This window comes from Lycium ferocissimum, unplaced genomic scaffold, assembly GCF_029784015.1.
Source record: "Lycium ferocissimum isolate CSIRO_LF1 unplaced genomic scaffold, AGI_CSIRO_Lferr_CH_V1 ctg4732, whole genome shotgun sequence".
NCBI classification, from domain to species: Eukaryota; Viridiplantae; Streptophyta; class Magnoliopsida; order Solanales; family Solanaceae; genus Lycium; species Lycium ferocissimum.
Genome location: NW_026725758.1, coordinates 1 through 52,229, shown reverse-complemented (window position 1 = coordinate 52,229; position 52,229 = coordinate 1). Strand labels below are relative to the sequence as shown.

At 37.4% G+C, this 52,229-nt stretch overlaps 1 protein-coding gene and 1 long non-coding RNA gene across 4 annotated transcripts; one reads left to right on the top strand and one right to left on the bottom strand.

Moving 5' to 3' along the window:
* Positions 1-29,253: 29,253 nt before the first annotated feature.
* Positions 29,254-36,495, bottom strand: LOC132044545 (uncharacterized). 2 transcript variants are annotated; one of them, XM_059435047.1, is made up of 7 exons: positions 36,267-36,495; positions 36,006-36,035; positions 34,106-34,198; positions 32,122-32,248; positions 31,435-31,717; positions 31,262-31,316; positions 29,254-29,869 (listed from the first exon to the last, which is right to left on the bottom strand). In XM_059435047.1, the coding sequence occupies exons 1-7, from the start codon at positions 36,384-36,386 to the stop codon at positions 29,795-29,797; spliced, it is 783 nt and encodes a 260-aa protein (XP_059291030.1). In that variant the 5' UTR covers positions 36,387-36,495; the 3' UTR covers positions 29,254-29,794. The 2 variants fall into 2 exon arrangements, with proteins under 2 accessions (XP_059291030.1, XP_059291031.1); XM_059435048.1 differs by lacking the exon at positions 36,006-36,035.
* Positions 36,496-39,716: 3,221 nt separating this feature from the next.
* LOC132044546 (uncharacterized) lies at positions 39,717-43,975 on the top strand. 2 transcript variants are annotated; one of them, XR_009412212.1, is made up of 5 exons: positions 39,717-39,795; positions 40,586-40,657; positions 41,645-41,721; positions 41,899-42,012; positions 42,636-43,974. It is a non-coding gene; the product is annotated as an uncharacterized LOC132044546 (long non-coding RNA). The 2 variants fall into 2 exon arrangements; XR_009412213.1 differs by lacking the exon at positions 39,717-39,795 and adding an exon at positions 39,836-39,930 and having other exon boundaries at positions 42,636-43,975.
* The last annotated feature ends 8,254 nt before the right edge of the window (positions 43,976-52,229 follow it).

The following is a 52,229-nucleotide window of genomic DNA, read 5'->3' as shown; positions in this document are numbered from 1 at the left end:
TTAAAAGAAATATGTCTTCCTCAACAAGCTTTGGCCCATAACTTTTAGGGATTTACAAATTGGCCCCCATTAACTAAAATAAGGGCATATAGTGCACGGTCAACATGGCCCCTTTATGATTTTTTTCTTGAACTGTGCAAAATTACCATTTTGCCCCTAAGCTTCCACATTATTTCCATTGACCACTTTGCAATTTCCCCTTTTTAACCTTAACCTTTCTCAATATTTCCCATGCAATAATAGTCGTAAATTACATTTATAACAACTCGTACATCAAAATTTTCTTTGAAAATGATCTCGTCCTTAACTTCCCACGACGACTTCGAAATATCCAAACGTACAAAATACGGGCTATAACAATTATGATGTGTTCGGTATGAGTATGTTTAATTTGTATGTGTCGGATGTAAGTGCTTGGGTTGTTACAACTTCACTTTTTTGTATTTCCCACTTCGGTTAAGACCTCGTTTGATGTATGCTATGCTTTACATGCTCAGTACATATTTCGCATCGACCCACTTTCTTCGGGGGCTCGCGTTTCATGCCACGCAGGTACCCACGGATGAGTCGGTGATGTTAGCGAGAAGATGCTCCAGATTTGGATTGGCGTAGCTCCATTTCCTCCCGGAGATCTTCTTGGAGTCGAGTGCTTTGTATGGTGTTCGGTTATGATAGAGACTTTGCGAAAGTACGAGTGTATGATATGTCGGTGCTGTTTGTAAGAGGCTATGTAAGCCGGTGTGTTTGTATGCATTATGCTACCGATGTGTTTGGCAAGCGGTATATAAGCGAAGTTCATTATGCCTTACATTACAGTTTTCATACGATTGCAGATTTTATTTGGTTTGAAAAAAAAAAAAAATGAAAGGCATGTTTGTTTTCCGAAAATTTTTCATATCGTGTGTATGTTATGTTTTGTGGGCCCAGTGTGGTCATGAGTGTTACGTTAGTCAGCGGGTTCGCTCGGCCTAGGTAAGGGTCGGGTGCCCATCATACCCCACGGAAATTAGGGTGTGATAAAGTGGTATCTCGAAGCGGATTCGTCCTAGGGGTTGTTCCGCAAAGTCGTGTCCGGTAGAGTCTTGTTTATGGTGTGTTGCGCGCCACATTTATAAACGAGAGGCTACGGGTCATTTAGGATGGTTACTCTTCTTTCACATCCGAGATCGTGCCGTAGAGCCAAGTCATGAGAGATGGGATTCCTTACCCGATTTGTAATTGCGGTGAAGAATGACAGCACGACGAAAGAAGTGAGTGATGATGTTGGAAGTCACAAAGATGCGCAGTAAGCAAGGGTATGAAAGATATATGTTGTGAAAGATATTGAAGTTGTGATTGAAATACAAGTCGAAGACTAAGGGGGAAAGTAACCAAGAAAGTGTATCGGGTCCGTTTGAGTTGGGCATGCGAGGTATGTTTATTATTTGTGTACCGTTGAGGATATTGGGAGCCCTGTGCGGCTGCGATATGATACGATATGATATGATATGCGTGTATGTGTGTTGGCCCCGTGAGGCATTGTTGGTATTTCTTGTGTACAGGTTTTGAGATAGCAACAAATATAGAGGAAACTCTGTCGAAATTTTTCCAGAAATGGAAAGAGAATAAGATGTGTGTTTGTAATACGACTTGAAAGGTCGTGCCGATAGTAAGAGTGAGATTAAGACAAGAGTAAGAAGGAAAAGTTTAACCTGAGATCCTTATGATGTTTTATGAGACTAGTTGAACATTCGAGGATGAATGTTCTAAAGGGGGAAAGGATGTTACACCCCGTACTTCGTACGTCGGAATATTCTAAGTTGGTTGCGACGAGGTATGGACAAGACTTTTAATTTTCGGTTTTGTTGATTTTGTCCCAATGCATAAGTTGCATATTCATCTTTTGTGGATATGAAGTGTTAGGGGTAAGATTGGAATAAGGAAAAATTAGAGAATGAAAGTTGGAAAAATTTGGGACCAAAAAATGAATTATGGAAAGTTGGCCATTATTTGAAAAAAAGGCCAAGTGGCCGGCTATGTGTGTGTGTGTGTGGAGTGGTGTGGGCCATGGCACACATGTGCAAATTATATATGGTGGCTAAAGATGATAATTAATCATCTTCACTATTTTATCACTTGGAAAATTCAAGAAGCATCAAGAGAAAGAAAAAAAAAGGAGAAGAGAGAGACTAGGAGGGTGGCGAGAGAGAGCCCTCCAGTTGATCCAAAGAATATTTTTTCCTCTATGTTTTCCACTCCTTGGAGGATGCTAAACAACATGAAGTTGTTGTAGAATCAAGGAAAGCCTTTGTTTTTGCAAACCCACCTCTAGCCGTGTAGAAAGGTTGGGTGGAAAAGGTATGATTTAATCTCCTCTTTTGCATGTTATGAGTGATTTGTGTATGTTGTGAAGCATGATAATGGATGAAATTCATGAAAGTGTGGAGGTCAAAGTGTAGCCGTGTGTGTGTAGGTGTGTGGCCGTGTGTTATGTGTGTGTGTAGGGGGTGAAGAATTAATGGTATTTAGCATGTTTGTATGTTGTTGTAGTGTGTAAAAAATGGATGGAAATCATGAAGATGGTATGTTGATGTCTTGGCCGAGAATGAGCTACTTTGTGTGCTAAGGAATGACTTATTTTTATTTAGCATTTGGTTGTCGTCGTTGTGAGTTATATGATGTAGAATGAAGTTTTAATGTTACAAGTCGAAGCTATAGTTGTGTGGGCTGTTTTAGGAGCCAATTTGGTCTTAATGTGGTTTCTTGAATTTATGATAATAATATGGTTAACGTGCGGATTGTTGGTGAAGTTTATGAGTTTGGAAGAAAAGAAATGCGTTGTTGATATTTCCTTGGACTTGGGAGGTTTCGGGTTGCCTTATGTTTTGTTTGGATTGTTTTGAACGATTTCGTGGATTGTGGGAAATGTTATTGATTTGTGTATGAAAGGTTTGAATTGTTATTCGAATATGCGGTCGTTGACATTAGTTTGGAAATATGTAGATAAGTTGAATATAATTGGAATGTTGTCGAAGAATGTGGAAATGACCTGTGAGTGTTAGAATGCGTTTGAAATTACTCATTGATGTTGTTGGAATGGTTGTTGGTATTGTTGTTAAAGATTTGGCCGAGTTAAATTCTCGGGGGCGTCCAAGTTATAGGGAAGTGCTGCCCAAAAGTCCGTAGAAAAAGCAATGGTTTGGAATTGGATCCTTTAGCTTATGGACTAATGTTCGATGCCTATTGATGTTGTTGTAGATTTTTGAGAAGACGAACTTACGTTTGGATTAGCTTAGGAAGCAAGCCGGTATGTGAAGCTTACCCTTCTTTTCTTTTTGGCATGTCTTAGACGGAATTAAGGTATGACATGATATGTGCCTCGGGGTAATTCCATTCGTAAATTTCAAGTATGTTTGTGAATCGTATTTGCTTGTTTGATTTGTTGGCATCCTTAGTATGGTCGGTTATGGTTTGTATGTCTTTGATATGGTTGAGTTTGAAATATTGTGTAAGCGATTCGTATAAGTTCCTTGATGTTCGTATCTTTAACGCGGTTGAGTTATGACCCTTATGTCTTTTGTAGGATTAAACTTTTAAGGTTTCAAAAGAGTTCTATTTTCAAAAGAATTTTGTTTTCAAAAGAGACTTGTTCCTAAACGACTTCAAAACTACGAACGTCCGTAACTTTTGCATACGACCTCGAAACGCCCCAAAACATAATATGTAAGTTCATAAGACATCACTCTCCCCTACCCCTCGTAGTCGGGCTCGGACGGGGGTCGGCACCGTCCGTGGGGCCCGCGGCCCTTCTATGCTACCTTTATGGATTTTTCGGAAAAATTAATATTTTCTTCACTATGATTATTTATTTTTCCGTCGAGTTGGAAATAAGGATTTTATGCCCATAATTTTGATACAACAACGGTTTCGAAAAATTCGGTTTGATATGCCCCGAGCGAGATTCGGAGAAAACTTGATTTGACTATGGTTTTGGATTTTCAAAAAGAGGGTTCGTTTTGATCATTCGATTGAGTCCGTGATGATGTACGATATGCGTGTGGTTACTTACGATCTGTTCGTGCGTTACGTGTTACCTCTTTCCCGGATCCGGCCGGTATATGATCGTGCGCACTATGATATACTACGGAGTTATCTTTGTGTTACGGTTCCCGAGACCTCGCCATAGGGCCGGGTTCCGTTTATGAAGTTATGTTTTGATATGGCTTATGATGTGTTGTGATGATGTGTTGTGTTCGGGGATACGGAGATTTGAAATCTTTTGGAGTTATGCTGTGTTGTGGCGCCAGATAGGGTGGCGACCACGTTCGTCCGCCGGTCCTATGGACCGCATTTGGTATGTGATAATGTATGATGTTATGATGAGTTTGTTCACCGATGGTGGGGCAAATCCCGATGATGAGGTAAAATTCCACATTGGACTAGACAAATCCCACATCGGTTAATGTTATTTCGTATGACGATTATGATGTGTTCGGTATGAGTATGTTTAATTTGTATGTGTCGGATGTAAGTGCTTGGGTTGTTACAACTTCACTTTTTGTATTTCCCACTTCGGTTAAGACCTCGTTTGATGTATGCTATGCTTTACATGCTCAGTACATATTTAAATGTGACCCCGCTTTCTTCGGGGTCGTTTCATGCCACGCAGTACCACGGATAGTCGGTGATGTTAGCGAAGATGCTCCACCGGATTGCGAGCTCCATTTCCTCCGAGAGTCTTCGCCGAGTCGAGTGCTTTGTATGGTGTTCGAAGTTATGATAGAGACTTTGCGAGCGGTGTCGAGTGTATGATATGTCGGGTCTGTTTGTAAGCGGCTATGTAAGCCGGTGTGTTTGTATGCATTATGCTACCGATGTGTTTGGCAAGCGGCTATATAAGCCGAAGTTCTGTTATGCCTTACATTACAGTTTTCATACGATTGCGGATTTTATTTGGTTTGAAAAAAAAACGAAAGGCATGTTTGTTTTAAAAAATTTTCATATCGTGTGTATGTTATGTTTTGTGGGCCCAGTGTGGTCATGAGTGTTACGTTAGTCAGCGGGTTCGCTCGGCCCTAGGTAAGGGTCGGGTGCCCATCATACCCTATCGGAAATTAGGGTGTGACAGGGCCCACACATCGAGATTTTTTTCGGACATGTGACAAGTTATATGAATCACATACGTGAAGTTAAACACAACTCATGAAGGACCCTTGGGCCAAATCAAAGTGGAAGCCCTCCAAACGAATATTTTTAAGAAAACGTTTTCGGGTGGCCTGACTTCGAGGGGCAAAAACGATATTATAAGTTTGGAATTTGGAAAAGTACGAAGAAATAGAAGTTGTATACAATTGAGTTAGCTTTCCAACCATAGGTCGTGGGTTTCCAGGCGACGTCGGTACAAGGAGATATGGACGTTTTAAGGTCGAAAGGTCAGTGGGCTAGGCCCAACTCGGGATCAACCGGTTAGGCCCAAAAAAAATGAATGAAATTAAGGCCCAAAAGTGAGGGGGTGGCCGGCCATACCTGGTCCAAGCCCACCAAATTAGTTAATTTTCCATGTGCTAAATTAATATAAGGGATCATTAATTGTCTTGAATCATTTAGAAGTTTCAAGACAAGTTAAGACAAGGAGAAAAACAAGAACAAGAAGAGCAAAATAGAAGGCCATTCGGCCATGTCCCAAAAATTTTTGCCCTTTGAAATCTTCCTCCAAAAATTATTTTCGTGTGGTATTCCTACTAATTCAAGGGTCCTCTACAACTTGGTGTAGTTATTTTGGAAGAAAGGGCACTTGTTTCATCAAGTTGACAACTTGGTCAAGTGAAGAAGATTGGAGAAAAAGGTAAGAATCAATTCCTTTTTATTATGTTATGAAGGTTTGTTTATGTTGTAGTATGTAGAAATGAGTAGAAATTATGGAAATATGAAAGTTTGCAAAGTGGGTGTGCATGTGTGCATGTGTATGTAATGTTGTATAAATAAGATGAGTTGAATTTTATGTTGTATTCTAGTTGTAGTTGTGGTGGACTTTATATTGGAAATGAAAGTTGAGTGAATTTGGTTGAAGTTGGAAGTGAGAATTATGGCCATGTGGTGTGGAGATAGAAATGGAAATGAATTAATTTTGTTTAATATGTTAGTTGTGTTGTTGAAGCCTTGTAATGGAAATGGAAGGAAATGGTTCAAGTTGGTATGGAAAATTGTTGAAAATGATTATAGGAAATTATGTGATTTTAATGTAGTTTTTATGTAATTATGGAAATAGAGTTCTAAATGTGGATTGTTATGTTAATTGGTGAATTTGGAGGGCTACTAGTCCATATTGGCATGAAAGATTGGTTGTTAAGTGGTTATGGGAAGTTTTGTGATTTTATGGTAGATTTATGTAATTATGAAAATGAAATTGTTAAGGTGCAAATTATGATTATTGTTGATGAAATTGGAAGATGAAAATGTTTTATGAATATTTATGTTGAAGATTAGAGGTTTCGACGAATTATGGTTTTGGTAAATTTTTTGCATATTTTGTGAATATTTGGTAAAATGATATGAAATGCTTCCGAATGGTATTGTAATTATCTTGATTAGTAATGAACATGGAAATATTGATATTCATTTGAAGGTGCAAAGTTGGATTGGAAGTTGTTGCACTATTTGGAAAAGAATACTATTCATGCTAGAATGCGTTTTAATTCGATTGTTGATGTTGTTGGTATGGTTGTTGACATTTGGAGCCGAGTTAAATCTCGGGATGCCTTATGTATAGGGGAGATGCCGCCCAAATTTCTGTAGACAAGTATTGATTAAGATTGAAACTTTAAGCCTTATGAATAGCAAATTGGTAAATGTGACCATTTGTAGGTTTTGGACGAAACGGGATTTGAATTTTGGCAAGCGTAAAGGGCAAGAAAGGTATGTAAAGCTCTCCCATTCTTTCTCTTGGCATGTCTTAGATGTACTAGGTTTGAATTTGGACCTCGGGGACAACTATACTCCTCGGAATCCACGTCCAAATTTCTCCCTTTTTCATTCAGTAGAATTGAATTAATTATGTTGCGATTGTTTCAACAAGTCATCCAAGTATCTAGAACTGGTACATATGAAATCCGATTATCTTATACCTCTCATAAATGACATCATAAGGTTTAATATGCGCCGTTTGGGTACGCCACCTTACTTGACCCGAGGCGGACCCACTATTTCCGAACTTTGTGTTGATATTCCGTTTGATCTTCTTTAAAATGAAAACTAAGGGAAACTTTTAACTACCTTTCTAACTTCCAAAGAATAACCGTTATAATTATTTATGTGAATTATATGACCTACTCTGGGATTTGAAACTACTTCAGAAAGATTATTCCGACACGAAACATTCTGACGTCCGAAAGACTTATGCTTTGATTATTGTCAAATGTTCGTTATAAGATCTGCCATCTGAGTATGCTATCGAGTTTCGTATATGTTTTATATTTTTTTGATATGTACAAATGACCCCTCGAAGTTCTATTTTGGTAAGAATCCTCCGCGGCCTTTTAAAGGTATGTCTATGCCTCGTCCGGACCACTTTTCATGATATGTCGTTTGATTATTCCGTCCGATCTCTCTTGTATATGTTGTACGTTTTATATTGCATTTAGTTTCTCACTACTCCACTCGTGGACGCCTCAATGCTTCCTTCACTGAGCCCGGGCCAGGATATGTTATCACGCGTATTCCACTGCATTGTTCGCCGTGCCTCGATGTGAGGGGCGGTATATATGTACATGGGTTGTGGAGTATCTCGTGCCATGTACACTCGATATGATATGATATGATATGATATGGCCATACGATACGCTATGATGTGTGCACATTCTCGATATGATCCGATATGTTGTGGCGCCGGTGTCGGGGCGACCACTTTCTTTCTACCGAGTCCCATAATGGGGCCGGCTATGGCATATTTTCTCGTTATGCATTTGCCTATGTTTTATGAGTAAGCATTTACGATACTCCGGCTATTGCATTTATGTTCGTATCCTCTGTTCGCCATGATTCCGTTTGTTGGTCTTTATGCTTTACATACTCGCACCTATTTCGTGCGACCCCCGTTCTTCGGGGGCTGCGTTTCGTGCCGCGCGGTACACCCGGATGAAGTAAAGCCATTATAGAATATGTCCGCCGGCATTGGCAAGCTCCTTTTGCTCTGGAGTCTTTGCCGAGTCGAGTCTGTGTATTATGTTTCCGATCATTTTGTAGAGACTTTGCGTACGAGTTGTGGGGTTCGAATGTCATTTTGTTTGTAGGCGGCTCCATTAGCCGTCATGTCATTCTGTATTATGCCATGAATTCCATATGATTAGAAATTCAGTCGGTTTGTACATTACAAAAGGTATTTTTAAAAATATCTACTGTATGTGTCATTTTTGTCTGGTTCAGAGTCCGAAATATTATGTATGTAATAGGAGTCAGTGGGTTCGCTCGGCTCCAAATGTGGTGTCGGGTGCCCATCACACCCTAGTAAGATTGGGGTGTGACAGACGTATCCCTCCAAGAGATCAAAGTTGTCATACCACTCCTGCTCCAAACCCGCGTCATTGAAGACGGGGAGAGGCCTTGAAGAAGAGGCCCGTGGAATGGGGACTATAGGCTGCTTACCCCTAGATGTAGATCCTTTCTTTGACTTTGGGGGGTTGCCCGCTCGCCCTCTTTTGGTGCCTTGAGAGGAGGATGTGGCGACGGGTTTTCCCTTTCCTTTGTTGTTAACTATTGTAACTACAAAAAAGAAGCATTCCAAATCATAAGTAGCAATTCAATATCAAGAAGGGTCGTGAAATGACCCCACACTTATTTCAAACTACATTCTCAAGTTTGGAGTACTTTGAATTTCAAAACATTGGATACAATCATGGTTTTTTTTTTCCATTCTTTTAAGCTCATCTGGGGTTGAATCAAACCCACACTTACTTCAAACTAAGTTGCAAAAATTAAAAACAAAGAAGTTAACTAATCTACTGCATGAGAAAAAGAAAACAAAACAAAACAAAGCAAGAAAGAAAAAAAAAATACATCATGTTTTAGGATTTGAGGTATGGTGTGTTGTCAAATTTCCTTCAAAACTCTTGAATTTTTAGTTCCATTTGATGCCCAAGGATTCGTATTGTTGTTTAAAGTTACATTGCTACTCAAGACTTCACAATATTACACAAAACTTGGTTCAAGCATTTTTTCTAACACCTTGCGGGCATAGAATCTTCCCTTTGATTTTAGCAACAATGGTGGGTTGTAAAACCCTCCCTTTTACAACGGGAGTCACTTTCTAGCCCTAAGCATCATAAACAATCAAAACAATACCAATCCCCACCCCAATTTTGCCCAAACCCATAACCCTAGGTTTTTCAAATTTCCAACACATGAACAAGGGGCAAGATGGAAGGGATGTCATAAATAGAGGATGAGAATCACTTACCTTGTTGTGTTATGAGATGATTGATGCAAGTTCTTGGATGTTGATTGGGATTGAGAAGGGATTTGGGGTGAGGGAATTCGGTTTGTGAGAGTTAGATAGAGTTGAGAGTATTTGAGAGTGTTTTAAAATAATGAGGGCACCATTTTTAACACTTAAAAGTTTTTTTTTTCAAACTGGGCCAATCCACACGATGGATGTGCGTCGCGCATCGATCACGCATAAACCTTCTCTCTGACACTCAGACAAAATGCGCGATGGGTGCGCATCGCGTGTCCATCGATCAATTACCTGCTGTCTGAACTCTACGCTTAGTCGATTTTTTTAGCATGCAGACCAGGCACACACTGCTATCTCAAAATTTCTGGAAAAATTTCTGCAGAGTTTCCTCTGTATTTCTTACTATCTCAAAACCTGCACGCAGGGAATACCAACAATGCCTCACAGGGCCAACATATATATATATATATATCATATCATATCACAGCCACACAGGGCTCCCAATATCAACAATAGTATGAAAACGATGAACTTACCTCATATGTTCAATTCGGACTGCACCTGTTACACTTTCCTGTTCACTTTTGCCTTCCAATTTTTTTTGACTTTACATTTCAATCGTACTTTAATGCCTTAGTCAACATATGCCTTCCGTACCTTTACTTACCTTCTTGCTTTGTAACTTCCAGTATCGTCAATCACGTCCTTCCATCGATGTCGTCCTTCTGCTGAAATCAAAGGTTAGTACGAGGAATTTCATTTCCTATGACTTGGCTCTATCGCACGATCTAAGACAGAAAAAGGGTCACTGATTCCTAAATGCCCCGCACCTCTTGTTTATAAGTGTGGCCGGCTTCACACTATAAATAAGACTCTGCGGACACGATCCGTAGACAATCCGAGGACGAACTGCTGCGATACCACTTTTGTCACGACCCAACCCCCGTAGCCGTGACTAGTGCCCGGCCGGGCACCCGAGGCACTCGCTAACCATAATCAGCGTACAAACAGATTGGACATATGCAAAAGTCAGATATCAGACCATAGCTGGCATAATCAAATCTTATACATACAGAATAGTAATACGTCGCCCCAACATTGTCACAAACACATACATACATATCGTAGTCAAATCTTTTAGCAAATGATATCACATATAAGCCATTAAGTCTATCAGAATACGGGGGGACGTCCAAACACAAACCACACAGACATAACTGAACAGTGACTTCCCATACCCACACATATATGTCTACAGACCTCTAAGAATCATAACCAAATCATATGACGGAACGAGGCCCGCCGTACCCCGCAAATAAACATATGCATATGTACAACGAGAATACGGACCAAAGTATAGGCTCGGAACAAGGAGCGCTCAAGACAAATTAACCGGAATCCTAAGTCGCGGATCATCCAAATATGTACCTGTACCTGCGCGGCATGAAAACGCGGCCCAAGAAAGGGGGTCGATGCGAATATGTCGAGTATGCAAAGCATGAAATATAGTAAGCAAGATCATAATCAAACCAGAAGTACAGAAAGTAAATGTAATATCCAGAATATCCAAAATGCTTACTCATAAAAACATAAATCATGCATGGGGCTCTTAGAATATGGTCGCCCGCCCGTCGTTGGCGCCATAACACAAACATCACACCGAGAAGATTTCAAATCTCCATATCCGTCACACATCATAACACATCATAACGCCATAACATAGCATAACACCAATATAAGCGAACCCGCCCTCTAGCGAGGGCTCGGTGAACCATAACACAAGTGCGCATAACACCGGAGTATAACATAGTGCGCACGACAACATAACCGGCCCTAGGACTCGGCGAAAGATACAAAACGAATTATCGTTTTAATGCACGAGCGAGTCGTGAGTAACCATATGTATAAAATCATTATCATAGACTCAAAAGATAAGTAAAATGACCATACTTGGAAATCGGGATAATAGCCATACCAAATTCTTTCAAAAGTCATCGAGTTACATAAAGGAAAGTCGCGGGACCCACGGACGGGTGTCGACCCTAGCCGTGCCCGCCTATGGAAAACATACTCATCATACGCCATAAAATCTCCTACGAACATATCGAAGCAATCCGAGCCTTTTACGTGAAAGTTACGATCGTTCGTAGTTACAGAACTCTTTTAAAAACGAGACTTTTTATGCAACATTTGGAAATCAAATATTCCAAAGACATAAGAGCCAATATGTCATCACATCAAGCATACGAATACCAAGAAACAAATACGACTCATAGACATGCTTGGATTGCGAGAATAGAATTTTCTCGAGGCTCGTGTCATAGCCTATTTATAACTAAGGCATGCCAAAAGAAGGAAGGGTTGAGCTTTACATACCTCGTCCACTCTCGAAGCTAATCCAAACTTACATCGCAGACTTTCCAAGATCTACAATACGTCATTAAATACCAATATTAACTAAAGGCATTTAGACATTCAATTCCAAACTAGTACTTAATTCTACAGAAATTTGGGCAGCATTTCCCCTGTAAATGCAACAACCCCGAGAATTCAACTCGGCCAAATTCATCAACAACAATGCCAACAACCAAACTAGCAACATCAACAAGTGATTCAAAACCCATTCTAACATTAAATACACTTTTCTACATAATTCAACAACATCCCATTTACATTCAAATCACCACTTACCATTAAGCCAACTTCAATGCTCATACATTCAAATACCAATCCGAAACCATTCAAACAAAACTCAAGGACATTTCAAACAATCTACTCAATATACCAAATGGCCCAACCAACTTACAACATCACCCGAAACCTTCCAAATTCAACAAGAACAACAACAACACAATTCTTTCTTCCAAATTCATAAACTACACCAACATTCCACACATTAACAACATTAACCTCATAAATTCAAGAAACTACATTAAATTCACATTAGCTTCTAAAACAGCCCATAAACGTTTACCACTTCAACTTAAGTCATTAAACCATCATTTTCATCATAGAATCCATGCAACAACAACCAAAAATACTAAATAAAATTTGTTCATCATGCCCTACCAAAACAGCCCACTTTTCGGCCACACCACCAACATCACAATTCCATGAGTTCCATTCATTTCTACACACTACAACAACACACAAACATGCTCAATACAATTAATTCTTCATCTCTACACACCACTACATACACACGGCCAACACTTCAACATGCACGATTTCATGGATTTCATTCCTTTTCACATACTACAACATGCACAAACCATCCATAACATATAAAAAGAAGATTAAACCTTACCTTCTTCACTTAGTTCTTCAACATGGCTTGGGTTAAGAATTGCAAGAATGAATGGTTGGCTTGCTCTAACAATTACTCCATGTTGTTTAGGACCTTCCAATTAGTAGAAAAACTAGAAGAAATAAATTTTTTGATCACTTCTTCTTGGACCTCAAAATGACCAGCCATGGCCGAATGCAGTCCCCTCTTTTCCTCCATGTTTTCTCCAAGCTTCTCAAGTCTTCTAATGTGTAAAAAGATGAAAATTGTGATTAATTAGTCATCCTTTCTCTACTTATGTGATGCATCCATGTGTGCCATGGCCCACACATGATTTGGATGAATTTTATTTGGCCAACTCATGGGTGGCATCCCACTTATATGCCACACGGCCAACCTTGGCTTGTTTCATGAAATTTCAACTTTCCATAATTCACTTTTGACCTCAAATTTTTCCTTATTCCAAATTTACCCCTAATACTCCATACCAATGAAAAGATGAATATGCAACTTGTGCATTAAAACAAAATCGAAGGTCAAAAGTCTCAACCTTGTATCCCGGAATAGCCTTGTCCTTAACTTTTTGCAACTAGCTCAGAATGTCCCGATGTACAAAATACGGGTTATAACAACCTGTACCCCTTTCGTTCTAATTAGCCTAATCTTGATCCGTAATACTCCTTGAGAACTTTAATCATTAATTGTTGTAATTGGAGTTGGGATGTGAAAATAGGTAGTGTTTGTTGGTTGAAGTCTATTGGTGCACCTAAAGTAAAGCAAATTTCGCTCGTTAGTTGGGAATTAAAAAAAAAATTGGCAGAACTGGAAAAAAAGGACTGAACTGAAAAGTGAAAAGAAAAAAAAGAATTTGGTTGATGTTGTCAAATAAAAGTTCCCTTCTAACTTGCGTATCAAAGGAGTGGTACTTAAAGGTAAAGAAACAAATTTGGGGATTGATTTTGAAAAATTAGTTGGTTGGTTGGTTGTAGAAATTGGTTGGCAAGGAAAGTTGTGCAAAATGATGCATGTTGTATGTACTAAAGTGATTAGGGAGGATAGTTCTTACCCGTCCCTTAGCCTACATTACAACCCTTTAAGTCCTACTTGATCCTAGGTTCAATATACTTATATTAGTGAAGCGGTTACACTACGGGCAAGTCTATGGTTTTTGAGAAGGTTGCTTGTTGATGTTTTAACTAAAATTTTGATTGATTGGCATGGCTTTCGTAAGATTGGCTCAACGTTTTTTTGAATTGCATTTTGAACTTGGTCGTATTAACCGAAACCCGAGCAGACCTGTTTGAATGGTAAAATAGTGAAATTGTGGTAGGTTGGTATTGATAAGTTTTTGCTCGAGGTCGAGCAAAGTCTAAGTGGGGGTGGTGATATTTGACAAATATCTACATTTTGTGTCACTTTCCCTCTAAATCATAGTCCTTTAATCGCTATCTTTATAATGAAATCATTGTATTCCAGCTTATGTTGGTATTTTTATGCGTTTTGGTACAATGAGGAAAAATGAATGAAAACCGAGCAATTTTGGGTGATTTTAGAGGCATTTTCACTTGGACAACGTGACAAGAGAAGTTTCCAACACTTAGAGCGAAAAGTGAAGAACTGAAGGAGCTCATGCGATGGCTGGGCGACGCGCATGCATCACCCATGGAATACCTATCTGACCAAATTTTGGAATTTCTGATGACAACGTGATGAGCAAGGGACGTAGATGCAGCCATGCGATGGGGGCACAACACGCATGCATCCCACGTGTCGTGCCTGGTTTTTCCCGATACTATTGGGATTTGGCCAACTTATTCTATCCTTTAACCTAGACTATAAATAGACGGTTTTATATTGTAAACAGCGTGCTGGGATAATTTCAAGACTTGTAAGTGGTTTTTACTTTTTTTTCTCCATAGAACCCCAGTTTAGTTTGTGCTTCTTCTCAAATCATGAGTAGCTAATTTCTCTTATTCTAGGGTTGTGGCAAAGACATGATGGTTTGACGACAATTATTATCTATTAAATTTCCATCTTTTGGGTTGCTTATTTATTCTTGTGCTTAATTATTTAATTACTTGATCACTAATTAGACATTGTCTATGGTGTGTGAGTTGAACTTGAAAGAGGGAATTCACGCACGTGATAAGAATAAATAGAGATTGTTCGATTTAATCATTTCTCTACTGAGGATAGAAATATACCCTTTAGCCCTAGTTAATTGGGAGATATAAATGCGTTCTTGTTACTTCTTGCGATCATAGAAATATAGACGTTAAGAGTAACATCTACAGGCTTGTGAGTAGTTCGAAAGAATATCATAAATTTAACATCAACGCGCCAACTAGTAACCCAGGAAATAAGATAGGTAGAATTGTCTGAAGACTAACTGGATTGTCGAAAGTCATGACCCTGGAACTCTTTCTCATCTGATAAACCTAACAGTCTTATTCCCAGTCATCTAAATCACAAAGTGTTCATTTATTAATTTTCTTTCAATCAATAGTTTAGTTACAACAAAAACCCCTTGATTTTTACTCTCTTGAATAGTTACGACAGAATCTGAATTAGTTGAACAGTATAACATCTAAGTCTCTGTAGGTACGATATCTGGACTTTAAATCCTATATTACTTGTACGACCACGTATACTTGCGTGCGTTTGGGAGCAACAAGCTCTGTGTTTGTTTTTCTTCACTTAGATCTATTCATTACTGGAATAAATCATGTCTTTAGCCCTGTATCAGCTCTGCGACTCCAACCATTTTCTTACTCTGTGTTGGACCATGTATGTAGACCTGGTTCATGTGCTTTGTCTGCAACTCTCATTATTTGAAGAAAAAATTTATGAGTATTCTTCACCTTTTCTGATTCATGATCTCTTCTCTTCTGATTAATTCACCAACTGCACCTGATGACTATTGAGATAGAACTTGTTTTTATGCTTGTTCTATTCTTTGATGAACTGCACTGTGACTTAGTCATCTTCATCTCTTTAGCTCTGTCTACATCTATCCTGTGATTGATCATGTATTGGTTTACTCTCTTTGATCTGATCATTGCACTTGTCTTTACATTGACACACTTGTTTGCAACATAAGACATGTGTATACTGACTTCGGTAGCTTCTTTGCAATGGAACATGTCTATGGACCTGTTCTAACCATCCTGTGTTGCATGCCTTTTCAGACCTTTTATATTGTCTGGATTCTCTGCTTCATCTCAGCCAATTTGTCTAGCTTTGTTCAACTATTTCGTGTACCTAGCTGTTATATCCCGTATTTCATGCATTCGGATAATTCGAGAAAGTCGTGGCAAGCTAAGGACAAGATCATTTTCAAGAATTATTTTAATGTGCGAGTTGTTAGGAATATTATTTATGAACATTGGTGGTAAGGAAATATTGAGAAAGACCAAGGGTAAAAAGAGAAATTTGCAAAATGGCCAATGGAAATAATGTGGAAGGTTAGGGGCAAAATGGTAATATTGAGAAAAGTCGAGGGGCAAAATGGGAATTTCACATAGAGTTCATGAAGGTTCAAAAAAAAAAGGGGAAAAGAAAAAGAATGAAAATTGATGACAAAATAAGTCATCTTTTCTAGAGAAATATAAGAAAATTCTAGAAAAAAAAAAGAAGAAAGAAAAATCTAGAGAGGGGCATGTGCCCCTCACATGACTAAGAGAATTATATATATAAGAGAGGATTTCATTTGAGTTCAAGAAATAAGAGAGCAAGAAAAAAAACAAGAGAAAGAAGAGCAAAAATAAGGAGGCCAATTCGGCCAAGGAAGAGAGGAAGAGAAGACCAAAAATCTTGATCCAAAATTTTTGTCTTGTGGTTTTCCTACTAAATTAAGTGCTCTTATCAACTTGGTGTGATTGGTTTGGAAGAAAGAGGGCTTGTTTCTTCAAATGGACAACTTACTCAAGTGAAGGAGATTGGAGAAAAAGGTAAGAAATCATCCTTTTTATTATGTTATGAAGATTGGTTTGTGTTGTAATATATGGAAATGAATAGAATTCATAGAAATATAGAAGTTGGCATGGTGAATGTGTGTGCATGTTGTGGTCGTGCATGTGTATGTGTTGTGTAGCAAGGATGAGTTGATTTTATGTTGTATTTTAGTTGTGGTTATTGTGGAGTTTGTATTAGAAATGAAAGTTGAATAAAATGGGTTGAAGTTGGAATATGGGTGTTTGGCCGTGTAGTATGTGGTGATGAAGTAATGATGAATTTATTTTGTTTAACATGTTAGTCGCGTTGTGGTGATCATTATAATGTAAATGAAGCATTTATGGGTTAAGTTGTTATGAAAATGGAATGTGGAGGCTTATGTTGATTTAGTATGATTTCATGTCCTTATGATAATTAAGTTGTTAAGGTGTGAATTACAATGATTGTTGATGAAGTTAGAAGGTGGAAACATGTAAGGAATAAGTATGTTAAAGGTTAGAAGATTTGGAGGAATTATGGCTTTGGTAGCAAGTTTGTATGTCTTGCGAATATGTTGTAGAAATGCTATGAAACGCTTCCGAATTATATTGTAATGATCATGATCCGTAATGAAAGAGAGCATGTTGATATTGATTTGAAAATATGAATTCGAAATGGAAACTATTGTATTATGTCGAAAGGTTGGCTAGTTATGTTATATTGTGTTGTGTTGTGGTTATTGATGTCTTTGGTGTTGTTGTTGGGATGTTGTTGACTATTTTGAGCCGAGTTGAATCTCGGGGGTGTCATGTTTATAGGGGAAGTGCTGCCGAAATTTCGGTAGCCAAATAGAAACCAAAGATTGAAATGTCAACTTGCATGAATAGTAACTGGTAAGAATGACCATTTGCAGATTTTTGACGAAACGGGATCGGAATTTCGACAAGCTTAACAAGCGCAAAAGGTATGTAAAGTTTGCCTATTTCTTCACTTGGCACGTCTTAGGGTATTAGGCTCGACTTTGGTCCTCGGGATATTCCTACTTCCGGAATGTAACGTTCGAATTTTCCCTTTTTCCTTCGAAGATTGAACCCAGTTAGATCATGAATGACTAGAATGGTCTTAGAAGTATAAAACTTGTCCAAATTTAAATTCGACTACTCTAAAACATTTATTAATGATATTATGAGGTTCGATATGCATGTTTTATGTTCGCCACCTCATTTGACCGAGGTGGGCCCACTATTTCTGATTTTACCTTTTTGTGTCTATGACTTGTCTTCGAGCGGCTTTTAAAAGAAAACGTTTTAACTACTCCTCTATTTATTACTTGAAAACTATTTTGAATATTCCGTTAAGTTCTGGGATGTGTTCTGATCTGTATCACGAATCCGAACGTTCGTTCCGACATAACCCTCCGTGATGTCCGAAAGGTACGTACTATGACTCGTCCGATTTCATTGATTTGATTTGTCATATGATATGCCTCATCGAGTCTCGGAAATATAAATGTTATTTTTATTGCATTAGTTTCTCACTACTCTACTCGTGGATGCCTCAATGTTTCCCCCACCGAGCCCGGCCAGGATATGTTCTCAAGCGTATGTCTCTCGCATTGTTCGCCGCGCCCCGTGTGAGGGGCGTGGTATGACATGTACATGGGTCCGAAGTATGATGTGCCATGTACATATATTCGATATCGATTATGTGGTGTGATGTGGCCACTTGGTATGTTATGATTTGTTTCGGAGATATTCCCTACTCCGAAGTATGATGTGTTTTGGCGCGGGACGAAGGGAGCGCCTCTCGTTCGTTCACCGAGTCCCATACGGGGCCGGCTATGCATATGTTTTCTCGCATGCATTATTTATGATTTTCCGGTATGCATTTTTGATTCCCTATGTATCTTATGCTTTCTCCGCACATTACGTTCGATTTTGATTTTATTTATTACATTTTCTCGCTTTACATATTCGGACATTTCCGTCATCGACCCCCTTTCTTCGGGGGCTGCGTTTCGTGCCGCGCAGGTACAGACGACTGATTTGTGGATTCGTTGCTTAGGTTATCTGCTCAGCTGTTGAAGTGCTCCTTTGTCCGGAGCCCGTATTTTGGTATAAAATTCTCTGCTGCATATGTATGTGTTTATTCTGGGTACGGCGGGGCCCTGTCCCGTCATATGATTATGTTTTGTTACGAGGTCTGTAGACATGTTGAGTGGGTTCTGTATATGTTTCGTGAGATTTGCGTACGTTTAGAGTTTATCTATGTTTGTGACGGCCTTAACGGCCTTCGTGCGGCATGCCCACTTGTCCTGGTAAAATTATTATTTCTGTTTATTATTAATATTTTGCTAATTTAGGTTAAGGTACGTACGAGTGCCCAACTAGGGCACGTGTCGCGGCCTACGGAGTTGGGTCGTGACAAAGTGGTATCAGAGCGGTTAGGTCCTCGAAATGTCTACAGACCGTGTCCGGCAGAGTCCTGTTTATGGTGTGAAGCCGGCCACATTTATAAACAGGAGGCTACGGCATTTAGGAATTGTTGACCATCTTTCCGTCTTAGATCGTGCGATAGAGCCAAGTCATAGGAAATAAAATTCCTTGCGTGAGTTTTGCATACGGCGGAAAATGGTAAGTGGTGACGGGAGAGGTCACACAGGTAAGTCCGGATATATTTATTCCGTTACCCGAAATAGAAGATTCTGAATGGCTAGCGTGGGATACGAGCTGTATATTCTGCATGGTATTATGGGCATTTGCGGTGTACAGGGTTCGAGTAACAAGAATTTGCAGAGGTGACTACCGAAGCTTAAGAAGGGTAAAATAGTAATTGTACAAGAAAGGACGTGTTGTGAATGTGCCTCGGGATCCGTAAGGCCTCGATTAGCCTCGTAGTATGTAATAAAGGTCGTGTGTGGAAATGGACGTGGTTAAACTGACATTAATGGACTAGAATCCGTCGAAGTTGCGAAGTTAAGCGTGCTCAGGGGAGGAGCAATTTTAGGATGGGTGACCCCCTGGGAAGTAATTGAAAAATTTTGCAAACTTGGAATTTAAGGGGATAAATGAGAAGTTAGCTATGCCTAAGAACAACTATAATACACGGGATGGATTGTGACAAGCTCCAGTTTAAGGAAATGATAGTAAGGTTGTGATAAGAATATGGACGGAAAAAGAGTTGTGACAGGTATGAATGTAGAGGTAAGACCGCAGTGAGAAGGATACAAGAAATAAATGGAAATTTGAGGTAACCTAAAGGAAACGGAAGTGTGTGAAGCGGCTAGCACCCTCACAGGAATTGCGTAAACTGAAACGGACGAAGTGGGTGCAAAAGAGAAAGCGCAATACCGCTTGAGAATTTTGGCGAGTTCGAAAAGTGATTGGAAATGTTCGTAAGTAGAATGGTAATGAGTGTGCGTATATATGTATGTGTAGGGCCTTTCCCTGGTGATTATGTTGGTCGAAAGGCGAGTCCTAACGACAAAAGGTTGCCACTAACGGAAGGCATTACGAAACGGAACATAAGGGGTGAAGAGAAAGAAAGGACAGTATAGCCTCGGGATTTGTATAGGCTTGAACAACGTTGGAATTATTTTGTGGGATAGTCGATAATAACCATATAGGTGTGTGAATGCGTACGATATTCTGCATGCAATTGTGTCAGTAGGTGAGTAATTCTCAGCCACTGGTGCTACGGTGTGGGAAGCCGGCAATCGGACAAAGACATCGAAGTTCGAGTAACAAGGAAAGATATGGTACAGGTGTTGTAAGATGAGTTGCTACTCTTTTCACTATGGATTAAGGTTGGGAATTGAAGTATTGGAAGGGATTAAGGATAAGAAATATGATCAAGTAAAAACCTTTGGAGGAGCCGATAAGCGAAGTAGGAAACCATTATATAAGAATGAGAGAAGCAAGTTTGCAATCAAGCGAGAAGTAAAACAAGACAAGGAAATTTCCGTAGGTTTTTAAGGTAGTAGTAAGAGTAGCCTAACCCTGATCGCGATTCCGTATGCCACATCTCTGCGCCTCTGACTTTGATGAAACTCCGTCTATTATACCCCGGTACTTCTGAATCTAATTATGTTTCTATCTGCTATACGCTCGTCCGTCCGACTCCGACTACGAATCTGTCTAGTAAATGTGCCTGTACGCCTGACTCTGATCATGGGTCTGTTCGATACGCTTCTGTACGTCTGGCTCCGAATTTGAGCCCACTCCCCGATTAATTACGGGTTGTACTTTCGTGCTTCTGATTCCGGGTATGACTCCATCCGACGTCCGTTTGATCTTCCGATTTTGATGAAGATTCCGTTTGCCGTATATCCGATTTAAGACCCCGAGCAGTCCTAGTAAAGAGATGTCGGAGAATGACAGAAGGAGTTGAAAAGAAAAATGAAGGCCCCACAAGTGCTTTGGTCAAGCTCAAGTATGTATTTGAAAAGGAGGAAACCTCCCCGAAGTGCTATGAAACCCCATAAGGTCGGTTGAACATTCGAGGACGAATGTTCTAAAGAGAGGGAGGATGTTACATCCCGTATTTCATGCATTCGGATAATTCGAGAAAGTCGTGGCAAGCTAAGGACAAGATCATTTTCAAGAATTATTTTAATGTGCGAGTTGTTAGGAATATTATTTATGAACATTGGTGGTAAGGAAATATTGAGAAAGACCAAGGGTAAAAAGAGAAATTTGCAAAATGGCCAATGGAAATAATGTGGAAGGTTAGGGGCAAAATGGTAATATTGAGAAAAGTCGAGGGCAAAATGGGAATTTCACATAGAGTTCATGAAGGTTCAAAAAAAAAAAGGGAAAAGAAAAAGAATGAAAATTGATGACAAAATAAGTCATCTTTTCTAGAGAAATATAAGAAAATTCTAGAAAAAAAAAAAAAGAAAGAAAAATCTAGAGAGGGGCATGTGCCCCTCACATGACTAAGAGAATTATATATATAAGAGAGGATTTCATTTGAGTTCAAGAAATAAGAGAGCAAGAAAAAAAAACAAGAGAAAGAAGAGCAAAAATAATGAGGCCAATTCGGCCAAGGAAGAGAGGAAGAGAAGACCAAAAATCTTGATCCAAAATTTTTTGTCTTGTGGTTTTCCTACTAAATTAAGTGCTCTTATCAACTTGGTGTGATTGGTTTGGAAGAAAGAGGGCTTGTTTCTTCAAATGGACAACTTACTCAAGTGAAGGAGATTGGAGAAAAAGGTAAGAAATCATCCTTTTTATTATGTTATGAAGATTGGTTTGTGTTGTAATATATGGAAATGAATAGAATTCATAGAAATATAGAAGTTGGCATGGTGAATGTGTGTGCATGTTGTGGTCGTGCATGTGTATGTGTTGTGTAGCAAGGATGAGTTGATTTTATGTTGTATTTTAGTTGTGGTTATTGTGGAGTTTGTATTAGAAATGAAAGTTGAATAAAATGGGTTGAAGTTGGAATATGGGTGTTTGGCCGTGTAGTATGTGGTGATGAAGTAATGATGAATTTATTTTGTTTAACATGTTAGTCGCGTTGTGGTGATCATTATAATGTAAATGAAGCATTTATGGGTTAAGTTGTTATGAAAATGGAATGTGGAGGCTTATGTTGATTTAGTATGATTTCATGTCCTTATGATAATTAAGTTGTTAAGGTGTGAATTACAATGATTGTTGATGAAGTTAGAAGGTGGAAACATGTAAGGAATAAGTATGTTAAAGGTTAGAAGATTTGGAGGAATTATGGCTTTGGTAGCAAGTTTGTATGTCTTGCGAATATGTTGTAGAAATGCTATGAAACGCTTCCGAATTATATTGTAATGATCATGATCCGTAATGAAAGAGAGCATGTTGATATTGATTTGAAAATATGAATTCGAAATGGAAACTATTGTATTATGTCGAAAGGTTGGCTAGTTATGTTATATTGTGTTGTGTTGTGGTTATTGATGTCTTTGGTGTTGTTGTTGGGATGTTGTTGACTATTTTGAGCCGAGTTGAATCTCGGGGGTGTCATGTTTATAGGGAAGTGCCGAAATTTCGGTAGCCAAATAGAAACCAAAGATTGAAATGTCAACTTGCATGAATAGTAACTGGTAAGAATGACCATTTGCAGATTTTTGACGAAACGGGATCGGAATTTCGACAAGCTTAACAAGCGCAAAAGGTATGTAAAGTTTGCCTATTTCTTCACTTGGCACGTCTTAGGGTATTAGGCTCGACTTTGGTCCTCGGGGATATTCCTACTTCCTGGAATCTGCGTTCGAATTTTCCCCTTTTTCCTTCAGTAAGATTGAACCCAGTTAGATCATGAATGACTAGAATGGTCTTAGAAGTATAAAACTTGTCCAAATTTAAATCCGACTACTCTAAAACATTTATTAATGATATTATGAGGTTCGATATGCATGTTTTATGTTCGCCACCTCATTTGACCGAGGTGGGCCCACTATTTCTGATTTTACCTTTTTGTGTCTATGACTTGTCTTCGAGCGGCTTTTTAAAAGAAAACGTTTTAACTACTCCTCTATTTATTACTTGAAAACTATTTTGAATATTCCGTTAAGTTCTGGGATGTGTTCTGATCTGTATCACGAATCCGAACGTTCTGTTCCGACATAACCCTCCGTGATGTCCGAAAGGTACGTACTATGACTCCGTCCGATTTCATTGATTTGATTTGTCATCTGATATGCCTCATCGAGTCTCTGGAAATATAAATGTTATTTTTATTGCATTAGTTTCTCACTACTCTACTCGTGGATGCCTCAATGTTTCCCCCACCGAGCCGGGCCAGGATATGTTCTCAAGCGTATGTCTCGCATTGTTCGCCGCGCCCGGTGTGAGGGGGTGGTATGACATGTACATGGGTCCGAAGTATCTTTGTGCCATGTACATATATTCGATATCGATTATGTGGTGTGATGTGGCCACTTGGTATGTTATGATTTGTTTCGGAGATATTCCCTACTCTGAAGTATGATGTGTTTTGGCGCGGGACAGAAGGGAGCGCCTCTGTTCTGTTCACCGAGTCCCATAGCGGGGCCGGCTATGCATATGTTTTCTGCATGCATTATTTATGATTTTCCGGTATGCATTTTTGATTCCCTATGTATCTTATGCTTTCTCCGCACATTCTGTTCTGATTTTGATTTTATTTATTACATTTTCTGCTTTACATATTCAGTACATTTCCCGTACTGACCCCCTTTCTTCGGGGGCTGCGTTTCGTGCCGCGCAGGTACAGACGACTTATTTGTGGATTCGTTGTTTAGGTTATCGCTCGGTTGAAGTGCTCCTTTGTCCGGAGCCCGTATTTTGGTATAAAATTCTCTGCTGCATATGTATGTGTTTATTCTGGGTACGGCGGGGCCCTGTCCCGTCATATGATTATGTTTTGTTCTGTAGAGGTCTGTAGACATGTTGAGTGGGTTCTGTATATGTTTCGTGAGATTTGCGTACGTTTAGAGTTTATCTATGTTTGTGACGGCCTTAACGGCCTTCGTGCGGCATGCCCACTTGTCTGTAAAATTATTATTTCTGTTTATTATTAATATTTTGCTAATTTAGGTTAAGGTACGTACGAGTGCCCAACTAGGGCACGTGTCGCGGCCTACGGAGTTGGGTCGTGACACTAGCTTTGGTTTCTTCTGCTTTATTGACACTCTTTGTATGAGCTGATTCACTAGCTCTTCTCACATATTTATTGATCAGCTTTAGTTCAGCTTTCAACATGCCTTTAAACTGGTTTACTTTTTCTGAGTTTTTACTTTGTCAATTATTAAAATTTCACACATGGCATTCTGCCAAATCCCACCATCTCTCTTGGGCGATTTCCTTAACCTCATCATCAAAAAGAGGATTTTGGAATTGGTGTTTATTAGGGTCTTGTGGAGGGTGTTGTAGGGGTGCTTGTAGTGGTGCTTTAGGGGTATTTTGTGGGGCTACTCGTGAGGTCATTTGTGGTGGTGGTTCCTCTTAGGGCGGGCGGTATATTTGGGGGGGGGGGGGGGTGGTGTGAGGATTGGTTCTTCTCACAAAGGCTTGAGTGTTAGTATTTTGGAAAGTAGGTTGTTGGTGGTGTGGGGTCTTCTAGGTAGGGTGAAGTGGTGAGGGTAGGAAGGCATAACATATGCACTTTCGGGGGGAGTAAGGGTTGGTGATGCACTCGGGTTCTTGCTTGTGTCCTCTCCAACATTAGATTGTGGAGTCCCAACATGACCTGTATGTTCAACTTGAACCACCCTAGACTCCAAACTTCCCATTTTTTCCCTCACCCCTTCTACTTTCGCCTTCAATCCTACCAACTCCATAAGGATAAGGAACATCGGGTCCTCCCCTTCTTGAGAACAAGGAGTTAGTCATTGTACCTGCAAAACTTAGCAAACATCGTTAGTAGAAAAAGTTCTTCACGTCGCTCGTGTTTGCACTCAAACCTTACCACACTCTAGTGCTCTTCCAAAGTTGGTAAAGAACCTCTTGTCCAATCAATTCACAAGGTTACTAAACCTATGTGGAGGAATAGATTCTTGTTAAATCAAACAAAGGACGACTGGATAAATTTGACGGACTTGAGCCAAAGAAGTTCCAATGAAGTTAAACGAGAAAAGCTTGAAAGAAATTAGTACTAAAGGGAATACGGACTCAAGAACTAGCTAACAATAAGTAAGATCAATTACTAGTTGCTAATTAGTTAAGAAGATCAAAGAATTGAAGCCTAAGAAGATCAGAAATCAGTTGTAAGTCGTGGTGGAGCGTCAAAGATTTAGGGTCCATAACTCAGAATCACGATAAAATTTATGGGTCGTAAGTTGTTTTACGGTCACAATTTGACGGAGAGTACCTGGGATTTCAGGGACCGTCAAATTATTTACGGTCCGGGCTGATGGCTCCGTAAAAAGATTCAAAGAGTTGATTTCTGAGATGATTTTTTACACTATTCCTTTACGGTCTGTAAATACCTTTCACGGTCCGTGTTTTCCACCGTAAAAATCCTTCAATGATTTCGTAATTGATCCGTTCTTTGGTACTTTGGGCTGGAAATTCTGACTTGATGATGTACATGGGCCACTGATAAGTTGGTATTTTACCAACTTATCTCTATTTTAATCTTAGATTTTTGCTATGTTTTAGTGAGAAAATAGTGCATTAATTATCGTTTACTTCAATTTTACAGGTTTATGTGATTGAGAAGTGATCGGGATGAAAACAAGTCAAAAATAACAATTTTCTGGAAAACAGTGGCTGAATGAGCGCAATTGCGCTATGTGGACGCAATAGCACTAAAGGAGTTGGAAGCAGCGAACCCTTGAGCGCGATTGCGGTGAACTGTGTCTGGGCGGAAAAATGGGGCAGAATTGGAATTTCACATATCTTTTGATCCCTAAAAACATAAAACTTCGGCCTAGCCTCTTGGAAACATATCTTTGGCAGAAAACACAAGCTTTGGGAGCTAGGGTTCTACACCATATTTTGGGGTTGAAGATTTGGTTGAGCACTTTCTTGAACCTTTACTTCATTTCTTTAATTTCTTGCTTTGTAATGAACATCTAAGTGTGTAGTATTCATTTTCTTCACTTAAATCTTGTTTATGGGAATATTCATGATTCAAGTTTGGATTAAAACTCTTGTTTTGCTTATGTATTGAATGATGTTATTCTTAATGAAGTGAATTAATGTTGTTTTAATTATTCTTGTTCTTTAATGTTTCTTAAGGGAATAGTTAACCCTAGGACTGCCCATTTACTTCGGTTTAACCTCAGAAGAGGCAAACTCGGGCTTAGGAATGATTAATTAACAAGAATTTGGGGCGTTAACCCTCATCTAATGGAAATCGACCTAGGGATATGCGACACCGCTTGTAGCCATATTCAGGTGTTCTTAATGCTCCTAATTGCTTTAGGGATATTCAATAGGTAGTCTTCAGAAGAAGCTAATTTAGAATCATTATCCGAGGCTAAGTAACATAAGCTCGCCACTATTTGTAAATCATGAAATACATTGGATCATTACTTGAGAGTAGTTTCTCTTGAATCCATGCTTGTAGCCATTGATCATTTTACTTGCTTTCTAGGTTAGTTTACATTTTCGCAATTAGTTATAATTTTCTCTCTAACCACCTTTAGATGTTTCGCTTAGTTGTTGTTGGTGATAATTCTTATTTTGCCTAACCGCCTACATATTGTTCTCTGTGTGAAAGACCCTGACTCATAGTTGGGTAAATTATATTGCGACGACCGTGTATGTTCTATTTAATAGAGTGGATTTACACGTTATTACCCACTCAACCTAGACTTTACTTCTTTTGGATAAAAAAACACTTTTCCAACTTTGTACTTGAGAATTTTTTTGGATCAAATCCTACCTTCCGGCCTTCTTCTTCACCAAGAATATGAATATCAAGGAAAAACAATGAAGAACATTTTAAAAAAATTCTAGGGCTAAATCAACTCCAAATTCTCCCAAATTTTAGATCTAGCTTCCTCTCAACAAGAAGAACTAAGCCCACTCTAAATTGGAATCAATTGACCTCTAGTTTTCAATAACCTACTTGATTGTTCTTCAAATCTCGAAGGTCTTCAATGGTGATTTGATCAAAACTCCTCCAAACAACTTGAAACTTTAGGATTAGATAGATTTAACCTGAAGGAACTCAAGTCTATCACTACTTTCGCTCAAATCAAACAACAGGAAGGAATGTTTTTTGAAATTTTCAAAATTTTCAGATAACAAGAAGCAATGTTTTTTGAAATTTTCAAAATTTTCAGATTTTTGTATTGTCAAAATAAGAAGAACCAAGGATTAAGACAATCCTTTATCCTAGGCTCTGATACCAAATGATAGGATTCCTAAACAGAAACTCCAAGAATTCAACAAGAAATGAAAGGATAGAAGCAAGACATAATTAGTAGTGGATTTATGGGCAAACTTGGATTGGCTACCAAATCCTCCCAATCGAATCCAACTAAAGGCACATATACTATTTGAAGTCAAATAAGAATTATCCTAAATGAGTCCACAAGTGAGTAGCTCCAAATGAAATCAAGGACAAAGGTTCATTCAACAACGATGAAATCACACTCTAGAACTATGCTTAAAACTAGGTTATCAACTAAACAAACTATGAGATACCAATTAGGCTTATCATCCAAATTCAAGGTAACCTCTACTAAGCCTTGAGAAACACTATATATAGTGTTGGAGGCTTTATTACAAACTAGGCCCAAAAGTGACCTTGAAGCCTAAGTTGCAAAGAGAGCTGTAATGAACACTTCAGGCCATGTCACTTTCTACGGACCGTCAAACAGTTTTACGGTCCACAGGTTGTGCCGTAATTCCTATCCAGAATCTCCATTTCGACACGTTGATTCACGGTCCGTCGATCCGTTTTATGGCCCGTCAAATTCCTTTACGGTCCGTAACTCTTTCCTGCTCTCTTTGTCTTCGCCATCACTCCAAGCAATTATCCAAATATTGTATACTTTTGTGTGTTGTTCCTCAAGGGTCTCCAAAGTCTTTCTTTGCATGAACATCTCTTGCAAGGCTTGGAGCTCCTTGGCTTGGCTACGAGTGAAGGGTTGTTGAGTTGTACCCCGTGGTATCGCATCACTTGTAGAATTGCATTAAGTCTTAATCCCAATTCTTCAAGGATTCCTTTTGTGCGCGTGGAACAACTTTTTGTACGTAGACCAAACCGTCTCCAATTCTTTTACAAAGGACCTGGTTCTTCCAGCAGTTCTGCTATGTTGTTGCCAGCTTCACCAGCTCCTTTTGGAGATTTGTTAAGGGCCTGACTCTTGTACATATTTGTTTATCCTTCTTGAATATTGATTATCAATTGTACATTATTTGTCAATTATCAAAACCTTATAAGATCGTGAATTAAGTTTCAGATTCAAGCAGCTCAACAAATGGCTTATGCTTTTGAGATTTTGGATTACAGGCTGAGATCGGTTTCATATGTGTTGAGCTTGTAATTAAATCCCATTGAAGTTCGATTTTAATTGGCTTGAGCAATTGACTGTGCCTTAATTTCTATTTTTTTATTTTTAAAAATATATCATTTTTTTGCGTGGATTTCCCTTTAAACGCGCTGGTCTTTAATTTTTGCCCTTCGCCTAAAAAAGCGGTCTAAAATATCCCTAGGTTCTGGGTTCAAACCCGGCTCAGTAAAAAAAAATACAATTTCGCAAGGCAAGGTTTAGTGAAAGTTAGGCCTTATAGTTATGATGTAGTCCAAGTTAGGCCTTATATAACTTTTATAGTTCTAAATTATGCCGGACAAGGAGTAAAGTTAAGCCTTATAGCATAACTTCTATATAGAGACTATGCCTTAAAACATAACTTGTCTTACGATTTTTTTTTTTTAACTCTGTTGGGATTCTACAGAAATTAGGCCTTAAAGCCTAAGGCCTAACTTTTGCCCGAATAAGCCTAATTTGCTACGAAATTCTGCCTTGCGGATTATTATTTTTTATACTCTGCTAGAGTTCGAACCCAAAATCTCAGGAGTATTTTCGGCAGCTTAAAGTGCCGAAGGGCAAAAATTAAAGACCGCCCCCGAATAAGGGCATTTGTGGGAATGACCCAAAATATATTGAATAAGATATTGTGATAAATTAATTAATTAAAAGAGTTTAGTCATAGAAAAGGGTAATCTAGTCAAATTATAACTCTTTTACATTAATGATAAATAGGTTAAAAAATTCTTCCAACAAATCAAAATAAAGATGGTAAACATAACATTGTAAACCACAGAAAAGATCAATATTCCAAAGCTAAGCCTAGAGGGAGAACTCAGAAATTATCCCAAATAAAGGATAAACCCAATCACAATATATCATGGTAACTGATAGCTAGTAGTTTAGCTTGCCAAGAACATCCTCAACACAGCTACAAAAGAACAGAAAATATTGCCAAGATTACATATGTTTACACTTGAATCATGGCAAAAGAACTCTCCTACAAACGCTTTGTGAAATGCTTCCAGATAAAATCTCATCCGCCATAGCTTCCTATTCGTGCAAGTGCCATTTCAAACATAATTAACCTCTATCACAAAAGGCCTCTTTTATTGATAGGTTAGTATATCTCACGTCCTCTGGGGACCAATAACCATCATCCAGTAATCTAGGGTATGTATCACTATCTGCTCCATAACTAACTTAATCCCAGTTTATCACACAAACATTGATATGCTGCACTGCAGGCCTTGAACTTCTCTTCTGCAACTTCCTGTCAATTAATGAAAACTTGTTATCTATCATAGCTGGATTACATAAAATCAGATGAAGAAAGGTTTGGATAGCATGAACTAATCCGAGTTTCATGCTTGACATGAGAAAAGTAAGGCAATAATAAGCTCTGAGCATAAGCTACGAGTACAGAATATTGAATTGGAATAGAATGTTTGGTTCCTTTTCTTTTTTTTCTCTTCTGAGTTCTATATGTGTATTGACATCTGATACATGAAATAGTGCATGCAAATGTCAGTATAATCCAAGGTCAAATATATTAACCAGCACTAGAAGCTCGGCCAATCATTCAGATGAAACAGCTAATCCTAAGACCTAATAAAGCGTGATAAAAACAAGTTAGATAACAGATGGACAGAATTCAGATCCTCCCAAGCCAGCCCCTCAAAATGCTAAAGGAGCATATCAACCATAGATGTGATGTCATGGAGCTAAGCATAGGAGTGAACATATTTCGTAAATGAAGCAAGGAGTAGTCTGTGTTGTATGCGGCGCCCAGTGGAAGATGATGGATGCAGGTGGAAAAGGGAAAACATCAAAACAAAAATGTAATAGTAATGAAGTAGATATACGCCAGTAGGGGTGGGCATTCGGTCGGTTCGGTTTGAGGAATTCGGTTCGGTTTTTCGGTTTTCGGTTTGGTAAAAGTAAAAACCGAAACCGAACCAAATTTAATTCGGTTTGGTTCGGTTTTTTGAAATTCGGTTCGGTATAATTGGGTTCGGTTTCTCGGTTTGGACATTATCATGTTGGGCTTTTCAGGTGTGTGATTTGGAGGTCAATATTTTTTAAAAGTGAGCATATTTTAAAAAATCGCAGTATGAGCATCCCACTCAATTTATCATTTGATTCATCTTTGCATACAAACAAATTTTAAAGCAAATCACACCATGTTGAAGTGCTATTTCTCAACGTCTTGATTAATTTTGATAAGACAACAATGTGGCTCTCCAGCAAATTTTGATAATTCTGTTTTCATCCGATAGAACTTCTAGTTTTACAAAATGGTCGTCAATCTACATTCTACAGTTCTTTAGCAGTTATTTTTGTTCTATCCCTTTCCAATATAAGCACCTATATTCTCGAGTTTCTAGACATCCTATCATATGAGATAAACTAGCAATTTCAGCTTTCGCGTTTCACCTATCTTCTAACAGGACCAACATTTCACTGAAATGGAAGAACTTCAAATTTTCAGAATTTCGGTTTTTCGGTTTTTTTTTTTTTTTTTTTTTTTTTTACAAAACCGAACCGAATAACCGAATTTCTGAAAATTAAAACCGAAAAACCGAAACCGAAACCGAATTTTAAAAAAATTCAGTTCGGTCGGTTTTTTCGGTTTGAACCAAAATATGCCCAGCCCTAGATATACCTTAGATGAGCCCTGGTGGCGATCAGGATGCCATTTCAGTGCACAAACACGATATCTGCAAATGTAAAGCATGTCCAATGAGTGATATAGACATTAATTTTGTCAATAAGGCTATCAAAACACATCCATCAGAAAGTAATTTTTTTGTAGCTGGCAATTCATTAAACACCCACGCATTCTTAACATCTTCCAGATTCAAAGGGCCAGATGCGTTCAATCCAAGAGTCAGACGCTCTGAACACAAATCTGACCCGGAATTGTCAGAGTCTGTTGACTCATCATAGTCCGAGTATCGATGTCTCCAATTCCACCGATGGCTGTTAGAGTAGCTTGATGAGTTCCTCCATTGTGGTTCTTCATTAATAAATGACCAGTAGTAGTATTTGTTTCCGCCAAATGCTGAACGGAAAAAGGTCTCTATCTCAATATCTTCATCCTCAAAGAATTGGAACCCTCCTGAAAAAGAGTTGATGAACTGTAATCAGCACTGACCATTTTTTGCAGTTTGTAAGCTCCCTAGACTTAGGCTAGCACTTTGTATAGGGTCTTGCAAATTTACTTTACTTGTAATTTCTAGCGTATCTCTTTTGTAAGTCGCATCTTCTTGATGCTATTTGTTAATGAAACATGTTACTTCATCCCATAAAAAAAAAAGAGTTGATGAAAATCAACTATTGCTCAATACTCAAAAGGCACAGGCTGATAGCTAGATGGCCTGGTCTGTCAAACGACATATACAAAGAAAGAAAAGTAAGCTCTTCACATGACACTTTTGGAGCTAAAAATGGTCGTATTTTACAAGATAGAACTCAGTTCTCCAGAAACACTATACTGCATTCCATTACAAAAGGTGCACTTACTCTGTTGATGTTGTCCCTTGCTCCTTGATCTTCCCCTTTTGTTTCCACTGGCCCTGAAATCTCGTCTAAACCATGAACTGTCTCGGCTTGAAGATGGGTCATATTCATCACAGTCAGGCTGCCAGCCCTGAAATGCTGAAAACAACGTTATAGTGTCTTTAAAGCTAAGAATTAAATAGGATTGGACTACTTTGTAACTTTTAGGCTTCAAGGTCCAGAGTTTAAATTAAGTAAATGTGTTTCAGAACATTGATAAGCTGGAAAATGGCAACATGAATCTTAGTAAAATTCCCATGAAAAGTGTAGTCAGTGATTCAGGCTTTGAAAACTGAATGCAATGTAAGCAGCTACTTGGTAAGGCCAAAAATATCCAAGCTTTTCAAGTCAAAGCTCTCTTTCTAGGAAAGAGAATAATGTTGTCAGTAACATGAGAAGAAAGTGTTACTGGAAAAGAGGAACCTCCGTTGCAAAAAGTATTAAATGTATTCACAATGAATGGAAATCACTGAACGATTACATTTCAATTCCATATCAGTCAATTGCAGAACGGGTGCTCAAAAGTCGTCTGGCATTTTAAATGTTCGATTAAAAGGCCTCGGCTTTATTCATTAATGATCTACCCATCACACAAGTGATCCCCTTTTCATCTTTCTACTGCCAGTTTCCAGATGAATAATGAGTCAAGTTTTTGGAAGCATCCACAATTCTAGAATTTCACCATAAAACTGCACATTCACCAAGTTCCCCACCTGAGTGTGATTAAGTGAACTTCCACTAAGGATACATGTTGCTGCTTATACTGATCAGCAGGGAAAAACTTTGTTGCGGCATTCCCAAGCTAGATATCAATAAAAAGCAAATTCAATTACAATCCAACTTTAGGCCAATGAGGTTGTAAAGGTCATGGAACACTTCCTTAGCTCATTCCGGCGGTGCATTCATATAAAAGATAAAGAGTGCACATGCAAAACACGTTGAACTGATAAATCACTCAAGAGCTGATCCACAGTTCAAACAGCAGGTACTAACACGACCAAAACAGAAAGAGTAACCCTTCAAATACGAAGCCATCCTTATCCAGTGTTTAATACCTTCCTAGTCAACTAAATGCATTTCCTGTCCTAACCCCTCCATTCCACTAAAATTGATTATTAATTTCTTCAATAATCTAAATTCAATGATCAAAAACTGAGGTAGTTATAACACAATAGTCTCTGTTTTGTTAAGACTTAAGAATTCACTTTTTTTAATTAGAAATAGTAGTTATTCAATGAAGTTGTTGATTCGTCCAACTGGCTAAATACATATCTGCTATCGGGGTGTGTACTCCACGATAACCTAATGTATCCACCAACCAAGCCAATAAATTCTAACACTGACTGGACTAATCATAGTATATTCTCATCTTTACAGGTATTTTCACATCCATAGATTCGCTGCATACTCTTTTCTAGTACATAAGAAGAGAAATTCTTAGGCCATTTGGTATCACATAACTCTATGAGCTAGGACTAAGCTTTGTTATATGCTATTGTTAGATCCCCATTTTTTGGAACCAATTGGATCTTGAATGAGAAACCTAAGCAGCACAATGAGTACATGGATTTACTTCTAGCCACAGAGATGTTTATCACAGAAGCATTTGAAAGTAACCCAAGGGTAAACATGATCGGGCCTATGCTAAGCGCCAAGTTCCCACAGTCAAACTTATAACAGCTTCCTTGCAGAGAAACCATCTTAAACTGCCGAACCCAGTAACTGTCCCCTATCTGGCTTGGGCTTTCCTTTTTCCCTTCCAAAATGGAACTTCCATGACCATGTTACAACCATCAGATACTCACAAAGTGCACGCAAGAATCTATCTTAGCATATAAAAAGTTCCAATGACCATTCTATAAATTGGAAAAAAGCATTTATACCACTAGAAGCATTTTAAAGGAACATGAATTCAGCAATAACTAATCTATTCTGGTTCATGAATGACCTGAAAAAACTGTTCAGCAAATCCATTGACACTCTCAAACAGTGCCCGCCTTGAGTTCAGCTTCCTATATCTTCTCGAGTAGAAGTTTGATTTCTGCAAGAATAGCTGGCAATCAACATAACAATTTACCAAAAAAACATCAGAAAATGAAGCTTATCACTGTAACTATAACAGAATGCTGGACGAGTAGGACTTTATATGCTTATCAGAACCACTACTTGTACTTGTTTTAAAAGACAATTTGTTGAGTATTGGGATGAAACTGATCCAGATGGAGCGGAATGGATATTGACAATTCATGTAACACACCCAACTAGTTTGGGGCCAAGGACTAGTTTTATTGTATCAGAACCATTAATTTTTGGTAACACTCCCATATAGCAACATTATAAGAAATGTAACACACTGCAATTACGGGAAGATCCGGTCTCTAACCTCATAAAAATAGACTGACTAAGACAAGATTCTAGCTTCTATATACACAAAGAAACTGCATCATTCAGGCTGAAACTCCGCGATCCCAACAGAATGCTGTATAGATTAATCACAAGATGAACACATTTTTTTGCAAGTGAGAAACATGAACAGATCTATCGTCTGACATCCATAAATACGCTATGATTTTCAATCAACTCAAAGACTATATTCCCATTAAGACAACAGCCTAAATATTTATTAGACTTATGTAAACCCCAGTCCGAAAACTAAATTTTCTAAAGTCAAGAATAAGTGCAAGCAGAGGGCCAGAGTATTATTGTCATTCTCTTTGGTCTAGTACACGAGAGTTTTATGTCATGTAGCTGATTTTTAGGTTGAGCGTACTAGGATGATAGCGAAAGCTACTTGGTAGGCAACAAATCATGTGGACAGAACACTGTTCAGAAGACCTTTATTATGCATTTCGAAAAGCATTTAGACATTGGTATAGTTTGATGAAGATGTGTATGCATGGATTGGTTACACGTAGTTTATCCAAGATAAACTATGATAGACTTTCACATCTTTCACTTCATCCATAAAAATAGGCCTTTTTCCCCTCAACTCGATCATTAACTATTTGATAAATGTATTTCACATTCGGGTTTAACATAACCAATTACAACTGAAGACAGGATATTTCACATTTACTTTAAGCAATGACAAGAAAAGACATAAAACAAGTGACTTGTTGTAAGCTAATAGTTCAACAGTTCAAAGGTTAAACAGGAATCAGATATGACTCCCAAAATCAGAGACACAAAATGCTCAAGTAACCGGCCATGCTAACCATGGAAAGGAATCTACTCAAAAATCTGTGTGGTACATGACAAACAAACAAGTTAGGACAGAAATTGAGTATTCTCGATTTAATTTTTTTCATTTACAGTATATTTCTAAGTCTTTACCAATTATTTAAAAATGCACAAGCTTTTGCTAGTTTATTGTGTTAAACTCTTAAAGCCTTGGAGCAACGGTTAAGTTGTCACCGTGTGACCTCTAGGTTGCGGGTTCGAGCCGTGGAAGTAACCACTAATGCTTCATTAGGATAGCATGTCAACATCACACCCTTTGGGGTGCAGCCCTTCTCCGGCCCCTGCTAACTTGGGATGCTTCGTGCATCGGGCTGCCCCACTTTCTATTGTGTTAAACTCTGAAGATTTTGCCGAATTCCATGTCAAGAAGAAATAAAACTTAAATCAACAAGGTTAACCTCTTTCTTAACCTTCTTCACGCCTTAATGGTATGGTACCTTAAGAAGCTAACCTTGGCAAACTACAATATAAGGTAGATATTGAATTCCGCAACAGTAAATATAATTCCACCAGTCATAATCTGAAGGAAAGCACAGATTTTTGTTTCTGAAGGAAAAAGTAAATCAAAGATATCATTCAGCAACATAATATATTTAAGAATGGCTCACCGTTGATGAGCCTTTATAAGCACTTTTGCCCTGCACAACAAGGAAAAAGAGCAAACTTCACCAAACATTACAACACCTATTACTATTACCACAAATGAAAAGCCAGAAAGCACTAATCCGCATCCCTCCACCAAAAAAGAACTTCTTGCACATAGAAAATTGATATAATCACCAAATCAAAAAAGCCCACAAACTGAAAACTGGATAAAAGCCAAATAAAAAAGGAAATTAAATGTAAAAGAGAGAGATAGAGAGACTAACAGAATCCCAATGAGTGTGTCTTCTGCGTTCCAAGATTGGGGAAGAATGGAAAAGAGAAGCCCTTAGTTGAAAAGGGTTGGCCTGAGAGCTCATTAACGCTGCTTTCGTGGCCCTATTCATTGCCGGAAACTCATGTAAACAACAAACAAGAGAGGCTCTCAATCATAATTTAAGTTTTCAGAAAGAAAGAAAAAGGCACTGGTTGGTGGTGGAACATCTACGAAAAATGTTCTGCCACGGTCTTCAATTTTTGTCCCGCAAGCAGAGATTGAATTCGCAAAACTGTATTTCAATTTCACGCACAGTTTCAAACTCTTTTGCCTAACAGAAGGCAAGGCATAAGGCAAAGTTTGCCGTCAAGCAATCCTTTATTTTATTTTTTACAAAATTTTACAAATCTCTATCTTAAGTATAGTTGCCTTAAGGTTTAACTTTTGTCCGAATAAGCCTAGCTTTCCAATAAACTTCTGCTTTATAAATTTTTTTTTACTAAGCTGAAGTTCGAATTCAGAACGGCAAAGAAAAAAAATTAAAAACCACCAATTTGAGGGTCAAAATTTAAAGACCAGTGCCTTTAAAGGACAATCCGCACAAGAAAATGCAACTAGACTGCTTTCTCTTGGGTTGGGCTTAACCATTATCCAAGTACAAATTTCAACCGATTTGATTGCCCTCATTTTACATATTGCCACTTTTAAAAAACATTTTTCTATGGGAGAATGATGTAGATATACATAAGAATATGATGTATTTATAAAATATAACGATATTTTTCAGTTTACAAAATATAATAATAGATTTCTTACAAAACATATACGAAAAGTTTCACTCAAGGCTTAAAAATTTTGCGCAAAATTGTGTATGAAAATTGTATGAAACATGTATATCTCGCTCGAAGCTTAAAAATTTCACTTAAAATTTTTTCTATGAAAACTGTATGAAATGTGTATATCTCGCTTAAGACTTAAAATTCTCACATTTTTCATTTATGAAAACTGTATAAAAACGGTATGAAATATGTATATAACTATATAACATTTGTATAAAGTTCATGTTAGGTTTTTGAAAATTTAATACAACTACAACAATATTGTATACAACTTTCATACAAATTTTAATACAAATTTGAATCTCGCTTCGAAATTCGAATGAAATCAATACCACTACAACAATATTATATACAACTTTCATATAATACGGCCCACAAACAAGGTGGAGTCAATCGACGGTTTGGTAACGAAATTCTTCAAAATCAACCGTTATTGTCTTCAGATCTACTCACATTCTCGAATTACCATTACTTTACAAAAAGATGGATTAAAAGCCTTCCCCACTGCCGGGAAGGTACGAAAGTAGCAAGAAACCAAATTAGTCCAAATCAAGTATCTGATGCTAATAGTCATAATCAAAGCTTAAATAGTGAAGACGGCTTGATTGAAACCCCGATCTTCTAGTAGACACATTGCAGCAATAGCTACCGCTTGATTGAAACTTCTCTTTGGGTAGTCTTCTTTAAATAGTGGATCTGCCAATTCTGTGTATCTACTTGTGTCTTTGAAAATTGGTTCCGCCTAAAACCAGTAATGAGTTTAAGTTTTTGTTTTCGAGGAAGAAGAGAACAATGAGAATGGGAAGGAAAGGGTGGGCTTTAAATATTTCCAGATCTAGTATATTTTGTAATTAAGTTGTTATGTTCTGTAAATAAAGAAAAATATCTTTATGTTATGTAATATAGAGTCTTAAGTAGTATTAACAGGTCATTTTCCCTTTTTCTATTATATATAAGAGTGGAGGAGGGACGAACACAGCTCCTTCAGCTTGTACCATGAGCTTCACAAATTGTACACGCAATGATTTCTTGTATCATAAGCCACATAACTTGTACACTTTATCCAACTATTTTTATATCTCACGTAGACATATGTCATAGTACTTAATATTTATTCCCTTCTCATGTATAGACGTATGCACTTTAATTTTAATTCTCCTACACATTTATTTCCTCCGTGCACTTTTACTTGTTCACTTTTGACTTTTCACGTTCTTGTTGAATATTTATTCTCTTCTCGTATAGACATATGCGGTCAATTTTAATTCTCCTACACAAATTTATTTCCTCCGTGCGCTTTTATTTGTTCACTTTTGATTTTTCACATTTTTTAAGAATTAATAAATCCCACGTGGATATATGTCATAGTACTGAATATTTATTCTCTTCTCATGTATACACGTGTGCACTTCAATTTTAATTCTCCGACACATATTTATTTCCTCCGTGCACTTTTACTTGTTCACTTTTGACTTTTACGTTTTTGCTGAATATTTATTTTCTTCCCATGTATACATGGATGCACTTTAATTTTAATTACCCGACACATTTATTTTCTCTGTGCACTTTTACTTGTTCACTTTTGACTTTTCACGTTATTTAAGAATTAATAAATGAAGTACTCCTTCCGTCCCATATTTCTTGGCCACATTACTTGACTTTTCACGTTCTTTAAGAATTAATAAATTAAGTACTCTCTTCGTCCCATATTACTTGACCACATTACTATACTTGACTTTTCACTTTCTTTAAGAATTAATAAAAATGAAGTACTCCGTTCGTCCCTATTACTTGGCCGCATTACAAAAAATATATGTCTATTTTTCTATTCTATATTTTCTTCTTTTCTATTTCTAATATATGTAAGTGTGGAGAGAGGACTAACACATCAATAGAAATTTGTACCACAAGCTATATAAATTGTACATTTTAACCAACTACTTTTTTATTCCACGTGGTCATATGTCATAGTATTGAATATTTATCTCTTTTCATGTATACACGTATGCACTTCAAATTTAATTCTCTGACACATTTATTTCCTCCGTGCACTTATACTTGTTGACTTTTGACTTTTGACTTTTCAAGTTCTTTAAGAATTAATAAATGAAGTACTCCCTCAATTCCATATTACTTGGCCACATTACTAAACTACTTTTTTACTGAATATTTATTCTCTGCTCATGTATACAAGTATGCACTTTAATTTTAATTCTCCGGCACATATTTATTTCCTCCGTGCACTTTTACTAGTTCATAAATGAAGTACTCAACATTACTAAAAATATATGTCCAAATTACTTTTTTATTTACAGAACCAAGATAAAATTAATTAAATCTTTCACATCTTATCCTCTCCGTCCCATATTATTTGGCCACATTACTAAAAATATATGTCCAAATTACTTATCCATTTACAAAACCAACATAAAATTACAAGATAAAATTAATTAAATCTTTCCCATCTTACCCTTAGTAATAAATGTTCTTGAAAATAGTCAATTTTGATTAGAATATATTTATTTGAGAGAGATAGGGGTAAGATAGTAAAATACATATTTTATTTCTGATTTCTTAAGCGGCGTGCAAAAGGGAAAGTAACAAGTAATATGGGAAAGAGAAAGTATATATTTTACCATTATATTCAAGCTGGTTCCTGCGCCATGAGTTTTTTGGACCGCTCAGTCGGAAAATATTGAGGTATAACCCCTTAAATTGCTATCTTTTAAAGATTTCTGTACTTTCTGTTTCCTTTTTCCTTTATCATTAAGTTGAAGGTTGAGTAGATTTCTGCTAATTAGAGATATACCCATTTTAAATTTTGAATATTTTGTGGTAAGTATAACACATGTGAAAATTTAGTAATAGCTGATTAATTTTTTTGTTTTTTGTTTTTGAGGCATAACCCTTTTGGAATTTTTGTTTACATTATTCAACTGTCGTGCACATAAAATTAATAGATTCCTCATTATGCTCTTATAATCCTCCTTTCGCTCACCGACTTTCGTGCTTTCTCATTGTTGGTAAGGACCTAATATGGAGGATATAAAGAAACATGTGACTAAATTGAGGGAGCAAATGGCTAAGCAACAACAGATTTAGTTTTTATATACTTTCCCCTTTATACAGTAATGTATTTATTTTTTCAGTATTTATGGTAGGAGAAGTGACAATTTATCAAAGGTTTTCTTCTTGCTTTTGGAGAAAAGTGGAGATAAGTTTTAATCAACTTTGGATAGTTGTTCCTCATTTAAATGGACAAAGATTTCATTTCATTAATATTATTCATCTTCTTTTGATTTACACTGTATTGTTTGATTGTTTTGTTTTGAGATTTATTTTTGTATCCTGTTAGAATTTGTTTCTATATTGGTAAGTTTTGAATTGTGAAAATATTTTAAAAGGTTGTACTTTTTTGTTATTGTTTTCAACGTAGGTTGTTTTTGTTGCTGTGTTCTTAATTGCTAACGGGTTTTGATCGGGGTTGCAGGGTTATTATAGGTGAGGGGCTGCATATTTGGCAATGGGGAAGTTCAAGGACGCACTCTAGGATTTTCAATAGGTTGGTATTATTTTTTGTAAGGTCTTCAGTCATATCAGCTGGAAATCTCTTGTGTATCACCAAATTGTTCTTTTCTTTTATTTTGTAAGACTTTAATTAAGGTACAAAGGAATATGTTTAGAAGAACATTACTTATATAACTAGCTAACAAACTTCGGAATTAAAAGGCAAAATTTAGGGATGAGATTAAAGACAAACATATAATAATGAAATCATAATGCAATAACATAAAATGGTTAAGGTGAATATCGCAGTTGATATTTTTTATTTAACTCAGGAATATTAGCATTATATGCAAAATACATACGAATATTACATGTCTTATCGACTTCCATGATCATCCATAAAAAGGAACGCACCAGATGTTATTTGATGTATTTCTTAGTAGTCTGTGTGAGCCAGAGCATAGGTGCAGAAGTAAATTCACAGTTGTAATATTGATTTTTCACTGGCAGCTTAAGTGTTTTGACTCAGATTTACTTTTGAGGTGTGCCTTTTTCCCCTTTTTGATGTCATCAACTTACCTATGCATAGTAGAGCTCTTAAATTGAAAGAGTTTGTTCCTTGGGTGTTTTTGGCATTGGATTATCTTAGCAACTTGTTCTTTTGATGATTTGTCCATCAATATTTCCAACAAATGATTATTGTACTATCTTCACTTACCCCGCATTCATTGTGCATTTGTAATGGATGTTTAACCATGAATTCGCGATTACTGCTTCATTCTACTCATATAGGCAATTTAAACTTGCAAATGCTTCAAACCAATAGAAATACTGTTAAAGACGGGATGGATGGTTGTATATGCTAGGATTAAAGGTCTATGACCAAAGTGATGTGTCATTTAAAGATGAGAAATTTTTTTGGACCACCAAAAGGACAATCATTTCTTCTACAATTATTTGATGCATATCTTGATCACTAACTTTCTGATGTATACCCCTGAATCTAATTACCAACTTTTCCAATAAGTATTTACTTTTGCAGGAAAGTTGAAGATAGAAAATCCTTTCATGGAGGTTTTCATTTCCATACTTTTGAATTGCTACATACACTTTTATCAGGTTTGATTATTATTTAAGCTATCATCCCTACTCATAATTTTCTACTGCCTTAATTTAGTTGCTCAATACTAAACTCTGTAATAAAAAATTTGCATTATTAGAGTACTTCTATAGATCCCTTTCTCCTAGCACATGTATATATCACTATTATTGATTGATGTTGGTTTATTTTTGAAGGTAATATAAAACTTCTTATATGTTGCTGTGTTTGGACTAGCAAAGGCTAACTACTAAGCTGAGCATTATAGCTTGGTCTCATTAGCAACTGATGGAACATCCATTCCTATAATTGTAAGTACTGGAATTTACTTAAATTTTATACCTTTTCGGCTTTTTAATGTCTATTTTTGCATCTTTTAACTCTTTATTTTATTGGCATTATCTTGGTTTTGATCTCTATTTTCTTCTTCATCTTCATTCATTAAGGTTCCAATCTTTTCAATATTTTAAGAAACTTGAATGAGTTATGTACTTGATTTTTTTGCTTGCTAATAATATCAAACCAGTTTAGAAGTTAATGATTTTGGCGGTTGTCATCATTGAACCAGTTAAAGTACTGTAGCATCCAGCTATTCCAATAGGTTGTATGTAAAAGAATCGACAAAAATTATTACAGCTATTAGACAATATGGTTAATGATTTTACAATTGCACTCCTAGCTAAATATGTTTCTTGTGACTGCAATCTTATCTCATTGTTCTATGCAAATCTGTGTGCTTTAGTTGGTTTGGTATATACTACTTACCGATAATGATTAAACACTTGAAATTTAGGACTTCAAAATGTGAGATCTATCTGTAATGACCCGTTAAGTCGTTATAGTGCTTTGACGCATTTAACTTTGTTGATTGTTTCCCCAAGTCCCGTTAGTATGATCTATGACTTAATGAAGTCATTGGGTTGGTTGCCACAAGGTTCGAGTGAAATTGAGTAATTGATGGAAAAACTAGTTAAGTTGATGAGTTAGAGTTGACCACGGTTAACGCCGGGTTAGGATGACCTCGTGTCAATGTTTGAGAAGTTCCAACATGTTAATATGATGATTTTTAACTTGTACACAAGTTTTGGTGAGGTTCCAAAGAGTTTCAGATGCGTTTGGGTTTTGTCGCGCTGGTATTCAATGTTTTCGCCGGAGGTCTGTGGATAGAAACGGCTCCACATTGAGCATCTGACCTTTGTTTTGAGTGACGTCTGAACCATTAGATCCATATCGAAATTACGAAGCTATAGGAAAAAGAATCGACCCGTTTGGCCACCGTATGAGGGAGTTATGCCCATTTTAGTACGGACTGTTCCAGCTGGCCGCTAGAAGCGGCTAGAGGCCGCTATAGCGGTACCGCTGTCGCGGTCTGGAGGTCGCCGCAGCGGCCAATGGGGCCAGAATCTCTTATTTTAATATCCCAACTTCGAACCCTTATTCCCAAGACCCCAAAGTCAGTTTTCAAGAGAGAAAGAGGCAAAATTCATTCCATTCATTGGTGAAAACATCTTGGAGGGTAAGTTCCCATCTTTATTTGTTCATTTTTTCCTTTCTTCTTCAAGTTCCATGATTATTTTAAGAGGTCCATCAATGGTGGGTGAAAATCCTAGAATAGTAAACCCTTAAATAATTGGTGGGTTGTTGATTTTGTTGTTGATTAATAATCTAGGAGTATATATTATCACTTTCTAGGAAAGGAATTTGATTTCTTATGGTTGAAATTGCATATTGAGACTTATGGTTCTAATAAAAATGGAATCTTTGTTCTAAAATCTGTTGGAAAGGGTAAAATTGATTAGAAACCCTTGAATTGAAGGTTAATGATTGTAGAGATAGAAATTATGACAAATTCACCATTAAAGGATGGTTTCATCCATTGAAGAGGGTATAAGTAAGTGGGTCTTCTTCCCCCCAAATTGTCATTTTTGTTTGAATACATGGATTGTTGCTTACTTAGAATCATATTGTTAGACTTTGATCGTTATGAGGCGCTTCAGAAATAGAAGGCTCGTGTGGAGTAGTTCGTGGCTCCTGTTCTGCATTTCAGGTAGGTTACGACTTACTTTAGTTAGACTTTGGTTAGCGAAATGTATATATTGTGTAGAATTGATGGGAGAAAGCATGATTAGGTCTTCAGACATAGTGTTTGGTTGGATATTAGCTAGGTTGGTATGACTTCTGATTTTGTGGGCTCATCGCCATTACTTATGTACTGAAATATGAGGTGTAGTTATTTTCATACTGTGGCGATTCGGGATGGATTTCTATTAGGTTGGTTGTTGGTGGTGGTGGCTCGTTGCCTCGTTATTGTGAGTAGACTTATTACTTGAACTGTTGTGTTTTACTCAATTCTCTCTTATTGTGCACATATCATCAGAGAAAGGAAGGAATACTGAGTTTAGACCTGAATTGTGATTTATATATTTACAATAATACGTAGATGAACACTTGATGTATGGTTTACCGTTGATGATAATATATAGAAAAGTGGAACTTCGTGGTGATACATGACTTAGTTGTGAGGCTGTTACACCTCGGAATTTCGGGTTGTTGTGCGGTGAATTAGCTAATGCAAGTTAAGGTGTACTTGAAGTACCTACAAGTAAGAAAGGATATTTAATAATTCTAATTAAGATTCCAAAGACATTTGAGGCAAAAGGGGACAAGTTCGTCGAAAAAAGTTAAGGTGGAGTCTTGTTTGGGAGAATTTCACATCATTTGAGTTAAGAATTGCTTAGAATCTCCTTGAGGAAGAGATATAGAGCCCCTTGGATGGTTAATGAAGTTTTATATACGTGCCAAGAAGGTTTCATATGGATTGGAGGTCAAATGAATCAAAGAGAGCACGATTTTGCGAAATCAGGTAAAATGGGGCAGTGTGCGCCCGCACACTAAGTATGCTGAGCCGCACACTGTGCGCCAACTCTCCAAAATTGGAGAGCTCAGCACAAAGACACCTCCTCGTGGAGGGAGAGTGTGCGACCGCACACCCAGTGTGCAAGGTCACATACTCTCCGCCAACTCGGTCGGGGGGCGAAAATGCCACTTTTATAAATCCCAAACGACCCTAAGTTCATTTCTAACTCCTCCCATTTATTTCTCCACCTCTCTAGACATTTCCAAGGAGTTATTGAAGGTTCCATACCACTCCACACCCTTTCCATAACCATCTAAAGAGAGAATCAAGGGTAGAGAAGATCACTAGAGTTTGTGGAAGTCAAGAATTTCTTTGGTATTGAAGTTGGGGTTTTTTCTCAAGTGGAGTATCTTCATCCAAAGACCATTCCTACATAATCAAAGGTGCGTTTTACACTTATTTCATGTCATTAAAAGTATTGAGTGGTTGAAAGAGTTGGATTGAGGAAGAAAGTAGAATATGAAGTTCAAATATGGAAATAATGGTATTCTTGAATAGTGACTTGACTTGAATGATAGTTCTTGACATGTTATGGGTATAATCTTGTTATGAATGATATTAGGGATGTTAAAGAAGCATTATGTGTGAATGAATACGACGTTGAGTGGTAACTATGGTTATGGATGACTTTGAGAGGGAATTTTGAGAATTGAATAATGTCTAGCTTAACAAAGTTTATTGATTATGATATTATGGATGTTGTTGTTGATGTCTGGGAGTTGTTATATTATATGGAAGAAGTTGTAGAAACAAAGGAAATGCTGCTCAATTTTCGTTAGCCCTTAGTCGCTTTAGCTTAGCTTCAAGTATGTTTCCAGTTATCTAATCTTAGTACGAATTCTCTTGAATGCAGAATCGTGAACTTGGAGGGAAGCGTTTAGTCGGCAAAGTTAGAGAGACGTACAGGTATGTAAGGCCAGCCCCTTCTTTTCTAAGGCATGATTCCTATAACATGGTTTCCTTTTTCTTTTCATGACTTTCTTACATTCCAAAGAAAATTATAAGTCTATGATTACTAAGAGCTTCTCATGAGACGAAGATAAGAGATGTGTTATGAACATGGCAATGATAATGATGATTCTATGTCTAGAGATTCTAAAGCTTATGAAAGGATGCTAGTATGAGATTAATGATCTTAATGTATGACTTCCTTGATTGTTATTCATTATTAGTAGTCTCGCCTTATGATGCTAGTTCCTTCAAGGTGAGATATGACGATCATGAATATTCCATAAAATAATCGGAGGTTTCCGACCTTACGTCACTCCGAGAGAGTTACAGCTTTTACTTGAGCTCTTATGCATGCTTCATGTTAAGTATATGATGATGATTACACCGTGCCTAGATGAGGAAGCGGCTAAGGCGCACTGGGCGGGCGACTTATCGCACGGTGTCTCTATAGCACGAGGGCGGCACACGGCAGGCGGGCGGCTTATGGATGATAATGACGGCACCTGCTAGTGGGCGGCGTGTGATGATTACCGGACGTGGGAGGCCGGACGCGGGCTAATGATGTTATTGATTCGGACGCAGTTTATGTACGTATGTGTGATATGTTTAAAGGTAAAAGTGAGCATGCGCATGATTCGCCTCGAGAGGCAAGCGATTCTGTTATCTTTTCTTCCTATGCCTTCTATATTTCTTTATTATGTTATCATATATGCCTTACATACTCAGTACATTGTTCGTACTAACGTCCTTTCTTTTATGGACGCTGTGTTCATACCCAGAGGTAGACAGAGAGGCAGTACAGATCCATAGGAGCCTATCAGCAGCTACACAGGAGCACTCCACTACTCCGGAGGTGCTATTTATTGATACATTCGTTTGTGCAGATATGGGGCATGGCGGGGTCCTATCCCGTCACTATGATTTCAGTACTCCAGTTGGAGGCTCATAGATGCATACGTGTGGGTTGTAGATGCTATGTGACCCCTTCATTGTAAATTTGCCACATCATTTTTGTAGCCTTATAGGCCTATGCTTATATATGTCTTGGGAGATTGTTTCATGAAAAGTTGTGTTGAGAATGTTATAGGCCCAGGTTGAGTATGATAGTCAGGATGATAAGTGGTGCTCGGTAGTCAACTCTGGGTACCCGTCATGGCCCCTAGTTGGGTCGTGACAGAGGCGTACTTGCTATATGAGGAAGTAAAGAGGGACATAGACTATTATGTTATGTGTGACGATTGTATGATTCATTTCATGGCTAAGTTGATCCAAGTCTTGATATGACTTGTGGCTTTGTGACTTGTACCTTCACTGTTGCTTTATTGGATTGTATTGATTTACCACGTTTACACTCATTTATGCATTCATACACTCATGCATGATGGAAATGGTTTGGAAGACTTGTGGCTTGATGTCTTGTGTTTGACATTGATAATGCTGATTGTTCATAGTCCATACCTACTAATGAACTGAAATACATTGAGACATACATTGTGATGTGAAATTGTGCAGAAGTTAATCTAATCTTCTTGATGAACTTGTGATACAAATTGATGACAATTGTGGTGAGAAGCAAATATGATCTTCTCGATGAAAATAATATACTACTTGATAATTGCCCCTTAAGAAGGATGTGATAGTGTTTCTTGTATAATTGAGTGGCTCCGGGTCCGAGGCTCTTTCCGTAACCGAGGGTGTATAAGCTCGAGACCGAGGTAAATTTCAGGCGGAGGGCAATAAGTGACTCGGGTCCGAGGAGTGTTCCTGAACGAGTGGTACATGGACACCATGGGTCCCCTGCAGGTCATGACTACTGAGCTATGACATCAGTAGCATGTGTGTACAGCGTGTATTTGGCCAGTGCATTGCATTACATTGTATTGCACATCATCATATTTTGCATTGGACATCATTACATTTTATTCTGCATTATTATATGGCTCGTTTAGTTCTCATTTTGTTGTGTTTGCTGAAACGACTGTTGGGTTATTGGTATGATCATTGACTGAGTTAAATTATGGATTTGTTACTCTACCTAGGGAAGGAACTTGGACTTGTGATTATCAGGTGAGATTATTGAAACTTGAAAGACTTGTGGGTTAGAAGCTTCATCTTAGGTTGTGACTCTGCTATGGGATATTCTGTGACTTGGATTTGAGTATTAAGTGCCTATCTATTTATCTTGTTGATTTTATACTTATATGCATGAACTAATCTTAGTAGGCCTATGATGCTTACCAGTACATAGTGTTTGTACTGATACTACCTTGCTGCACCCTTTTTGAGTGCAGATTGTGTTCCAGGAATTTCATCACCTGAAGATCTCTCTTTCCAGATGTCTACTTTCATTCTAGACATTAATTGTTATTATAATTGAGATATACTTCATTCTTTAGACGTTGTTGTTTAGAGTCCCTGTATGATGATTTCAGATCTTAAGGGTGTAATAGTTAGACTTCCGCACTTATATTATCTATTAATTATGAATTGTTTAGTTATTTATTTATTCACGTGATCATTGATTATTTAAGTATAAATGATTAAAGAAGTTAAAATTGGCTAATGATTAATGGGTTAACGGGTAAAGGTTCGCCTACTAGTGATAATAAGGTAGGTGCCCGCACGATCGGTAATTAGGGTCGTGACACTATCGATCTGGCTTCTTTAACAATGTATCGTTCCAACTTTTGTATAAATGTCGGTGCATCTTCTGGTTGATGACTGTCGTCACAGTATTCTTGTAATAACTCTGTGTCTGTTGATTTTTAATTAGAAAATTTTATCTTATACTCGCATGTTATTCCGGAGTATTCCTGTCTGCGAACTTTCACCTGGACTGATAGACAAAGTGTTGCCCTTTATCCACCTTTATCCACAAGATTCAAAATCGTGTTCCATTATCTTGATCTTACGATTGGGCAAGTTACTACAACTCAAATATTTTGAGACAATATGAAGACTTTTGCAGCATATTTTTGGTATCCGTGCTGCTGCTTAAATCATTCAGCTTCACTTACACCCCCAGCCACCAATCATCCGACGGTGGTGAGAGAGACAGGTAAGTTTGTCTCTTTTCAATATTTTTTATCAATGATTTTAAAAAAAAAAAAAAATCATAGAGCGAGAGGGGTTATTAAGCTGCTGGCTTTTTCATTAAACTTGATAGAACCTTTATATGTTTTCCCCCTTTTCCATCCTCTTATATTTTGAGGGGGATTTTGGATAAATATGGTCAGAATAGAATTCATGATTACACCAATTTTTAAATTCTAAAAATTTGTGTATGAAAACCTCAAATGACTGATGATACTGAGATTTTTTTCCAAGTTTTCAATTAGTATAGAACGAAAATAAGACCATTGCACTCTTAGACCTTTATTACTATCCCCATTGTGCTGGATGATGGTGGTTTCTCTGTCTGTCTTCAATTGGCATAAGATGAAAGCTTTAATTGACCCTCCAAGATCTTTATTATGGTGCATCACTGGCATCAATTGCCATCTTCTTTTGTAGCCTAATAAAAAAAGTAGGAAAATTGAACGTGCGAATCTGAACTGAGGTTTTGCTTTTGCTTTAGGTATGTTTCATTAAGTTGTGTTTCAGCTATTGCAGGTTGCAGTGTTGTGTTTTGGCATTAGTCACGAGTTGTGATATGCAAGTAATCAAGAAATACGGAGACCCAAGAACCTTGTGTCATTCATGCTATGTGTTTTTTATAACCAAATATTCTTAGGATGTATAATTTGAATTTTCTAATTTTATTTTTGTCTTGCTTTAGTTTATATTTTGCCAACTCTAAGTTTTTCCTCTTGGAATTTATGAAATGACATTTACTGCAAGAATGAATTGTACTATTCTTTACCGATCATATCTTCTCAGTTCTCACATTGCTCAGAGTGATGCTACAATTTCGGGTACTTCAACTCTTCTCTATTAGTCTCCAGTTTTCTCTTTATCCTTCATCTTTTTTTTTGTCTTGGGTTTGAGTCAGTTTGTATTTGTTCATCTGACGGATTTGGTTCTATGGGTTCATGGAGTTTTGATTTTAGGTTTTTTGTTCTTCTTTGATTTAAACCTCTAAGACAATGTTTGCTTTCCATTTGGTTTGCAATTTCCTCAAATATTCCTCAAATTTTAAAGCCTATGTTATTTTAGGAGTTGATATTGTAGTTTACAAAAATTGATACTTTTATACTATTCGTAGAAGAAGGGGAAAACAGAGGGAATAAACGAAAAAAATTATGGCATATGAGAAAGTAAGTCCATCTGATTAAGAAGAAAAGTAGCAGCAAGGCTTTGATTTATGCAAAAACTCAATAGATGATTTTTTTCCCCTGAACATGTAAATACATCAGGAAAACACAATCTATTATTATTATTATTATTATTATTATTATTATTATTATTATTATGATTATTATTATTATTATTATTATTATTATTATTATTATTATTATTATTATTATTATTATACGAGGGATTATATCCACCCGAACAAAAGGTCCCGGTTAAATTCAATTATTGGGATTATGTTGATAGCTTTAATAAAGCTCTTCTATATGAGAATCCTAATAGAAACACTCATGGTTTATAAAAATTTGTGCCAATGTTTATAAACAAGGGCATACCAAATTGGTTTATCGGTGGTGGATCCATTATGGTCCAACCATTAAATCTTTCTAACCCTTCAAAGGTTTATATACCGAATGGGTTGATGTTTCTCCAAAAATAATAGATTTGGAAAATCATATTACTTTCTCCGAAGAAATTTCTAATATGTATTTCTTCATTGAATTCTCAATACCATGGATTATGAAATGGACAGTTGAAGTGGGTTATACCCCTCAAAATATGCCTTGCTTGAACAGATTTTTTTATACAAAATTCTGGAAAAAATTATTACAAAAATCAAAAGATGAAACTATTCCTGGACAGGATTTAATAAATCAGATTAAAAATACGATTGCACAATACAAGGACTCCCTTAGCTCAAGACAAAAGGAAGTACCAGTGCTTTTGAGCAAATTGCTCGAAAAATACAACTGAAGAAAGGACTGATTCCCCCAGAACAGCTCATAGCCCATTGCATGGAGGAATTTAAATCTAATTTAATGCAGCATCTTAATATGGAAGCTATCTCAGACATATCAATGGCGTCTGTCGGTCATACCACTGATAATGAAGAAGAACAAGAAGAAGAAGACTATAATAATCAAGTCTTAGCAGGAGAATCTCAAAGTCCAGCTAATACCGAGGACTATGAAAAATTTGCAGCCCAATTCCTTGGCCAAGTGGAAGAATCTTCCACCAAGAAAGACAGGCAAGTCACAAATGAAGTGATTGGTGGGACCCGCCACTAGGCGGCTACTTTTATAAAGTAGGAATCTGCTTTTATAAAGCAGCTTTAATAATTAAAGTTGTAATTATTATGTTTTGCTTTTACTTTCGGCTACTTTTTGGCCGCTTTACTTTTTATCTGGCCATCATGTTGTCGGGCAACTACTTTTTCATTTTGTTGTTTTGTATTTCTGATCCGTTATATAAGGATCATTCTTCTCGCCAGAGCAAGTCTTGATCCCCAAGCACAAGCTCTCTACTACTCCCCTCTGTAAAAATCCTTCTTATATAAATAAAAGTTTGTTCATACAAATCTCCTTCTACTGAGCACAACCTTCATCCTTAAGGTATAAATTTTTATTTTCCTTTTATTTTCTTTATTTTATAAATTCAGTTCATGTTTAGCCTTATAGGCTAAATACTCCGTTGAATTACTTCACACTAGACTACTGAGATCATGGTAATAATGCTCTAATGCATCATGATCAAGGCCGATGTTATATCCCGTATTTTGTACATTGGGATAATCCGAGCTAACCATGATAAGTTAAGGACAAGACTATTCCGGGATACGAGGTAGAGACTTTTAACCTCTGATTCGGTTTCAATGCACAAGTTGCTTATAAATATTATTTGTATGGAATATAAAGGGCAAACTTGGAATTTGGAATTTATTATTTCATGACTTCTTGGAGAAGCCACTTGTGGCCGTGTGGGGTGAGTGGGTCCCACCCATATCTTGGCCAATTGCCCCAAGCCATGAGGTGGGGCATGTGTCCACTTTGGATAGGCCATGTATCTCTCTCTCTCTCTATATATATATAAGTGATGACCAAACAAGACACAATTCATCATTTTTACATAACTCTAGAAACTTGGAGAAAGAAGGAGAGCAACATTCGGTCATGGCTTGGCCGAAATTATGGTCCAAAAATTTTGATCAAAAAAATATTTTCTTCTAGCTTTTCAACCAATTGGAGGGTCCTTATTAACGTGGAGTAGTTGTTGGAGCAAGCAAGACGTTTATTTTTGCAAAATACAACTCTAGCCGAGGGAGGAGTTAAGTGGAAAAGGTAAGATTCAATCTCCTCCTTCATGTATTATGGATGGTTGTGCGTGTTGTTGGGTGTAGAAATGGATGAAATTCATGAAATTATGTGTATTGGTGTTGTGGTAGTGAGTGGGGTCGCTTTGTGTGAAGGCATGAATTAAATTTACTTAGTATTTTTGGTTGTTGTTGTTGTAGAATCTACGATGAAAAGGGTTTAATGATTCAAGTTAAGTTGTTTTGTTTGTGGGGTTTTAGAAGCAATGTGACTTTTT

Excerpts from the sequence above, each read along its gene's own strand:
- LOC132044545 (XM_059435047.1), bottom strand. The coding sequence starts at position 36,386 with ATGAATAGGGCCACGAAAGCAGCGTTAATGAGCTCTCAGGCCAACCCT. Across the intron at positions 36,036-36,266 it reads GACACACTCATTGGGATTCT|GGCAAAAGTGCTTATAAAGG; the intron begins GTTAGTCTCTCT and ends CTTGTTGTGCAG. Across the intron at positions 29,870-31,261 it reads GCCACCAGGGCTCATCTAAG|GAAGTTGCAGAAGAGAAGTT; the intron begins GTATATCTAGGG and ends ATTAATTGACAG.